Here is a 70,906-nt window from a genome sequence, read left to right on the forward strand (position 1 = left end):
TGAGGCCGCAACTGCCGCCGGACTTCACTTACTTCGGGGTCGAAGAAGAGCCGCTAAGTGCAGTCTTCGTCCGTCGTCCGCGCTTCGACGTCTTCCCGGCATACGTCTCCCGGCGGGTGGTCGCGGTGCGCTGTACCACGGCGCGCTGTACCACGGCGCGGCGCGAGTGGTTGCTCGTCGCGGCATACGCACCGCCGCACTGTTCCATCGAGCCGACCCTCGACGAAATTTCGGCGTGCCTGGACAGTCACAAGACGCCAGAGATCTTGATCATGGGCGACCTCAACGCGGAGCACGCCATGTGGGGCCCGCGCGCCAATGAGAACCGCGGCTCTCGCGTGATTGAGTTCGCGGCGGCGCGAGAGTTGATCGTACTGAACGACGCGACGTCCCCTCCCACCTACTGCAACGTATACACGGCGAGCTGGATTGACTTGACGCTGGCGACCCCCGCGCTCGCCCGTCGAGGGTACCGGTGGAGCGTGTCGGAGGACGTCACCTTTTCAGAGCACCGCGCCATCGATCTCGTGCTACACAGCGCCAGCGAGCGAGGGAGGCGCCTGACAAAGTGCGGCCGGCTCAACTTCGTTGCCGAACTGCGCGACCTCCGATGGTTCGCGCGGGCTGGCGGTGCAAACATCGGCTCGCCGCAGGCGCTCGACGCGACGATTGACAAAATGTACGAGGTCATCGACCGAACGCGTCGCAAGCATCTCAGGCCGGTCCTCCCGCACAGGCCGGGAAAGAGTTGGTGGACGCCGGACCTGCAGATTGAAAAGAAACGAACGCGGGCCTTGCGACGCCGTTTCCAAAGGTGTCGGGACGACGCGTTGCGGCCGATTCATCGCCAACGCTACTGCGAGGCGCTTGCCAGGTTCCGTCGGAGGATTGAGAACGCGAAGGCGTCGGAGGCGCGCGAGCGGTGCGACGAGTGCAGCCGCAAGTCGCTGTTTTCGGCTCCGTTCCGGGCGGCCTTCGGCAAGGAGAAGGGACGACCGCCTTTGCCGCCGCTGACGACACCGGACGGCGGACGGACGGAAAGCGTCCTACAGTCGGCCGCACTGCTCTTAAACGTCCTAATAGCCAAAGACGACGCTCGCACGGACCTTCCGGAACACGAAGAGCTACGGGAGCGGAGCGCGCGGCCCTGCGAATCACGTGCGCGAGACCGTCCGTTTACCGCCGGAGAGCTGGTGGCGACGCTCGCCAAGCTTGTAAACAGCTCGGTCCCGGGTCCGGACGGTCTGACGACGGACGTCGTGTTCGCTCTATGCACGCATCACCAACGCTTCGTCCTAAACATCTTTAATGCAGCACTCGCCCTGGGCTACTTCCCCAAGGTGTGGCGGAAAGGCAGGGGCATTTTCATTGCAAAACCCGGCAAACCCCTAGACTCGCCGCAGGCTTACCGGCCCATTTGCATGACATCAATCCTTGGAAAGGTGCTGGAGCGCTTGCTGTTCGGAAGACTGTACTACTTCCTTCTCACGGGGAATTACGTCCACCAAAACCAGTTCGGCTTCGTGCACGGTAAGAGTGCAGTCCTGGCACTCACATCTCTGTGCCACACTACATCAACGAGTACAGAGCGCGAGGCACGCTGATCTCCCTGGATTTCCAGGGAGCTTTCGACAGCGTTTGGCACCCCCTTGTTTTAAATTATTTCAAGGAGCGCCAGTGCCCCTGCAACCTAGTGGACCTCCTGCGGACTTTCCTAGGCGACCGCACGGTCGAGTTCCACTGCCACTCGGGCGTCGTTGCGACGGAGGCGACGCTAGGCAGCCCCCAGGGGTCGCCTCTGTCCCCCCTGCTATGGAATGTCGTCATCGACGGCCTGCTGCGTTTGGAAATGCCGGAGGGAGTCCGCATTCAGGCATACGCGGACGACACGGTGGTTTTGATTCCGGCGAAAAATCACCTCGACACCATGGCGAGAGCCACGGCCGCCCTGACCAAAATAAAGGCGTGGACCACCACCACCAAGGTCCGTCTCAATCACGACAAAACGGAATGCGTCCTCTTTTCATTTGGCAGGGGGGGCATGGAAAAAAGCAAGCCGACGATCAAGATTGATGACACCAAGAAGGGCCTCTCATTCAAAAATTCCGTTAAAATTCTCGGGGTAATGATCGACCGAAGGCTCTCGTTCTTCGACCACGCCGAACACCTACAACGAAAGGCCGAGACGCTCGCCATGAAATCCATCACCTTCGTCCGCATGCACGCGACCCTCGACGCTAGGACCCGTCGGCAGCTCTATCGCCAGGTCCTGCTGCCGGCCATCGCGTACGCGTCGCCCGTGTGGTGGAAGGCACAACCTGACTGTAGACTTCGAGCGCGCATAAACACGGTACAGCGCACGCTCTTGCTGGCACTAACCGAGGCGTACCGCACCACGCGCACGGAGGCGCTGCAGGTTCTGCTAGACCAACCGCCGCTGGAGTTCGAACTCGATCGCCTCAACGCCGAGTTCGACCTCTTCCAGCGGCGACGATCCGTCACTTTCGGAAGTTCAAGCTACGCGGCGGCTGACGTACTATTCCCGCGAGATGTTTGGAGCGAACATCCGTCGGAGGCGCGGGGCTTTGGCTTCGAGCGCTTGCAGGCGCACGAGGCGGAGCGTGCCGCCAGACGCCAGGGCACCCACATATACACAGACGGCTCGTTTACATCTCGGTCAGCTGGAGCCGCGGTGCTGGTGCTGACGCCGCGTGGGCGGATAGTTGCGGTGCGGCGATACCGCCTGAGCGCCGCGTCAAGCGCATATTGCGCAGAAACGCTCGCTTTTCAGGAGGCGCTTCACTATGCCCTCTCGCGCGATCTCGCCCCACCGTTGTATATCTACTCTGACAGCTTGTCACTGCTCACGGCACTTGCGCGCCCTACCACCACCAGAATTCAAGCCGTCAAACTGCAGTTAAAACGCCTCGAGAACTGCGCCCCTTTTCTGATCCATCACGTTCCCGCCCACAAGGGCGTGTACGGAAACGAATTGGCGGACATGGCGGCAAGTGCGGCGGCATCAAGGGGCATTTTACGACGCACGCAGTACACCTTTCGCGTCGTGCGTGCCTCGTTTCACAGGGAGACGATGGCGCGGTGGAACGCTCGTTGGTCCACCGACCACAAGGACACTGAACTGTACAAGTGGGTTCCGGCGACGTTCTGCATCCCGCGGTTTTTTCCGCCATCGCGCAAACTGACTACCTTATTAACAGCGCACGGAAGATTCCCGTACTACTTTGCCCGCTTTGGCTTGCAGAGCACGCCGACCTGTCCCTGCGGGAAAACGTGCGAAAGCGTCGCGCACTTTTTCAACGAGTGTCCACTAACACGCGACGCGACAGAGGAAATGATACAGCGTGCCGCCCAACAACTCACGCCGCGGATGTACCCTCTGCTGTTGCAAGACGCAAGAATGCGGGCACTGCTGGAACGGATCGTCGACACCATAAGCGACCACATACCTGACGTCGCACGCACGTGACGAGCGGCTAACCGTCGCATACCGCGACACTTCCTCGCCTTTGCGTCGCGCCCCCCGCGTGCCTCGGCCGCTTCTGCCGTTTTTTTTTTGGAGTCCTACGGCTGCTATCTGCCCTCACCGAGTCGCAGGCGGCGCCAAAGTGAGCCCAACCGGGTACCGAGCGTGCGCCCGCCCGTTCGACTTGCAGGGGCTTTGAGCGACGCCTACTCACATCTTCCTTCTCCCGCTGTTGGCTCGCTCAGCGACGTAGCGGGCGGCACAGAGGCGCGCCTCGCACAAGATGAATTTGTATTGGCTCACTCGCACCTCTCGGAGCGAGTGACACGCCCGGCACAGTGGCGGCTTAACCATTGGGTCCACCGCGCTGTAGGGGGCGTCGAATCACGCCACATACGTAGACAACGGCATATTGGCTCCCTCGCACCGCTTATGCAATGCGAAACGCCTCCAGCGTCGTTTCGCATTGCGATTTGACCACGCTGCACCACGGGAGGGTCGGAAGCGCGCCAGCCACGTTGGAACGCGCGTATTCGTTAGCTTGAGCCTTTCACTCTCGGCGCAACACCATATCGGGACGCCCATTGGACGCCCGGCGCGGTGGGAGATGCAAAGTTGCGCCAATCACGCGAACTGGCGCGGATTTGCTCGTATTGCCCGCGCGAGTGCTGGGAGACGCCCCAAGCGTTTCACCGCGCTGCTGATTTGTTTTGCAGCGCCGCAGGCGGGCGCGCCCGCCGAACCATCGGGGGTGCCCGTTCATCTGCCCAGCTGAATTAAAAGGTGACGCCCGCAGCGTCTCCCGCGCTATTATTTGACCCTGCGACGCCGCTGACAGGGCTAGGGCGTGCCAGACACATACACGCGCGCACGCTCGGACTGAAGCTGCCATGCCATTGGGCGCCCACTGCTGACCGCATGGCGATTGTTGGGATTGCTTGCGCGTGGCTCCGGGGGTATCGCCACATGCCCAGCTGGTTCTACCACGGCGCCGACGTTGCCGGGGAATGCCCGCTTTGCCCGTGGATGAGTGTAGTTCGCCACGATGATTGGGCTGTTGGATATGCTCAGGGCGCCGCGGCATGTTACTTGCTGCAACCGCCTCGTCATCCGCTACGTAGGGGAGCACCCCGTATGATGATAGGCTCATTCCGCCCTTTGGAGTCTGTCATACCTCAAAGAAAGACAGAAAGATATGCACGGCCTTCTCTTAATTGACTGCCGCGACCGCAAGCAATCCGCGGTGCGCCCGCGCGCGACCACGCACGCCGCGCAAACTTAGTTGTCAGTGGACACGGTCAGCCTGTCTCGAAGATCTCGGCCGGGGGACGCGTGCGGCGACAGACTACCCTGACGGTGGACAACCCGAAGACGACGACCGTCGACCAAGGCATGGACTGTGACGTGTGTGCGGTGCAAAACGCCGAACAATCCACACGCCGCAAAGACATCTGTGAGACACGCGAGAACGCTCGGCTAGCACGCTGCGTCTCGTGCAACTATGTTTCCTTTTATTTCAGTTCTCTATTTCTTCCTGTTTTGATGTATTTTCATTTTTTTCATTTTATTCCTTGTCAGTGTATTATGTACTCCCTGTATTTTCCGTTCACACTTCTCGCTTTTATTTCTGTTCTCTTTTTATTTTATTTTTTATTTTCTTTCCTCCCATCACGTGTCTGCCTCCCCTCGGCCTCATGGATGCGAGACTTTGTCAAGCCGGTCAGTAGAGCCATGCGGACTGTCACACCAGCAGATGTACGCGGCTCCTGGCCCGGTTGTGCATCCTGCGGCCGCCCATCAAGCCGCGATGACGTTCATTCCCTGAAACGCTTGATGTCAGGCTACAGTGTAGACTGCACCATTTATTTCTTTTTTTTTTCTTTCCCACTTAATATTTTCCTGCTTTCATTTCCTTTGTATTTTAATTTTTCTTTCACGATCCGTCAACTCACGTTCGATTATCCTGTGCTTTACGGGAGGGTCGCGCGGGCGCCCTTCAGTAGATTTTGCACGCGTGTATGACAGTAGATGCTGTGGGACATAAGTGACGCCCCGTGGCACCGAGCGCAAATGCTCACAGAACTCGCATTCAGTGCTGCTTGCCTCTTTTTGAGTGACGTTCTCTTTTCCTCCTCCTTTCTTTCCTGCCCTTTCTTTTCTTTTCTTTTCCTCTCAATTCATGTCTTTGCTCTCCCACACTGACTGTAATTTCCCCCCTTTTTTTTCTTTCTTTCTATTTTGTTCATTTTCATCCTATTTCGTTGGGGACTGGGGGGATGTTTCACTTTTTCCACGGCATGTCAATGCCACCTCGTCTCTGCCTCTTTCTTTAATCATCATTAAAAGCCCGACGCGAGGGCTTCTGAGCTCGCTGAGACGCCTCAGGACACAGACGCGTTACCTTTACCCACACTTTTATTTTTCCAATTGGCTTTACTTCACAAAAATATGCGCTTTGGGTACTACTTAAAAACCCCTTTTCATTTATTTTCAATTGGCTTTAAACCTGGTATGCATCTCTGCAGGTACAGGTTTTTCCCCACCATTTATTTTTGTTTTTGCTTTCGGGAATAAGCGGGGAAGCAGTCGGCCGGGGCGGTACACCCGCCACATGTTATTTCAGTAGCGCCAGCTCAAGCGCAGCCTAACAAACAAGGCGGAAACGTCAGTGCTGGATATTATCTTGTTTGAAGGAGCTGAGGTAAACGCGAGGACGGGTTCCAAAAAGGATTTTTGTATGGCGTTTTATTAGAGTGCGTCACTGTACGAAATTGTCAACAGCGCTGCCGCGTCCAGTTCACTGAATAAGGCTCACTAGAGGCCAACAGAAACAAAGTTTACTGGGCCGGTACACCCAGTAAACTTGTTTTTGCTCGTGCAAGTGGTCGGTGCAGCCGGCGCTTCGGTCTCCCGTTTTTCGGGAAAAAGGTAAGTTTCCACTGCTTACTCACAGCTATTATTAGCTTGAGGTGACTTATAAAGGTGTAGGGGTTTCATTCGAGCCGTGGACAGGGCGGAAAGGCGGCTATTTTATATAATTTTCGAACATTCTGGTGGCCGGCCGCAGGGCCACAAAATGGCCATGGCTCATACCCGCTTTTGCTAGCGGGCAATGGCGCGGCCGCAAGTAACAGGAGAAGGAATGCCCGCCGAGAGCGGGCCCTCAGGTTCGGGGGGTTCGCCTCGCTCGGAGGGTGAAGGCTTTTCCCCTCTTGGAGATAGAGTCTTAGAGGAAGTCGCTATAGGCCATGGCTCATACCCGCTTTTGCTAGCGGGCAATGGCGCGGCCGCAAGTAACAGGAGAAGGAATGCCCGCCGAGAGCGGGCCCTCAGGTTCGGGGGGTTCGCCTCGCTCGGAGGGTGAAGGCTTTTCCCCTCTTGGAGATAGAAGGCTTTTCCCCTCTTGGAGATAGAGTCTTAGAGGAAGTCGCTATAGACTTGGAACAGCTAGAAAGGAGATAGAAGGCTTTTCCCCTCTTGGAGATAGAGTCTTAGAGGAAGTCGCTATAGACTTGGAACAGCTAGAAAGCGGCAAGGAAAAGAAGGCTGGTGAAACAGTCACTCAATACCCGGCGCGACGCTGGAAGCGGGTATGAGCCCGAATCTTTCGGGACATGTCATTAGACGATTTTTGTGTCTAGAAGAAATGGCCGGGGGGTTCGCCTCGCTCGGAGGGTGAAGGCTTTTCCCCTCTTGGAGATAGAAGGCTTTTCCCCTCTTGGAGATAGAGTCTTAGAGGAAGTCGCTATAGACTTGGAACAGCTAGAAAGGAGATAGAAGGCTTTTCCCCTCTTGGAGATAGAGTCTTAGAGGAAGTCGCTATAGACTTGGAACAGCTAGAAAGCGGCAAGGAAAAGAAGGCTGGTGAAACAGTCACTCAATACCCGGCGCGACGCTGGAAGCGGGTATGAGCCCGAATCTTTCGGGACATGTCATTAGACGATTTTTGTGTCTAGAAGAAATGGCCGGGGGGTTCGCCTCGCTCGGAGGGTGAAGGCTTTTCCCCTCTTGGAGATAGAAGGCTTTTCCCCTCTTGGAGATAGAAGGCTTTTCCCCTCTTGGAGATAGAGTCTTAGAGGAAGTCGCTATAGACTTGGAACAGCTAGAAAGGAGATAGAAGGCTTTTCCCCTCTTGGAGATAGAGTCTTAGAGGAAGTCGCTATAGACTTGGAACAGCTAGAAAGCGGCAAGGAAAAGAAGGCTGGTGAAACAGTCACTCAATACCCGGCGCGACGCTGGAAGCGGGTATGAGCCCGAATCTTTCGGGACATGTCATTAGACGATTTTTGTGTCTAGAAGAAATGGCCACGCACCAGCGGCGCATTGAAGAGATCATCTTTCAAGAAAAATCAAAAGTATCTAATCCCATTCGGGCTCAGATAATCACAGAGCTTAATAGTATGGTCCAGATTTGTGCAGAGATGCATGCAGTGGTGGCGAAGAGTGATGGCGTCGTCAAGGAGCTGCGGCGACAGTTGGATCAGGCGAGGCAGGAGGGTGCTGATCGGCTGCGGGTGGCGACTTCGGCGGCACCGGTGGAGGCGCCGCGCTCCTTCGCTGCGTTCGTGCGGGCGGAGGTTCCCGGCGGTCGGGGGCCGTTGACGGGCGGCGGCAGTATCCACACGGTCGCCGTGCCGTCCTCCGCGCTGGACGCGGCCCGTGGTGAGGCGGTCTCGGAAGGCTCATATCAACATGGACACATCGCCTTCCTCACGCCTGTTGGTGAGTCTCGTACCAAAACCAGCTTACTAATGCGTATTCCTGAAAAACGGAAACCGCACATAAAACTAATTGGCTCGGACCCTGAGGTTGCGCCAACAAGGCTAATTCAGGAAATCAAAGACCGCAATCCGGATCTACCTATTGATACAGCCACGTACAATCTTAAAACCACTTTCACGGAACGTAGTGGTAACAAGTCGCACGTTCTTGAATGCTCCCCCACGGTTTTCCACATACTCATGCGTCGTGGCCGTGTTAATATTGGTTGGACGTCAGCGCGAGTGATAGAGGATCTACATGTGTCCCTGTGCACACACTGCGCGGCATATGGGCATTCACGGCGGTTTTGTCCTGATAAACTGGACGCATCGAAAGCTCTTTGTACGAAGTGTGCTGAACCACACCTGGCCCAGACGTGCACTGTGCGCATGGGGGACGCCGCAGTGCGCTGCGCGGTGTGCCGGAACGCGGGACGGGAGTCGGCGGGACATCCGGCTGGCGATCGTAATTGCCCCTCGCTGGCCGAGAGGGTGGCGCGCATTCGTGCGCGTACAGACTTTAGCTCGTAGCCGGATTGGCGGCACGGGAGGGCATGGCCCGCATCGCGGCGGGGTTCACAGCATATATACTAGTCTTACGTCCGCGTGTTAATATTGGTTGGACGTCAGCGCGAGTGATAGAGGATCTACATGTGTCCCTGTGCACACACTGCGCGGCATATGGGCATTCACGGCGGTTTTGTCCTGATAAACTGGACGCATCGAAAGCTCTTTGTACGAAGTGTGCTGAACCACACCTGGCCCAGACGTGCACTGTGCGCATGGGGGACGCCGCAGTGCGCTGCGCGGTGTGCCGGAACGCGGGACGGGAGTCGGCGGGACATCCGGCTGGCGATCGTAATTGCCCCTCGCTGGCCGAGAGGGTGGCGCGCATTCGTGCGCGTACAGACTTTAGCTCGTAGCCGGATTGGCGGCACGGGAGGGCATGGCCCGCATCGCGGCGGGGTTCACAGCATATATACTAGTCTTACGTCCGCGGCAGCGCTACATGGGCGCGGTTTGAAAAAAGTTCCATCAACAAACATTGAGCTAGAGCGGGGTGCACGCAGTGCACTCGTTCTTCTCGCTCAACCTCCTGAACGTTTTAGCATTCCCAGTGAACCCCGTTGCGCGTCCCTCCTGTGTAATGCAAGGTATTGCAATCCCCAAGCGCACTGCACTGCGGGGCGGTGCTTGGGGAAACGTCGAATGCCACGAGCGGTGTGCGGTGGATGCGTATTGCGGCCAACGAGGTGGAATCAGAACGGATAGCGGCCAACAAGAGAGCGGTGAACCGCGACCGAATACTAACAGGTGCATACTGTTGCCTGTTCAGAATAATGGTGTCTTGTTCCACCTTTCATGATGGCCCTCAATCCAAAACTCAAATTCATACAAGCGAATCTGGACCACACAAAACACGCCATGGCGGTTCTAATTAGGACAATGGAAACCAAGGACATTTCATTTGCAATAATCAGTGACCCATATGTCCGAGCCCATGAAATCATTGGTATCCCTCCTAGTATTCTTCAATTTAACGCAATACATAATCCTAAGGTGACTATATTATGTGCAGCAAATGGTTATGATTGCCTTCCAGTAACAATTTTCACGCATGTAGTAGCGGTAACTTTTTCATCTAATTCCGTCGCGTTTACCGTAATCGGGGTCTACGCACCACCGCACACCGACATCGATACCTACTTAGATAAAATCACTGAATGCCTTGTCCGGATAGGGCCGGGCATGGCAATTATAGCTGGTGATTTTAACGCCAAACATACTCTTTGGGGCCGCGAAGGGTGCGACAGTCGGGGCACAGCAGTGGTGCAGTTGATATGTCAACATGGGTTACAGCTATTAAACAACCCTGAATCCGCAGCTACATTTGAAAATCACTATAATGCCAGTTGGATTGACATCCTCGATGGCACCTTTACCTGGCATCCTCGATGGCACCTTTAGAATATCAATGGCATGTTAGTAATGAAGAAAGCCTCGCAGAACACAAACATATAGAATTCGGATTTAGTTTGCAACAGCCACCTCCGTCGAGGCGTTTGACACTTGCGGGCCGCTCCCGTGTCCTCCAAGCCCTTCGGGAAATGCCTTGGTTCTCACAGGTTCAGGGCGCTGACATCCGCTCCGGTGACGCCCTTGAGCTCATTCTAAAAAAATTCTACACCATTTATAACCATCTGATCCGCCGTAACTCTCGCTTTACCAAACACGGCCCACGTACCCCGAACTCCTGGTGGACCCCGGAACTGGGAGTGGAACGAAGCAAGGTACGTGCCATGCGACGTCGTTATCAGCTGGCACGTGACCCGGCCATACGGGCACATTTGCGGGCCCTGTTTACTCGGGCGCGGGGCACGTACCGGCAACATATCGCCCTGGCACAGGAGAACGCAGTTAAGCGATATTGTCAAGAGTGCTCGAAAAAGAATATCTTCGGCATACCTTTCCAGAAAGCTTTTAATAAAATTCGGCCGCCAATCCATCTGCCGGCGCTTACCCTACCGAGTGGCGACAAAACCATGGACACCCTACAGTCAGCAGCTCTGCTCCTCCAAGCTCAGTTCCCAGCGGACGACACGATACAAGATAATGCTTTCCATGCGGCTATCCGACTGGTCGCTAATAGCCCAGCGGTGTGCCGCACGGAGGACAGGGCCTTTACTCTCACGGAAATAGAACACGCGATCGCGCAGGGCAGGGACGGTTCCGCACCTGGTCTCGATGGCGTCACTCTTCCCATGATCAAAAATATTTTTCAATTTCATCCAACTTTCTTTCAGTTTATTTTTAATTCGGCTTTGAAATTGGGTCGTTTCCCTTACACTTGGAAAAGGGGCCGCATTATATTTCTTCCTAAACCCGGTCGGCCCCCCGACTTGACCTCATCTTACAGACCTATTGTCATGAACTCTCTCTTTGGCAAAATTCTAGAACGGCTCCTTAATTCTCGCATTTATTTTTTCCTATATTCCCGTAATCTTATCCATCCTAACCAATTCGGCTTTACACATGGGAGGAGTGCCGTCATGGCTTTATATGCTCTGCGATAGCGGCTCCTGAAAGGCTCCGAGGCGCACCTGAAATCAAGTGCCACAAGCAATGCCGGTATATTGTTCTGTTTAAATTGCAGGAGCCGCTCTCGCAGAGCATATAAAGCCATGACGGCACTCCTCCCATGTGTAAAGCCGAATTGGTTAGGATGGATAAGATTACGGGAATATAGGAAAAAATAAATGCGAGAATTAAGGAGCCGTTCTAGAATTTTGCCAAAGAGAGAGTTCATGACAATAGGGCTGTAAGATGAGGTCAAGTCGGGGGGCCGACCGGGTTTAGGAAGAAATATAATGCGGCCCCTTTTCCAAGTGTAAGGGAAATTGACCCAATTTCAAAGCCGAATTAAAAATAAACTGAAAGAAAGTTGGATGAAATTGAAAAATATTTTTGATCATGGGAAGAGTGATGCCATCGAGACCAGGTGCGGAACCGTCCCTGCCCTGCGCGATCGCGTGTTCTATTTCCGTGAGAGTAAAGGCCCCGTCCTCCGTGTGGCACACCGCTGGGCTATTATTGACTCCGTCTGGCACCCGCTGGTGTTATATTTTCTACAAAAACATGGTTGCCCTCGTAATCTGTATAATCTGTTAAGGAGTTTTCTCCGTGACAGATTATTAATATATCAATCACGTTCCGGCCAGGTGTCTGCGTCGCAAACGCTCGGGAGCCCTCAGGGTTCCCCGTTGAGCCCCCTTTTATGGAACATCGTGGTGCGTGGCCTGTTGGAACTTCCAGTTCCACAGGGAGTTGTAATACAGGCATATGCGGATGACATTGTAATTACTATTCCGGGGAAGAACCGGGCGGCCATCGAGAGATTGGTTGAGGTGGTTTTGACTTCGACTTCTGTAAGTGGTTGAGCGAGGGAGACCCGCGTTCACATTAACACGGCAAAATCGTTCTTCATAGCGTTTCCACACGGATGCAACTCTATGAAGACTACTGCTCTCCGCGTGGCTGTGGGTGATGACCGGCTACAACGGAAAGAAAATCTCAAAATTCTTGGCGTCGTATTCGACTCACGACTACGCTTCAAAGAACATGCCGATTATATTCGTGAGAAATTGGAACTAATGGCTCCCAAAATTACCACATACATAAACATGCATCATTCCATAACTCCCCTGGCGATTCGAGCCCTATATAAACAAGTTGTGCTCCCGGTCATCAACTACGCGGCCCCGGTCTGGTGGCCGGAATTCCCTGATAGCCTATTAAAGGCCAAAATAATATCGTTACACCGCGTTCCCCTAATTAGTCTCACAGGGGCATACCGTACGACGCGTACGTCGGCTTTACAAATCTTATTGCGAGCAGCACCTCTTCCTCTAGAGCTGGAGCGGCTTCGTGCCGAGTTCCACTTATTCCTGCTTCGACGGCCCACCTGCTATGGTCCTGAATATGACATTTCCCAAACCGTTGACTTTCCTTACACTCTAAGCCAAAAAGGACTAAAACGGGTATGGCTGTTAGTCTCTCGGGGGACTAAATGACCTGCCACAGATTTTGAACCAATTTTGGACTAACTGCGGGAGCAAATGCGGCGGCCTAACTGGGGGAGCAACTACTGCAGACTAAAAGTGAGGGCAACTTTTAGTCCCTCCCAGTTAGTCCCTAGAGGATCAACGGTTAGTCTGTTAAAGTTAGTCTACAGGAGTAACTGCAGGAGCAACTTTTAGTCCCTCCCAGTTAGTCCCTAGAGGTTCAACCATTAGTCTGTTTAGGTTAGTCCACAGGGACTAACTTTACGAGCAACTTTTAAGCCAGGGAGGACCAATGGTTGGGCTGGTTAAGTTAGCCCAGAGACTATATGTTCGCCCTTCTCTGGAGAAATGTTCTTCCTTTCAAGTTTTTCCACTAAACCAACAGTTGTTCCCCCAAGATTAAATGTTGCCCACCATAAAGGTAATGGTTATACCACCCTAATGTTCTTCTAGAGGCTAACGGTTCAAACAGGAATGATTAACATTCAATCCGAAACAATGTTACAGTGAAATCTTAATATAATAAACTTCAGGGGACTACAACAAATTGTTCGTTAATATGAAAGGTCATCATAGCAAAAGCCCCAGAATTAACAATTCCGTGCATCAAGCCATAAGTGTGTAAGTATTGACTGTGTGGGCCATCCACAAGAACTTTAGAGTTGGCCCTCTGCCTATTCTGTTGCTATTTTCCATTGATTCGGCCACCATGTACCACCAAAGCACCGCGGCGCACATGAAAGAGACGCTGTCGACAAAACCACAGACAAGCTCCCAGTCGCCTCCAAAGCACAATGTTCTTTTTTCTTCTTCTTTTCATTTTTGTCACTTTCATTGCCGCATGCGGTCACAAAACCTATTACGTCGTCACCTCCAGCAAGAACAAAAGAAAAATTTGTGGTCTCCTCGCTACGCTCACGGCGCGCACGCTCCGATTCCGCGCGCGCCGGACGACCACCGCGGGTTCGAGCACTCCGAGGCGCCATGCGTGCAGGGCACCGCGTCCGCGCCTGCTCCGGCCCGCTCCGTGTGCCGACGCGCAGCTGCGCGCGTACGCGCCCCGCCGGCCCCAGCTTAGGGGGAAGGCGAGACCGCGCGCGCAGCAAAGGAGACCCTAGGCAAAGCTCTCGAGAAGCCAAAAAGTACATTTATTAAACTGGGAGTCAATACAAGCATCAATTTTAACGTCCCGTCCGAATCTGAAGCTAGTTACACAAAACATGGCCGAATGGTCGCCGGTGGCCACTAACGGCGCACCGCGACAGAGAGAGAACAAAGAAACGAGGAACAAACAACAAAGAACCCCAGCAGTAAGAAGTTTCCTACCCTTCGGTCAGCGCCTGCCATCGCGCGCCCCACAGCAGAGAAAAGGGAAATAGAAAGAAACGACAGACGAACAGACGGGGGCACGATCGGCAGACGCTGCCTCAGGACATCGAGACGACGGAAGAGTGCGCGCGCGCCCGCCGAGGCCGGGACCCCGACAAGCCGAAGTAACCATCGGCCGGCGGCGGACAAAGGGGGCCGCCGCCGGCAGAGAGGAACACGTACGCACCTTCAGACGCCCCGATGTGGTCTCCCCGGGACCCGACTTGCGCGCGCTGTTAAGAATGGCCGTACGGGGTGGCAACGTGCCAGCTTTCAGCCCGCTGCACGTGTTCCAAGCCCACCAGTCGGGGCGCCCTTCCGAGAACTGCGGACGGCCGGCAGCCACGTGGCGCGCGATCAACTCCGGAAATTGGTACTTGGCCGAGCCACCCGGGACAAAGCAGTTCTACGAAGCCCTCTGACGTCGGCACTGAAAGCTGGGCGGTACCGAGAACTGCGGATGACCGGCGGCCACGTGGCGCGCGATCAACTCAGGAAATTGGTACTTGGCCGCGCCACCCGAGACGGAGTACAGTTCTACGAAGCCCTCGGTCGTCGACTCCGGAGCCTTTGTGTGTATGGGCTCGAATGTGTGTGCCTTTGTGTGTGTGAGCCATAGTGCGGGGCGGCGGCGAGTTTACAATGCTTGGACGAACCTTCCCGACCATTCCTGCTCCGGCACACCCCATCCTCCAAGTCGGCACACCTCATCCTCCAGGCCGGCACACCTCACCCTCCAAGTCGGCACACCCCATGCTCCAAAAAGGCGGGTCATCTTGAATGACGTCGAACTATGACGTCGAGCAAGGGCTTATAAGCAGCGTTTGCCGGCTGCTAGGAGTGGTCGAGTCGTGCTCGTTGTAGGGAGCTGAGTGCTCTGTCATACTAGAAATGTACTAGTGAGCTGTGTGCTCGTAAACTGTTTGCTGTGTTAGTTTTGCGGGCTCCATATGGGAGTCGCGCTAGTCTGCCAATGTATCTTGCTTAAACTGTTCATATGTAAATAAATCCTGTTCACCGAGTTCCTGTCTACGAACTTCATCTCCTTCAAATGGTGGCAGCGGCGAGGTAGTCCGACGACTCCTACGTCTGGTCGACAGCGGTAGGACCGTCCGACGAATCTTACAGCGCTTACCCGGAGTGCACGCAAGCAGGGCCCGAATCCCGCCAAAATGTTAGCCAATGGCGAAAGCCTGTTGACGTTGGCGTGGGCGGGATGACAGCAGAGCGACAGTGTTTTATGACCCGCTGCCACCCCGTCCAGGCAGGGAGGAGAGGGACACGGAGCCCCCCCGGCAATACAACGCAATGGCCTCTACACAGCCATCGCCAGAGCCTGAAAAACGCCGAGAGAGCCAGAAACCCCACATCCCTCCCTCCTTAAATGCTCCCTACCAATGCAAGGCTGGTAGCTCCGATGCCAGCCAAAGAAGAAAAGCGCACCAAAACAGCCAGCCGAAGATGAGAGACATGTTAACCAACGGCGTCATGTGCGCCTGCGAAGAATGCGCTTGCGATTACCAAATCGGGAACTCGCCGCCGAGTACCGACTGCATTCACACCGTGGATTACGACCAATGTGACCAAATCGCTATCGTTATTATCGTCGTGATCGTCGCAGTGCGGTAAAAACTGAGCAATGCAGAGTACGAAACGGCTTGCGCAGATGACGCTTGGTGGTGTTTCACAGGCATATATACAGGGTGTCCCACGTAACTGGAGCCAAATTTTAAAAAATATGCAAATGCCACGTTGCTGGACAGAACCGAGGTGGTGATGTTTGATGCTCGATTATTTTTTTCATTCTGCCTAATTACATAATTAGTCATAATTAATCAACTTTTCAAATAATATAATTAGATATGAAAGCGTCAACGAGAAAATTGTACAGCAACATGAAAACTCCCGATACAGCTCTCTGTTGCTCAATACGTGCGACATAAGAGTGCTTTTCCGAGCGTGAAAGAAGCCCGCGAATACACAAAAAATTGCCGCGCGACTGGCCGCTCGAGGCGCTTTGCGTGTATTCGCATACTATTTTAATTTGACGCTCGCAAAAACACTTTTATGTAGCCCGTATTGAGCAACACAAAGCTGTATCGGGAGTATCCGTGTTGCTCTACCATGTTCTCATTGACACTTTTACTTAATTACAATAATTAAGCAGCTGATTAATTAATTAAGACGGATTATACAATTACACGGAGTGCAAAAATAATCAGAGTATCTCCAAGCGACTGCAAAGAACATTAACTGGTTCGGTCCAGCAACGTGGCGTTTGCATATTTTTAAGGTTTGGCTAAGTTACATGGGACACCCTGCTGTATACGGGGGTTCAGCCCTGAGTGATATAGAGAAAATAAGGGACTAAAGTCGGAGGACTAAATTGTGCCGTTGATCCCCACCGTCGACCGTTACCTTGCAAGGACGAACATTTAGTCCCACAAATTTGCGCACGACACTTCGCCTCTTCACACGGCACGCACGGTGGATTCACCGTTGATCCAAAGGTCCAACGGCTGCCGTTAGTCCCCTTTTCCCCGTTTTCGGCTTAAAGTGTACGATCCTTAGCTCGATCACCCAGCAGACAGACCTCTGTTCCTTTGAACGACTCAGCAATGCGGAGGTGGCCAGGCATTCAACCGAACAGGCTTTACATATATTCACAGACGGCTCGTATTCTGAAACTTCTGCAGAGGCGGCGTACGTGGCACTGGACTATCGAGACAGAATCTTGAAAATCGGTCAATTTAAAGTGGAACAAGCTGGCGGTGCGTACTGTGCGGAGGCCATAGCGTTTCTCGAGGCCCTCAATTATGTGACCGTGTCACGACCTCACAGGCCTGTTAAGATCTATTCTGATTGCCTCTCTCTATTGTCAGCGATCGCGGCACTGCGGTCGGTTGATTCACGTGTAGTAAACATTAAGAAAGTGCTCAGCAATTTGTCAACATATACAGAGATCAAATTATACTACGTACGGGGTCACTCAGGCGTCCTAGGCAATGAATTGGCGGATGAGGCGGCAGCGAGTGCTGCGCGATACCGCGTATCGCGCAGTGCTCCTTTATCTATCCGTTCTATTAGGACCAAATTTTATAAACAGATGGAACGAGAATGGCAAAGCGAATGGGCCACGGAGAATGCCAGTACGGCAACTTACTTGTGGACACCTGCAATCAAATCTATCCCTGCCTTTTTTCCTCCTCACAAATCCTTAGTTCAGATTATTACTGGACACGGCCGCTTCCCATATTACCTCAAACGTTTCAATCTCGCTCCCCATAACCTGTGCGTCTGTGGGCTGGTCTGCCAATCTTTTGAACATTACCTGACTGAATGCCACATTACGGCGGCACTCGCGAGGCAGCTTGCGGGCGCGCCGGGGGGCCGTCTTGACGCGACCTCATACCAGCATATTTTGGGGTCTAAGCGAAACCGGGCAATTCTTATCCGAATGGCCCACCTTATTGGCGATTCGTTGCCGGATTACCCGCGGGGCGGCCCGCGGGTGGATGCATCGTAGGTCGCCCTGTCTGCCCCACGTTCCTATGAATGTTTCAAATACCAATTTAATTTTCCTCACAAATACCATCGAATGCGTCTCAGTTCCAAGTGCAGCTGGGTTGGAGCGCTTTGTTCTACAGGCAGTAGGCTCCTGTTTTGGATGCCCAACTTTGCATTTCGTGTGGGTATGCCGATCAACACCTCGGGTGACAACGCACGGCCAGACGTGCATGCCCGGTGTCGTGGCAGACACTAAATCCAGCGACTGGGACGGTCGTCAACTTTGCTCCAGCAAAAGGGATGGGTCAGCTCATACTGCTGCCAACCTCTTCCAGTCATTGATGCACGTACCCGGACGGCTGGGGGTCGTGGCGGACCCTTACTCCAGCGCCTTGGAGGGGCACGCGGGCGCCTATAATCGGCTCCGACGTCAAAGGCCATTTACGCGTACGCCCTACTCGTCTTGCACTCGGCATCAGTAGTCTCATCCAGGTTCACACACATGTGACAGATGACGACCCGAATGCACTTCCCTACCTTAATGCTGGCTATGTCGCAAGTCAGCGGACAGTGCTTCAGCTCCTGCCTGATCTCCATCGTACAAGTATTTCGGCAATGCCCATCCAGACTGCGTAGGAACAGGCATCTTACAATTGCTTTGTCGAACCCTGCTGGCCTTTGCTGCTATCATCTCGACCGGGTGTCGAGCACCATTCATTCGTGTGGGCGGGCAGCGCGCCTGCCGTCACGTCCGTGTTGCGCGCTTACCCGACGGGCATTTGAAGGAAACCGGTGAAAAGAGCAAACAGGCGAACGAATGAATACATAACGAGCACATTATTAACCTTGCGTAGGCTGGCTTCAGTCATTACCTTCAACAGCCGGCAGTTGCCAGCCTGACTAATCTATGCGCATCCAGGGGGCCGGGGCTTCGGAAGTGTCGCGGTGCTGCGGGGCTCTGCAGTGGCTTCGCGGTGCTGTGTCAGTCGGGTACCTGTTCAAATGTATTGCATAAGGTCTGATCCGTATTAGACCATTAATCGGCCCACAGTTAGCACAAGGCTCAGGAAATGCTTCGGATCACTTATAGGTGTGTCACCTAGACATTACCTTACCTCTTTCCATTACTCTTTAGTTCTTTCTTTCTTCATTCTATCGTAACACAACTGTCAGACGCCACGGAGTCATGCCTTCCCGCTTATCAAGATGTGGATGGGAGGGGCAGCTGCTGTTCCAAGACAGACACCATAGGTGCAGTTTACCGCAGGGGCTAGTTCGACGTCTACCATGACTAGGCTAATCAGCACTTACCATTCTCTCCATCAAAAAAAAAAAAAAAACATCAACGGCAACCAATTTGTACATTCACTTGCATCCTGCTTCCCAGCTGGTACGTGCGTGGATGGGAGGGGCAGTTATCCAAAATAAAAGAACAGTCATAACTCAGTGGCCCATTCAGCACGCATCCTTGTTATTCTCCTATTGGGAACAACCATTTATATCTAATTTAAATTTCACTACTATGAGTTGTCTCATTAATAATCCTTTGATCGCCAACGCACATTCTACTGGTCCATCCATATTGGACCACTAGAGTTACCACTGATTCAATTTTTCAAGTTTTACAGTGTTCTTCAGCACAGGCATCCAGTCTTTCCTGCTTTCGGAAGTCCCAGGCCGACCCAGGCCTTACACACATCGGGCACCTGGTCTCTGTCCTCTTGTCATCGAGTCACCTTCTACACATTACCTGAATAAACGCTTTATGCGGGGTTTTCTGTCCTAGCCGAAGGAGCATTGGGACACCAGCAGTTACCGCGCCCACCATTTCTTTTTCCAATTGGCTTTTACCTTCAATTCGTCCGTTGGGTTACCCACCCCTCAATTTCTTATATTTAATTGGCTTTAAACCCGTTATTGCTTTCAGTAGGTACGGGTCTCCCCACTTTTCTTTAATTTGTTTTTCCCTTCGGGGAAAAGACGAAATCCGGGGCGGTACACCCGCCACATGATAATTCGATAGCGCCAGGGCAAGCTCAGCCCAACAAACAAGGCGGAAACTTCAGTCCTGGATATTTTTCTTGTATTGAAGGGGCACAAATAAACGCGAGGACGGGTTCCAAAAAGGATTTTTGTATGGCGTTTTATTAGAGTGTGTGGGCGGACGAAGGTGTGAAGAGCGCTGCAGCGTCCCGTTCAGCGTAGATGGCTCACGAGAGGCCAACAGAAATAAAGTTTACTGGGGCGAAAGTTTACTGGGGGAAGTAGGCGAAATAGCGCCGTGTCCGCGTGGTTCTCGCGCCATAACCGTGCCCACCGCTCTCGTTGGACCGCCTTGAACGCATTTCGGACCGACCTAAAAGGTAGGGGCGCTCTGCGATCCAGCCCGTACCTAGCGGCCCGCGACGCCAGGAAGTCGGCGAGTTCGTTTCCAAAAACACCGCAATGCCCGGGCACGTGATATAGACGCACCTCGGACAAGCAGGCAACCTCCCCGAGCGCGGTCTGAATACGAACAATGCGGGGGTCGGCCGATCCAGGCGTCGCGAGCGCTTGCAGCAGAGAAAGGCAGTCGGTATGTAGAGATACCGCGCCCGTCTGCCGGTGGCCGCACAAGTAAGTCAAGGTCTCTGCAAAGGCGATGACCTCGGCGCAATAGGCACTCGTGGCGGCGCACACACGAAATCGGCCCACCGCTCCGATCCGTTCCCGCGGGCCGAGGACGACGAAGGCGGCACCCGATGAGTGCGGCGTGTAGGAGCCGTCGGTATAAACATGAAGGCCCGCGGCACGCGACCTGCTGCGCGCCTCCGGCGCCGACAGTTGCGCAAACGAAAACGCGCGCATCGCTGCCGGGTGTACTCCCCAAGGGTCGGCGGGGTAGAGGACGTCACGCGGGGAGAAGAACGCGAGGTCCCCGAACTCGACCGCCTCGCGCAGGGCGAAGAGCTTAAACTCCGCCGCGGTCCTGTCCAGCTCAAGCGACAGTGGCGGCACCCTCATTAAAACCTGAAGGGAGGCCGTGCGCGTCGTCCGGTACGCGCCCGACAACGCCAGCAGGATCGTGCGCTGCATGGTTGTGACGCGGGCGCTGAGTCTGCAGTCAGGCTTGGCCGACCACCACACTGCCGACGCGTACCTGAGGGCCGGCAGCATCACCTGATGGTAAAGGTGTGTTAATGCCGCCGGCTGAAGGGGACCCTGCATCTGCACGAACGTCAGCGCCCGGCAGGCTAGAAGTTCGGCCTTCTCCTTGAGGCTGTCGGCGTGTTGAAAAAAGTGGAGGCGCCTGTCAAAAGTCACGCCTAAGACCTTGAGGGCCTCCACGAATTTCAGGCCCCTGCCCGAGGTGCCCAGGCGGATGGTAGGGTGGACGCGCTCCATACCGCCATGCCCATGAGAAAACAGGACACAGTAAGACTTGTCCATGTTTAGGGAGACCTTGGCGCTCTCAGCCCATGCCACCACTCGCCGAAGAGCCTCCGAGCCCGCCGCGCCGAGCCCGTCACGCGTCTTAGCCGAAATGACGAGAATGGTGTCGTCGGCGTACGCCTGTGCGGTCACCCCGGCGGGCATGGGAAGCTCAAGAAGCCCATGCACGATGACATTCCACAAAAGTGGAGACAGTGGTGAACCCTGAGGGCTGCCCAGCGACGGCCTGGCCTCGACCGCGCCCGCGTGGGAAGTGAATTCCACACGGCGGTCCTCAAGGAAAGAGCGAAGGAGGTGGTATAAGTTGCTCGGTAACCCCCGGTCCCTAAAGAATTTAAGGACGAGGGGGTGCCACACGCTGTCAAAAGCGCCGCGAAAATCCAGCGACATTAGGATGGCCGGTGTGTCTTGGCCGCCTTGAGTGCGAGCAGGCGGGTCTTCAATGCATATAAGGCCATGACAGCGCTCCTGCCGTGGGTAAACCCGTATTGTTGTTCGTGCAGGTGTCCGCCGCTCTTCAAAAAATAATATAACCGGACGTTCAAGAGGCGCTCAAGCACCTTGCCCAGTGCCGACGTGACGCAGATGGACCTGTACGAGGCGGGTAATTCGGGCGCGCGCTGCGGTTTCGGAATGAAGATGATTCGCCCCGTACGCCAGCAACGGGGGAAGTATCCCAGCGCGAGCGCCGCGTTGAAGAGCCCGAGCAGAAAAGCGCCATGAGACCGCGCGAGCCCCTTGATTATATAGGGCGTGATCCTATCCGGCCCGGGTGCAGATGCGTCCATCGTTTTCCGAAGGACACACTGCAATTCGGCTGCCGTAAAAGGCGCGTCGCGTACACGCGTATAATAGGGCGACGCCGCTAGCACCCTGATCTCTGCGAGGCAGGGCCCGTCGGAGGAGGGATCATCGACCGCCACGTGCGTCCTCAGTAGGAGGGCCGCCGACTCTAATGTTGAATTCCAATGGCGGAGTCGGAGCAAGTTTTTCTGCTCGTTTCGGAGCAAGTTTGTTCCAATGACGGAGTGAGAGCAGGAGTAAGGTGTTCCAATGAGAGAGTCGGAGTGGATTCAGAGCGGGAGTCACTCCGTGGAGCAGAAAAAGATGCTCCGCCAAAATCGGCGGAGTGGACCGGAAGTCTGCATGACGTATTTCCTTTACCACGTTTGTCTGCTGGGAGGCGCCACCGGTCACGACTCGCGAGTTGTGTTGGTAATGGCGGACGACATGAACGGCTCGGCTGGTTCGGCAAAGCGTGCGGCATTGCTTTTGCTACTCGATAGCGACAGCTCCGAGTCGGAAAGCTCAAGTTCCGACACGAGCGATTGCTCGGATAGTGACAGCGACGGTGAAACTGCCGCTTACGAGCGGGAATTCAACAGGATGTTCCGCATTCCCGTAAAGAGGCCTAAAGTAGTCGGCTTCATCGAGGACGTCGTGCGGCAGTACTCGGACGATGAGGTAAGGAAAGAAAAAGGAAAGCAGCATACTCAAGGTTTAACACGTTGTGGTGCTTTCGTTTCTGTTTTTTTTTTTTTTTTGTGCAGTTCCGAAGGCACTTCAGGTTATCTCGACCTGTGGCGGAAAAGTTGATCGCCGACTTTGCCGCGTCGTCAATGTGCCCTTCGGGCACACACGGAGGGGTTCCAGCGAAATCTGCTGAAACGCATATCTTGTCTTTTATCTGGTTAGTTCTCGCCGTTTTTTCTATGCACCTGCCAAATTAACAACGATTAATGAAACGCGAAGGAGTCAGATGCCTGCATAAAAACGCATTTCACTACGAGCTCGTTGCTTGCAGTGCACTGTAGTCTGAAGCTGCTTTTTCGGATGCGTGTAATCCCACTGCGCAGGTACGCAGCCAACAAAACCTGCATGAGAAACGTGGCCAGCCGGTTCGACTTGTCGGAAAGCTCTGTTTACCGAATCCTTCATAGAGTGGCCGACTTCCTCCTGACCCTGGGACAGTCGTTGATAAAATTTCCTGCTGACCTGGAGAACCTCACTAGAAGTTTTGAGAAGGTTTGTTTTGATTTTCTTTACCTATAAGAAGCACTGAATATCGGCCAGCCAAGTTTTATTGATATTGCAACATCACTGTGCACGTTTTGTTTGCTATTTCAAGCTCTATAATGCAGGACCTTCATGAAAACGTGGTAGCTTGTGATGACAACACTCAGAATTTATACCAGTGGTGGTCGAAACATTCAACCTAAAAGTATCTCTTGGGATCACAGCCAATTCCTTGCTTAGGAATGATGCTGCATGCTTTGTCATCACCCACAATAGTAGATGTCTGTTCAGATTTCCGGGAGTACGATGCGATATAGACCATGTCTGCTTTGGCAAGCAAATTCTCATTACGTGCTTCAAATCGTTGAAGGGAAGATACACGGGGTTTGTTTTATTCTCTCTCCCATTTTGCTATAGTAATAAGAGAAGTGGATAGTAAAAAAACATGTAATATGTTGTGTGCACGGCAGTGTATGCTGCCCTCAGTACTTCTCAAAGTTGCATTTGGTTTGTATTTTGTTTCTTTAACTTAAAATAAATGGTGCTGTGCCATGAAGGGTATGCTGTTAACGTGAGTTAATGGGTATGAGCACCAGTATTTTCTCTTACAACTCCTTGCAAATGCTCATTTTATGTTCAGACATGCATGATATCGCTCAACACAAGTGTATGACTTGATTGCAGGTGTCTGGAATGCCTGATGTTGTTGGCTGCATCGATGGGTCGTACATCAAGATAGAGTGCCCGGAGAAGAAGGTTGCTTCGACATATTGCAACAGGCACCATTACCTTTCACTCACACTACAGGCCGTCTGCGATGACAAAAGGCGCTTCCTGGACGCATTCATTGGAAGTTCAAGCAAAATGCATGATTCGCATGTGTTCAGCTTGTCGCCACTTTCAAAGAAAATCTCTGCAGTATGTCAGGGGTCTTACCATCTTTTAGGGGATGCAGCGTATTCACTGCGGGAACACCTGTTGACCCCCTACAGGGATTACGGTGCTTTAACAAAGCAGCAAAAGCACTTTAATTATAAGTTTTCAGCGACAAGAGTTCTAATTGAAAATGCATTTAGCACTCTCAAAAAGCGCTTCAGACAGCTGATGTACCTTGAGCTCCGCACTATTCCCTGGCTCAATAAGTTTATCATAAGCTGCTGCGTTCTGCACAACTTGTGCATTGAGTATGGTGATGTAGAGCCAGATGATAATGATAATAATGAGCAAGCACCCAATGACGTTCAGTGGCAGAATTGCAGTGATAATCATATTGACAAATCTGGTGAAGAGCGAGCACTGCGCAGGCTTGGAGAAATTAAGCGCACGAAAGTCTTGGCAAAGCTCCTGTAGAAAAACTGGTCACTAAACCATCCTGCTCCAAACTGTACTTTTCCTTTAGCTCCAAAACACCAAAAGCCACTTTAATGACAGCACTAGGCTTCATGCGTAATCATGCAATGATGGTATCACATTCTTTGTAGCCCTGTAATTCATCATCATCATCAGCCTTGTTACGCCCACTGCATGGCAAAGGCCTCTCCCATACTTCTCCAACTACCCCGGTCATGTACTAATTGTGGCCATGTACCTGCAAACTTCTTAATCTCATCCGCCCACCTAACTTTCTGCCGCCCCCTGCTACGTTTCCCTTGGAATCCAGCCCGTAATCCTTAATGCCCATCAGTTATCTTCCCTCCTCATTACATGTCCTGCCCATTTCTTTTTCTTGATTTCAACTAAGATGTTATTAACTCGCATTTGTTCCCTCACCCAATCTGCTCTTTTCTTATCCCTTAACGTTATTCCCATCATTCTTCTTTCCATAGCTTGTTGCGTCGTCCTCAATTTAAATAGAACCCTTTTCGTAAGCCTCCAGGTTTCTGCCCCGTACATGGGGGATAATGGCAACCTGCTGTTCATGATCTGAGAATGCCTGCCAAACGCACCCCAGCCATTCTTATTCTTTCAGTGTCATGATCCGGATCTGCGGTCACTACCTGCCCTAAGATGTATTCCCTTACCACTTCCAGTGCCTCGCTACCTATTGTAAATTGCTGTTCTCTTCCGAGACTGTTACACATTACTTTAGTTTTCTGCAGATTAATCTTTAGACCCACTCTTCTGCTTTGCCCCTTCAAGTCAGTGAGCATGCATTACAATTGGTCCCCTGAGTTACTAAACAAGGCAACATCATCAGCGAATCGAAAGTTGTTAAGGTATTCTCCATTAACTCTTATCCCCAATTCTTCCCAATCCAGGTCTCTGAATACCTCCTGTAAACACGCTGTCAATAGCATTGGAGATATCGTATTGCCTTTATTGGGATTTTGTTGCTTTCTTTATGGAGGACTACAGTGGCTGTGGAGCTGCCATAGATATCTTTCAGTACTTTTACACACAGATTCCATAATGCCTTCATGACTGCCGAGGTTTCGACAGAATCAAACGCTTTCTCGTAATTAATGAAAGCTACATATAAGGGTTGGTTATATTCCGCACATTTCTCTATCACCTGACTGATAATGTGAATACGGTCTATTGTTGAATAGCCTTTACGAAATCCTGCCTGGTCTGTAACTACCTGGATGTAAACATGAGAACCACTAGCTCCAATGTGCATCGAAATAAAGTCCATGCAGTAGTTGGGGGCTGCGGTGTGTGTACTAACGTGCGGCCCTCATTAAATACAAAAACACATGTTTGGCACTGTACACTTTTATTTAAACAAGCCGATATTCTCGGACACTGGATTTTTTTTATTCTTCAAGGCCAAGAGCACGGCTTAAAAGCCTCATTTTTTCTGAATGTTGTTTTGCTTTTTCTTGACGAATACGTTCCTTGTATTCTTGCCTTTCTTTGTGGCGCCTCTCTCTCTCTTGTTCCCGTGCAGCTCGTCTTTTTTCTTTTTCTTCTTGAATTTTGCTCATTTCATCGAAGAATACCTTCATCTCCAGCATTCTCGAACCTGAGGGCTTAGGCCTTTTGGGCATAGGCTCCTTTGTCAGTGCTTGGGTCAGCGCTAGGCTTTCAGACTCCTGGCTTTCTGATGCTTGGCTGGTCGACGCTGGGCTGGCGGATGCCTGGCTGGCCGACGCCTGGCTGGCTGGCCTCTTAACAGCAACAACGCCAGAGCTGTCCCTCAGCTCTTCGGGCTCGAGGCTGTCGTCTAGCCAGCGTATTCTGGCTACTTCATCCTCAAAGGGCACTTCACACGGGGAATTGCCGGATTTGTTGTTGTGTGCTGTAGCACTTCTTTTTCTACGCATAACGGTTTTGTAGCGGCTGCAGCACTGCTCACCGGTTTTTGGAACTCCAAGTGCCTCTGTAATGTTGGCTGCAATTCGACTGAACATTAGCTTTTTATTTTTGAATTTTTTCAACGGCCCAATCTCGGCAAAGTATTGCTCATAATAATCAAATAGCAACTTGGTTTCCCCGGCTGTCCATTCACAGCCTGTACCTGCAAACAAAAAGTGCATGAGGTAGTTGTAGAGGTGTTACATCTGCATTAAGCGATTGCATTTGCTGGTTTGATTTGTGTAGTGCTCGTGTTTGCAGCGATCTTTTGAAGCTCATTTTATGATTTCTCCATCCTGTATCGGCCTTTGGGCTAACAGTACCAATAAATAAACCATATGTCATTATGAATGAACTCACTGCGTTGGTCATTTTTTCTGCTCTGTTCCGGCACTGTTGATGGAAAAACCAAATGCAACATTATTCATTGCCCTGGATTCATAAAGGTGGCATATATGAAGCGACATAACCATTACGAAGTTGTACTCTGTGACATGTTGCAGTACATTAAACCACCACGTGCATTTCATGCAACTACGTAAGCAATTAAGCCATGTCACACTTCCTAACACAGCTTAACAAAATAACTCGCTGTTTGCTGCGCTACCTCATCTCAACACGAAATTTCTAATAATAGCGTAATATAAACATGCACGGTACCACGCAAGTTCAATATTTGCTCAACACATGGTGCACATTCTTGATTACATTACACACGCTTAGCATGATGCAACGTCCCTGATCAGGTGGCTGTTAATCAAAATTACCGTACGGTGCTTCTGGCCTGAAATCGGCAGTGACGCTTCATGAAAAGCAATTTGTAGATTTCTGTGGCACTGAGACTGATTCGAAAATTGGATGCACTTACCGTCCTGACCTACATAACAGCACAACTCCATTCGGCAGCAGAATGCACTCGCACTGATACCTCCGCTAAAATTTCGCGGGAGACAAATTCTCAGGCACGTGACACTGCTTCATTGCTTCTTCGCGACATATAAAGCTAGACAACTACTTCTGCACCACGACGGACCCACAGGAAAATGCACAACACAATGACGGATGCGATGCGTTTGAGTGAAACGAACACATCAGCAGTAAAGCAACTACGCAACTGAAATATAGCGTCAACAGACAGTTGCTCCACGCAACACGTGCGTTGCATTGAACTTACAGCACAGTGTTCAAAGTTGCGAAGACACCTACCATGTTTGTCCGCATCCTGTGTGCTCATCAGAGGAAGCAAAAGCCGCTGCACGCTTGCCGAAATATCCATTTCGCACTTTTCAAAAAACAACAGGTGAACGGCGCTGAAGAGAGAAGTGACTGGCGTGGCGGTGCTGGGAGCAAACAGCGGAAGGAAACGACAACACGCAAGGCATCCTGGGTAACTCGGCAATAGAAGTTCCGCTTCCGCCTTGCTCCGGCGGCGCAGGTTGTGTTCCACTCGCGGATTTGGAGGCGTTGCTCTACGCCAGAGTCGAGTGCTCGCTCGCGGAGTGCGTCGGCTGCTCCGACTCCGCCATTGGAATTCAACATAAGTGTGTGGTCGTGCGGGCACCGTCGGGCAGCTCGAGCGGCGGCAAACACTGTCGCGGGCGCGCCCTGCCGAATGCTTCCCGAAACGCGGCGGAAAAGATGGAGCGCCGCGTACAACTAGTGTACCACGCGCGGAGGTGCGAGGTCTTGGCCGCGCGAACGTGGCAGCGAAAGACCGCGAGGGCCCTGCTGTATTCCGCGCGGAATTCGCTGATATCTGCGCCGCAACGTGTTCACAGCGCGTCTTTCCCGCGCCAGCGCCGGGGTCCACCAAGGCCTCCCCGGGCCCTTGACAGGGCGGAGGTTTGCCCGGTAATACCGGTCAAAGAGCCGTTGGAACCCCGCAAGTATCTCGTCGAGAGCGCCCGGTGATTGTAGGGTAGCCCCCGAAACCCGCGCGAACCACGGCTCGCCTGCGAGGGCGGTCAACAATTCCTCCCGCGCATAGCGGGTCAGACGGCGAGAACGACCGTCGCGAACAGCGCCGATGCGAACCGCAACGTTCTTATGTTCGGAGAACGTGATGTCCTCGCAAACGGTCCAATCGAACCCAGCCGCGACGAGGGCCGGCGCCGCCAGTGTGACATCGAGCCAGCTGGCCGCGTAGCGCGTCTCGTACGTTGGTGGCGACTGGGGATCGTTAAGAACAACGAGGCGGTTCGCCCCGGCAAACTCTATAAGGCGGGCGCCGCGTTCGTCCCCCGCACAGGGACCCCACGCCGGGTGCTTCGCGTTGAAATCACCCGCGACGACGATGTTAGGCGTGCGGGCCTTCGCGATAGCCTCCTCAATGCCGCGAAAGGTGTCGTCCATCGATCGATGGGGCGGCGCGTACGCAGAAACGAACACAAACTGAAAATCGCGTGTCTCACAGTACACGGCGACCACCAGTTTAGAGAGTAACAAGGGGGAGACGTCGTATGGCGGCCCTCGCGTAACCACCACTGCCGCCGGATCCCGGTCGATGGCGTACACGTTGAAGTCCGGCGGCATACGTGGCAGCTTGCCTCCGGGCCTGTAAGGGTCGGATACGGCCGCCAGCGGGACGCCCGTCTCCGACATGCGGTCGCCCAAGTTAGTTAATTCGGGTTTAATGGCGCAAAAGCGACGAAGGCCATGCTGCGCCAGTCACAGGACAGTATAAGGTAAGATCCAATGTTAAGGTAGTTATAGCTGTGTTACCTTAAAGTCGATGTAGATAATCGGTTTCACCTAAAAACTGGAACAGGTTAGTGAATGGCACTAGTGGGTCATCGCCCAATATTAAGGCAGGGTGCAGAGGTATATGTAAGTGATACAAATTTTTGAAATGTTTCCGTCTCTGTGTTTCAGTGTGTGGGCATGATATAATGATGTGGGTTACTGTGAGTGTTTCCTGACATTTCTCGCATGTTGGTGGACTTTCGTTTCGAAGTAAAAAATTGTGTGTTAGATGCGTGTGTCCAATTCCAAGTTGACATAACATTACCTCATAGAACCGTTCTTGGTGAGTACATGATTTCCACTCGTGAAGCAGGGGTTTAGTTATATGTAACTTGCTATTTACGCACGAGTTCCATTCTTGTTGCCATTTTGATGCTAGGGCCTTACGAACCACTCTGATGCTGTCTTTGTATGGAAGTCTTATGTGTGTGATGCTCTTGTGCGCTGCCATGGATGCGCTTCTATCTGCAGCTTCATTCCCTGCTATCCCAACATGGCTTGGGACCCAGCAGAATCGTATGGTTCCTTCGTATTTCTTGTTAAACACTATGTTTAAGATATCACCAAGCAGGGGTTCAGACGCGGAGTTTAAGTTAAGGGCTCTTAGGGCACTTAACGAGTCGGTATAAATAATAGCATTCTTCTGCTTGTCGGAAGTGATTTTCTTAACTGCCATCAAAATCGCATAAACTTCGGCGGTAAAGACTGAAGAAAAATTATTTATGCGAATGCTATTTTCCCAATTTTTTGTTACGATCCCGACACCTACGTATTCTTGTGTTTTAGAGCCGTCAGTGTAAAATTCTGTGTAATTTTTATATTTTTCTTGGATAGCTCGGAACTCTTGTATTATGTGCTCTTGTGGAATGTCTTTTTTCTTTATATGTGTTAACGTCCAGTCACACAGCTGTGTAAAATTGCACCATGGGGGCAATCTTGGTGGCCTTTCGGCAACCTGCAGGGCTTCAGGAGGGATATCATAAGTCTGACAGTATTGTTCGTGTCTTAAGATGAGTGGCCGAATCATGTTTGGTTTATTTGTGTAGTGTATTCGTGATTGGCACTGTGTTACGATGTTGTAGCATAGATGTTGTGGCGATGACCGAATTCTTAGTACATAGCAAAGTGTAAGTTGTGCTCTGCGGTGCTGTAATGAAGGCTCATTAGCGTCAACGTATAAACTTTGTACAGGCGATGTCCTGTAGGCACCGCTCGCCAGTCGTAGGCCAAGATTGTGAACTGGATCAAGTCGCTTAATGTAGGACTGCCTAGCTGCACCATAAACTACACTACCGTAGTCGAGGATGCTACGTACAAGGGATCGGTATATACATAGCAGACATGTACGGTCAGATCCCCAGTGCTTATGTGATAAAACCTTGAGGATATTTAGTGCTTTATTTGCTTTAATTTTGGTTGCGTTAATGTGGGCCAGGAAGTTCAGTTTAGTGTCAAACGTTACGCCTAGAAATTTATGGTGTTCTTTGACCGGTAGCGTTATACCATGCAATGTGAGACCTGGAGTACAGTGTAACCCTCGCTTCTGGGAAAAGAGAACTGTAACAGTTTTGTGTATTGAGAACCGGAAACCATTTTTGTTAGCCCATTGTGTAAGATTATTTATCGTTATTTGTTGTCGTTCACAGGTGGGTAGGCTTGAGGCGCGGCAAGCCATTTGCAAATCGTCGACATATATTGAGTGCATAACAGATGATGGGATGATCTTATTCACAGAGTTCATTTTGACTATGAAGAGCGTTGTGCTCAGAATGCAACCTTGTGGAACGCCATTTTCTTGTGTGAATGTGCGCGAGAGTATTGTGCCGAGACGTACTTGAAATGTTCGGTTTGACATGAAATCGCATAGACAATTCAGCATTCTTCCGCGAATTCCCATGTCAGCCAGGTCTCTCAAAATTCCGTATCGCCATGTGGTATCATATGCCTTTTCAATATCAAAGAAAACCGCGAGGCAGTATTTCTTGTGAAGAAACGCGTCACGTATTTCATGCTCTAGTCGCACGAGATGGTCAGTGGTGGAACAGCCCTTTTTGTATCCGCACTGGTTTCTGTCTATTAGGTTTCTTGTTTCTAGGATGAATGTGAGTCTTATGTTTATAATGCTCTCATAAGATTTGGCTAGACAACTTGTTAGTGCAATGGGTCTGTAGCTGCTAGGGCATGTAGCGGGTTTACCAGGTTTTAGAAAAGGTACTACTACCGCTTTTTTCCAATCTGTGGGCATTACCCCAGACTCCCATATATTATTGAAAAATTTAAGAAGTGCCCCTACCGACGCTTGGGATAGGTGTGCCAGCATTGTGTAGTGCACACGGTCAAGACCTGTTGCCGTTTTTTTACCAGCAGAGAGAACTCTGTTCAATTCATGTATTGTGAGGGGTTTATTGTACATTTCAGCTGAAGCCCCAGTGGTAGGCAGCCTCTCTTTCTCAGCCGATTCTTTATATTTTAAAAATGTATTTGAATAGTTTGCTGAGCTGGATATGTTATGAAAGTGTTCACCTAATAAGTTGGCCTGGTCCTGTATTGTTTGTGTGCCTGGACATGTAAGTAGTGGTATAGTGTATGATGAGTACTCTCCTCTAAATTTCCTCACCTGGTCCCACATTCGTTTTGATGTCACTGTACTATTGATTGAAGATATGTATTTTCGCCATGATAATTTTTCTGCATTTCTTCGAATATATCGTGCTTTGGCTTTGGCCTGTTTGAAATTTAGAAGATTGTTATAAGTGGGGTACCTTCGTAGGATTCCCCAGGCCTTATTTTGTTCTTTTTTGGCTTTAGTACATTCGTTTGTCCACCAAGGATTTAGCTTTTTGCGCACAATACCGGAAGACTGCGGTATCGCCTTTTCTGCCGCTGTGATTATAACTTCAGTGATTTTTTTATTAAGATCATCAATACTGAGCTCTGGCGAAAAGACATTTTCCAGTTTCGCGTTCTGCATAAAAACCTGCCAGTCAGCGAGCTGTAATTTCCATCGGCGTGGTCTAGTTAGTAGGGTTTGTGGTGATGATAGGTGTTTGATGAGTGCGGGTAAGTGGTCGCTACCATATGACGTGTCGAGAGCTTCCCATTTAAAATCAGTAAAAAGAGAGGGTGAACAAAAAGCTAAATCTAAACAACTAAATGTGCGAGAAGTCGGTGAGAAGTAAGTTGGCGCACCTGAGTTTAAAAGACAAATATTATTTGACAGGATAAAATCTTCAACGAGTTGCTCCCTTTGGTCAGTTTTGACACTGCCCCAAAGAGTACAATGAGCGTTAAAATCTCCTACCAAGACAAATGGCTCCGGTAACTGTTCCGTTAGATTTTCTAAGTCTTTGATAGTAAAATGTGTGTGGGGTGGGATATATAGTGAGCAAATGGTGATTGTTTTGTAGGATAGAATGGTGACAGCTACGGCCTCTAAAGATGTACTTAATGGGACATTTCGGGTAGGAGTGCCGCCCTGCACGACTATAGCCACTCCACCTGACAACCGGTTGGAACATTCGCGGTCCTTTCGGACAACGGTGAAACCTCTAAGGAATTGACTGTGTTTAGGGCCTAAGTTTGTTTCCTGTAGGCAAAATGCGATTGGCGAAAAGTTATTTATTATGTCCTTAATGTCACCTAAATTGCGAATCAGTCCTCTACAATTCCAATGCACTATAAAAGCCATAGTGGCAGAATTGAGAATGGTAATTTACATATATGTACTAAGTAACTGTAGGTGACATTTGTTAGTCGGAATGTGCTATTAACAGAACGGTAACCGTTCAGGCTACCGGTCCCTTTGTTCGCGTAGTTATTGTGAGCTTCTTTCTTAGTGCGCTCCAGAGAGCGCTGATGTTTTGGCGTCGATGACGCCGGAGTTTTGGTGTCGACATCCATAACCTTTTCCGAGGCGCTGGATGATCGAGAACCAGGCGCTGAGACGCGCGTCTCAGGCCTGGGAGTTCGATTTAGCCTGGGGCCCTGTGAAACCGGGGTCTGCAGGCCAGTCTGTGATGATGACGATGATGGAGCAGGACTGGCTGCTGCCACCAAGGGGACGGATGGAGTTACTACTGGGCCACTGACTGCGGTCCCTGTAGACTCCTGAGACCACTGCGGTGCTGTCCCCTGTCGCACCGCACTGGCGTAGGTTGTTTGAGGTAAGTGTGCTAGTTTCTTTCTTGCTTCATAAAAGGAAATCTTCTCTTTCACTGTAAGTGCAATTATCTCTTTCTCTTTCTTCCAGCAGGGGCAAGATCGTGAATATGCTGGATGATCTCCTTTGCAGTTTGTACAGTGTGGAGCAGCATTACAGTTTTCCGACTGATGGTCATTGGCACTACACTTTGCACATGTCGATTTACCTCTGCATGATTGCGATGCATGTCCGAATCTCTGGCACTTGAAACACCGCCTCGGGTTTGGGATATACGGTCTTACGTTGATCTTTAGATAGCCTGCATCAAGTGTAGTAGGTACAATACTGGTACCAAAGGTAAGTATAACGTGTTTGGTCGGGATTTGTTCATCATTTCTTCGGAGTTATTCTTTGAACTTTGATTACATTTTGTTCTTGGAAACCTTCTAGGAGTTCTTCATCGCTTAGGTTTAAGAAATCTTCTGATATTACACCTCTGCTTGTGTTGAGAGAACGGCGTGCTGAGATTGTGACTTTGATGTTACCGACACTGGTTAGATCTGCGAGCTTTGCAACTTGGTCTTTGGTTTTGAGTTCAAGGAGGAGGTCCCCACTTGACATCTTTGAAGCTTTGTATTGCTTTCCGATTTTTTCAACTAGGCATTTTGCTATTAGGAATGGCGATAGTTTTCTCATTGGCAGAGATCCTTCACTGTGGATCACATGCTAGCGTGGGAACGTTTCTGCGTTGGTTTTCAAAGTGAAATCAAAAATTGCTTCTGTAAAGGATGTTGACAAACGGCATGGACGCGGTGAGGTGGTTTCGCCCCAGGATTGTGGGAGGTCGCCATTTTCGGGCTTCGCCGAGAGTGAAACCAGCCGGGCGCTTCGGTAATGAGTCGGGGGGCGCTCTTTGGCGGCAGGTATAGCCCGCGCCGACACCTCGGGACGTCTTAACCTGTCGCGCGTGCGGTCGTGAAACGTAGGAAAGGGTGCGACGTTGGGGGCCCTTTGGCCCGGAAGCGCGGACGGGGACGCCCTGCCTCGGACGGACCACGGGCAAAGCGTCGTTAGGGCGTCAATGGCCATGCCCGGGGTACAAAGGGGCAGCTTAAAGCCAGAGGGATCGGTGACCCGACGCGCGGTCTCTTGAAAGGCAGGCCGGCACCCGAGACAAATCCATCTGTGCACTTAGCTTTACGTGCCCGCCGGAGGAGACGGACCATGCACAAGACGGCATGGTGAATCGGTGGGTGCACTTCGGCAGAGGTGCCCTTTGCGGCACGCAGTGCGCGATCGTTTTAATTAAGGTGCGAGGATGGGGCGACAAAGATGGTCGTTTCTCGTAAGTGTTCGTCAAAGTGTCGGGAGGCTTTTCCATATGTCGCGAAGACGAAACGGTTGGGATGCTATTTGTTTATTTCTTGTTTGGTGGTTCCTTTCTCTCCCTCTGTCTCTCTGAATGTTCCGAGGAACGCAGAGAGAGGGTGAGAGAAGGAGAGTGTCCAATGAGTGACAGCCCAGTTGACCCAATCAGGTCATTGGGGTGTCGTGATTTGCCGTGAGGGGATTCGGGAGGAGCAACTGAAGGGTTAAAACCTGGCTCCCGACCTCTCACGGGGGTTCCGGGCGCAGGAAAGGTGCTCTGCACTTTCGGCTCTGCCGAGTTAAGGCGCCGGTCCCAGTGTGACCCAAGGGTCTTGACGTACGAACGGTGCTACGCACTATCGGCTATGTCGAGTGATACGTCAGACCCCCTGTAAATAGCTGTCAATGTAAATATTCTGTACATAAAGTCTATTCTCCAAGTGCAACGTCTATGGCGTCCCATCTCTGATGGAAGGGGAGAAGACAACGACAGCTGAAGAAAAGTTTTCTACCAAGTAAGCTGGTTACGCCAGCTTGGAGCACTCGGAGCTCACGAGTGTAAGAAGGAAGGAGAGGTAGAAAAATTACCGCGCGAGTGTTCACTACGTGCCTAGTCCTCGCGTATCTTAACTGCCTCGGAAGCACCGCTGCTCGTTTCCCAACATGAGTTAGGCACTCTCGAGAGAGCGTCTGCGTTTCTATGCTCACTGCCCCTTCGGTGCCGGACGACCACGTTGTAACGTTGCAGCGCCAATGCCCAGCGGGTTAGCTTGGCTCCGGGTGGAGTGCCTTGTGTTAGAAACGATAGCGGGTTGTGGTCGGACACTACGGTCACCTGGGCGCCGAAAAGCCAGAGGTCGAACTTCTTAAGCCCCCAGATGACCGCAAAGGCCTCCCGCTCAATGGTGGACCAGCGGGTTTGCGTTGGAGAGAACTTGTGACTCGCGAACGCGATCGGCCTTTCTGTGCCGTTTTCCCCTCGTTGCGACAAGCAGGCCCCAGCAGCGACTGCGGACGCGTCTGTGAAGAGCCAAAATGGTCTCTCGGGGTCTGGCGTTGACAGGGCCGCCGCATCGCACAATGCAGTCTTAAGCCGCCGGAACGCCCCGTCAGCCTCCGGGGTCCAGGGGATTCGATTTGGAATCCGTTTTCCCGTTAGCTCGGTGAGCGGTCTCGCCACCTCCGCATAGTTTGACACGTAGCTTCGGTAGTAGCCACAAAGCCCTAACACACTCCGGAGCTCCGTTTTTGTTGTCGGTGCCTTTAACCCTTTGATTGCAGCAAGTTTCTCTGGGTCAGGTGCGTGACGCCCGGAGCCCACAACATGCCCCAAGTAGCGTATCGTCGGACGCGCCACCTGGCACTTTTCTAGCTTGACTTTCAGGTGTACCCGTTCCAGGGTCTGAAACACTTGCCCGAGATGTTTTACGTGCTCTTCAAGTGTTTCACTAAAGACGGCTATGTCATCCAAGTACGCGCAACAGTAGTCGCTGTGCGGCCTCAACAGCTCGTTCATTGCCCGCTGGAAAGTCTGCGCGGCGTTTTTGAGCCCGAAAGGCATTACCTTCCACGCGAACTGTCCGCGGTGGCACGCAAACGCGGTCAGTAGTCTCGCAGAGGGCTTTAGCGGTACTTGCCAATAACCCCTTCGTAGGTCGAGAAGGGTGATATAGCTCGCCTTCCCTACGTTCATAATTAGCTCATGTTGCAAGGCCATGGGGTACGCATCCGCCACGGTTACTGCGTTCAACCTCCGGAAATCTACGCAAAGTCGCACGCTTCCGTCTTTTTTTGGGACGCACACCAACGGGTGTGCATGAGGGCTTTCGCACGGAAAGAGAGTGACGTGTCGAACTATAGAACAGAACCGTGCCATGAAGTGTGTGTACTTCAAGTGAAATAAGCGTTTTTCTGTCGTGTTATTGCATGCGTTCAGGAAGTTATTGTTGTTCTGTTGTGTGTGTGTTTTTGTTTTGTGTGTGCGGTCATTAATGTGACACCGTGACTCGCGATGCTGTTCATGAGCCGTATTCGGTGTTTGTAATTGCTTTGTTCTTTTTCATTCGTTAGTGCCTGTACATTTTGTGTGCCTGTACGGCCTTTCGTTCAGGTAGAGTTATTGTATGACCATTGTGTGCTTGCATTCAGTGTTAGCGCAGAGGGGCTCGGTTGTTAAGGAGCGATGCTAGTCCAGGCCGCCTCGGGCAGGGACATAGAAATCCTAGTGCCGAAAGCGTGACATTTGCTTTACTTTCTTTGCACCATCCTTTTTTGTTTTGTTAGTATTCAGGTACCCGCATTTGAGCGCGTACATGAATCTTAGGGAGGGCGTGTAAAGGATGTTGACAAACGGCATGGACGCGGTGAGGTGGTTTCGCCCCAGGATTGTGGGAGGTCGCCATTTTCGGGCTTCGCCGAGAGTGAAACCAGCCGGGCGCTTCGGTAATGAGTCGGGGGGCGCTCTTTGGCGGCAGGTATAGCCCGCGCCGACACCTCGGGACATCTTAACCTGTCGCGCGTGCGGTCGTGAAACGTAGGAAAGGGTGCGACGTTGGGGGCCCTTTGGCCCGGAAGCGCGGACGGGGACGCCCTGCCTCGGACGGACCACGGGCAAAGCGTCGTTAGGGCGTCAATGGCCATGCCCGGGGTACAAAGGGGCAGCTTAAAGCCAGAGGGATCGGTGACCCGACGCGCGGTCTCTTGAAAGGCAGGCCGGCACCCGAGACAAATCCATCTGTGCACTTAGCTTTACGTGCCCGCCGGAGGAGACGGACCATGCACAAGACGGCATGGTGAATCGGTGGGTGCACTTCGGCAGAGGTGCCCTTTGCGGCACGCAGTGCGCGATCGTTTTAATTAAGGTGCGAGGATGGGGCGACAAAGATGGTCGTTTCTCGTAAGTGTTCGTCAAAGTGTCGGGAGGCTTTTCCATATGTCGCGAAGACGAAACGGTTGGGATGCTATTTGTTTATTTCTTGTTTGGTGGTTCCTTTCTCTCCCTCTGTCTCTCTGAATGTTCCGAGGAACGCAGAGAGAGGGTGAGAGAAGGAGAGTGTCCAATGAGTGACAGCCCAGTTGACCCAATCAGGTCATTGGGGTGTCGTGATTTGCCGTGAGGGGATTCGGGAGGAGCAACTGAAGGGTTAAAACCTGGCTCCCGACCTCTCACGGGGGTTCCGGGCGCAGGACAGGTGCTCTGCACTTTCGGCTCTGCCGAGTTAAGGCGCCGGTCCCAGTGTAACCCAAGGGTCTTGACGTACGAACGGTGCTACGCACTATCGACTATGTCGAGTTGACACGTCAGACCCACTGTAAATAGCTGTCAATGTAAATGTCTGTACATAAAGTCTATTCTCTTAGTGCAACGTCTATGGCGTCCCATCTCTGATGGAAGGGGAGAAGACAACGACAGCTGAAGAAAAGTTTTCTACCAAGTAAGCTGGTTACGCCAGCTTGGAGCACTCGGGGCTCACACGTTTGTAAGAAGGGAGGAAGGTAGAAAATTTACTGCTTCGGTGCGCCCTCTTTTGATAGGACGATCTGCAAGGAGGGGGAATGCATTTGCCATGTATTCTTGGAATATTCAGCGGCGATGGTAGCCACCCACCACCGAGCCCAACAAGGGGACGCTACGAGGTTAGGAACATACCTGTATGCGTCAGCTATACAACGCCGCTATAACCTAATATATGTACCCAAGGTTGGGTAGATACACACGGTTAACCCTTGCTGCCTGGAAAATGAGAAGTAAACTGAAGTGAGTAGAAGACAGGAAAGATTCAAAGTGAGAGAGAAAGACGAAGATTGGAGAGGGGGACAGGAAGAGGCAACTGCCGATTTCCCCCGGGTGGGTCAGTCCGGGGGTGCCGTCTATGTGAAGCAGAGGCCAAGGAGGTGTGTTGCCTCCGCCGGGGGGGCATTTTTCCCCTTGCGGGTGTTGGCCATGGCCGGGGCTCAGAGGGTATGAGCCCAGGCCATTTTGAACCCGACAGCCGGCAGCAAGGAGATCACGAATAATTGCGAAAAAAGCCCCTTTTTGCCCCGGTTTTGAGTCGAATGCGTTCCCTACGTGTTTAAAAACAAGCCCAGCTAAAATTTGGAAAAGCCGAATGCAAAATACCTTGGTTTTGGAGAAAAAAGCAAGAGCCCGATCCGACCGGCCAGCCGAGCACTTGCACGAGCGCTCGTGCAAGTCACATCCACCCGATGCATCGGATGCCGATGGCCCAGGGAGAGGACCCGAGGCACCGACCATGATCACTTGTGACGCGAGGCTTTCATGCCTTTTGCCGCCTTTGTGGTGCGGTTATGCCTGGACGAGACGACACCACGAGAACACTCTGCGAGTGCAGTGTGTGTAGTTTGATTTTCTTTCTTGCTTTAATTTTTTCGTTTTCTTTACTTTTTTTCATCTTTCAGTGCTTGGTTTCCTTCCTTTTCCTCTCTTTTGTACCTTTACCTCTTTCACTTGGTTATGCTCAACCGCGTGTTTATTTTGCTGAGCCTCATGGATGCGGGACTATGAACACTCGTAAGGCAGAGGCTGTGACCACTGCCATCAGCAGGTGTAAACGGCCTTCAGATTGTTCGAGCATCCGGAGGCTATCGACTGTAGCGTCATGTTCGCATTAGGTTAATCCACAAAGCTGGCATTGGTATACGTGGCGCCTTCCGGGTGGGTCGTATGAAAGGCCCAACTTATAGCAGATCTGCTTGACCGAGACACACAGTGGAAGCCGCCGGCCCAGTCCGAGGACCCGAGGCGCCGACAACGTACCAATGTGACGCGTGGCTTCCAGACCTTGTGTCGGTGTATGCGGTGCCTACCGGGTGGATCGCATAAACGGCCCACCGTACAGCAGATCCTAGCGACCGAGCAGCACGGTGGATGCCGATGGCCCAGGGAGAGGACCCGAGGCACCGACCATGGTCACCTGTGACGCGAGGCTTTCATGCCTTTGCCGCCTTCGTGGAACGCTTTCCATCCTTTGTTTTTCTTCTTTTCATCTTGCCTGACTGTTTTCGTGCATAGACTGATATTTTACCTCTTTTCTTTTCCTTTTATTTTTGATTTTCATTTTGCGGGAATGGCGACTTTTCACTTCTCGCTTACGGCATGTCCATGCCACCCCTCGTCTCTGACTCTTTACTCATCTTCATTAAAAAGCCCGACGCGAGGGCTTCTGAGCTCGCTGAGACGCCTCAGGACACAAACGCGTTACCTTTCCGCACACTTTTATTTTTTCAATTGGCTTTCTTCTCAAAATATGCGCTTTGGGTATTAATTGACAACCCCTTTTCATTTATTTTCAATTGGCTTTAAACCTGGTATGCATCTTTGCAGGTACAGGTTTTCCCCACCATTTATTTTTGCTTTGATTTCGGGAATGACGGGGAAGTAGTCGGCCGGGGCGGTACATACCACATGATAATTGAATAGCGCCAGTGCAAGCTCAGGCCAAAAAACACGGCAAAAGCTTCAGTGCCGGATATTTCTCATGTTTGAAGTGGCAGAGGTAAACGCGAGAACGGGTTCCAAAAAGGATTTTTGTATGGCGTTTTATTAGAGTGCGTGACCGCACGACAGTGTCAAGAGCGCTGTCGCGTCCAGTTCACTCTATATGGCTCACTAGAGGCCAACAAAAATAAAGTTTACACGCCGAAATTTCGTCGAGGGTTGTTGGCTCGATGGAGCAGTGCGGCGGTGCGTACGCCGCGACGAGCAACCACTCGCGCTGTGCTGTGGTACAGCGCACCGCGACCACCCGCCGGGAGACGTACGCCGGGAAGTCGTCGAAGCGCGGACGACGGACGAAGACTGCACTCAGCGGCTCCTCTTGAATCCCAAAGTAGGTGAAGTCCGGCGGCAGTTGCGGCCTCATTTTCCTGGTACAAGGCGGGTCGTTAATAGCGGCGATTGAGATGCCGTGTTCTTGCATTCGACGCGTCGCGGCCGCCAGCGCACGCTTCGGATGGTCTAGGTTTAGTTGCATCAAAACCGTCGTTTGCGGTGGTGACGAGTCGACACTCGAGCAGGTGCGTCCGCAACGCTCGCCAGTCTGCCGCCGCGCGCACCCCCCCCCCCCCCCCCCCCCCACCCTCGGCGCTCTCGTTACTGGGGTTCGCCGTAATGTGTGCGCGCTCGGAGGCGGGCCACCCTTTCCACGAGGACCGGGCAGTCAGGAAAACCGGTGGGGTGGTTCCTGTCACTGCGGCCCGCCCTGCCGCACTCCGAACAGCATACGGCGACGTCGCCCATCTTCACCTTGCAGGTGACGGCCAGATGGTTGCCACCGCACTTCATGCATGTCGCTTTGGCCGGGTCCTTCTGGTGCGGGCACGTCATGCGCCCGGGGCCGTATGACGCGCATTAGGTGCACGTCGGGACGTGCAGATCCTCTCTCACGCGAACCGACGTCCAGCCGACCGACAGGCGCGGTCGCGACATGATCTTTCGGAAGCCCTCCGGGTCCACCTCTCCCACGTACGCGCGCGTGACCGCCCGTTCGCGAAACGCCACGCGGACCTTACTTACACTGCTCAAGATTGAGCTCAAGCCCCTTATTTCGTTCATTAAGTAACTTGAAAAACTCGTCGGGGCCGACGTCGGGATCGACTCCCGAAAACTTCACGTGGGGTTTGCGCCTTTCTGCGACACGCATGATAATTGCAGCGCGCGTGACCGCATTACCGCCTATGGCCTTTTCTAAGTTCTTAATCGACTGCCCATTATCAGTGAAGACGGTCAGCCCGTACCTTGTGTGGCGCAAGGTGACGTCCCTGATGTCCTTGTCAGTCGGGTCCACGTTCGCTTTTAGAAGGCGGAGCACGTCCCGAGCCGGCGTCTGTGTCGACGCCACCGGCGTCAGAAAGGCGACGTGCTTGTGCTGCGTGCCGGGCGCCGTCTCCTCGGCGCCCGCCGCCGCAACAACACCGGGTCCGGCGCGGACCGCGCCGACAGAGGGCGCAAGGCCCGCAGCGCGGCTAAAAGCGCGGCCGCGCAATTCATGCGGCCCGCGGGCGCGCCCACCGGGCCGCCGGCGCCCGAGGGCGCGGCGACCGCGCGCGCAGGCGCTGCAGTACCACTACCGGCGGGCCCCGGGCCAGTCGGCACGACCGCAGGATCGCCTAGGCCGGCCTCGATGACGGCCAGTCGTCGTTGTAGCTCGGCAGCCTCGCGACGCGCCTCGATGAGCTGGCCCCGCAACGCGAGGGCCGCGCCGCGCTCCGTGGCCGCCTCCGTTCGCATTTCGGCGCATAGGCCGGCCATCTCGAAGAGCCGCGTCATGAAGAAGGTGCGCGCCTCCACGGAGATGCGGTTGGCCGGCAGGTTGCTGTACGCGAGAGCCTCACTCACGATTTCCTGTAGCCGCCCCTGCGTCTTGGTCCCGAGGTCGCCGGGAAGCGCCGCCGCCACGGCCGTGCCCTCCGAAACGGAGGAGAGGGCTTCCTCCTCCTCGCCGCCGCCTGCCGCTGGCCGGCTCTCTTCCTCTGTAATCGGAAGCTGGTCGACCAGATCGCAGAAGCGCGCAATAACCGCGTCGCCGTCCTCCGAAAAATCGGAACCCCGCGAGCGGGGCGACTCCCCGGCGGCCGGTGGCCGCGGTGGGGAGCGGGACGGCGACGCGTTCTTCGCCTTGCGCGCACTCGGCATGGCCGGGGCTCAGAGGGTATCAGCCCACGCCATCTTGGGCCCAATGCCCGGCGGCAAGAAAATCGCGTTAAATTACAAAAGAAACCCCTTTTAGCCCCGGTTTGTTGCGTCGAATCTGATCCCTACAAGTTTAAAAGCAACCCCAGTTAAAATTTGGAAGAGTCGAATCAAAAATACCTGGTTTTTAAGGAGAAATGCAGGAGCCCGATGCAACCGGCCAGCCGAGCACTGCACGCGCGCTCGTGCAAGTGCTCGGTTGGCCGGCTGCATCGGGCTCCAGCAATTTTTCTCAAAAACAAGGTATTTCGCATTTGGCTCTTCCAAATTTTAGCTGGGGTTACTTTTAAACGTGTAGGGACCTCATTCGTTGTGAAAACCGGGCGGGGAAGGGTTTTATATTCGGTTTTTTGGGTGCTGTCTTGTTCGGCCAGCCATCGGGCACAAGATGGCCATGGCTCATACCCTTTGAGACTGAGCCCGGCCATGCCCAATACAGACAGAGACCATAAGGTCTCGCCGTCTCCGCCTGAAACGGCCAGCGCGGGTGTGTCGCCGAAATCGGATTTTTCCGATGCCGGCGACGACATCCTCGCGGCGATCGCCTTGCAGGAAGAGACCACGGACGAGACCTTGCCGGCTGCGGCGGGCGACGAGGACGACCAGATGTCCTCGGTCTCCCAGGCGACCGCGGTGGCGTCTCCCGCGCTCGCGGGGGACCCCGGCGGGCGGGGGCAGGCTCGCCTGCGCGAGATCGAGCAGGAAATCCACCTGTACTGTTCGAACGCGGCGAAATAGGTGCCCGTCGCTGCACGCAGCTTCATCGCGACCCGGCTCTATGAAATAGTCCACCTGTTCTCGGACCTGCGGTCGGACGCGTCGATGGAGCGGGGCGCGGCCGTCGCCCTACGTGGCGAGCTGGTCGAGGCGCGCCGGGAGGCCGCGGCATTGCGCCGGCGGGTCATAGTCGCTGAGGGGCGCCTCGAGGGCTCTATCGTCCTGGTACCCAGTCCCGGGAGTGCGGGACGCGATCCCGGCGCGTCCTCGGCGGCTGCCGGCTTGGGCCCTGGAGTTCCGGCCGCGGCGGCGGGCGCCGTCAGCTACGCCGCGGCGCTGAGGGCGTCGCCCGCGGCGGGGGTGGGCGGTGTCGCGCCGGCCATGGCGGCGGGCGGCGGGAGCGCGCGGACGGCGCCCACGTTTGAGCACGTGGCCTTCCTAACGCCCACGGCACCGACGACGACACCGGCGAGAGACGCCCTGCGACTGCTGAAAACGAACATCGACCCGGCCGCCAAGAACATCAAGGAGGTCACGCTGCGGCACACACGGTACGGCCTGACAGTTTTCTCGCACGCGCGCGAATCGATCGATAACCTGAAGGCGGCTATTGCAGAGAACACAGTCACGCGCTCCTCGCTATTAGTCCGCGTAGGCGAAAAGAGGAACCCGCACGTGAAATTTAGCGGGGTCGACCCGGACGTCGCGCCCGACGAATTTATACGCGTCCTAAATGAGAGGAACCCGGGCCTCGACCTGGACGTCGACGCGTGCAAGGTGCGCGTGACGTACAGGGAGAGGTCGGGTGCGTACGTGCGCGTACGTCGCGGAGGTTGACCCGCCCGCGTTCGCGCGCATTATGAAGCGGCCCCGATTGTCGGTAGGATGGACGGCGGTGCGAGCGGTGGAGGACTTACACGTTCCCACGTGCACGTTCTGCGCCTCCTAGGGTCATGGTAGGACGACGTGCCCGCACAAGGCGGACGCGTCGAAAGCGGTCTGCATGGAATGTTGCGGCAATCACCTGGCCGTAACGTGTCGCGTGCAGATGGGGCAGCCGGAGGTCTGCTGCAACGAGTGCAGGAAGGCCGGCCGCGAGGCGTCGCATCCCGCGGGATAGCCCGAGTGCCCCATCCGCATGGAGCGGGTGGCTCGCCTCAGGGCCCGCACCAACTACGGCCGCCCGCGATAGAGCGGCGCGGGCGGCCGCGGGAGGGGGGGTGCCGGGGCCCTGGGGGAGCGGGTGGGGCCGGCGGCGCGATCCAGATATGTCGATTGACGCTAGACCACGTCCGCCGAGCGAAGGCTTTGTTGACCGATCACATGGCGCGAGAGGGTTGCGTGTTGGCGGCTATATGGATCCGTACACGCAGCGGGGTCAGCTCCCGAAGCTTCCGCCGCACTACCAGGCGTACGCGGCGGCCGACGGCCCGCTGTGTGCGATCGTCACGCGCCGGCCACCTTTCGACGTGTTCCCGACACACGTGTCGAGACTGGTGGTCGTGGTGGAATGCTCGTCGCGCGAGTTCGCGATTACGGTCGTGGCCGCGTACGCGCCGCCCCACAGGACGATGGACGACGTCTTTGAACACCTAGCTCACGCCATTGACAGAAGTCGCACGCCAGACATTCTGGTCATGGGTGACTTATTCAACGCGCACAGCGTCCTGTGGGGCCCTCGCGAGGGAGACGACAGGGGCACTCGGCTGATTGAGTTCGCGGCGGCTGCGGGACTGGTGGTCCTTAACGACGCGTCCTCGCCCCCGACGTACGTCATCATATACGTCGACAGTTGGATTGACGTAACCCTCGCGTCGCCGACGCTCGTGCGGCGCGGCTACACGTGGCGCGTTTCCGAACAGGAGACGCTATCGGAGCACCGCCGCTGGGACATCGCCGGCCACACTGGCGTATGCGCGACTGGCTGGCGCCTCACCAACTACGGTAGGCGTAAGTGGTTGGAGGCTGTCCGCAACTTGCGATGGTTCGCGAGCGCGGGAGGCGCGGACATCGCCTCGCCCGCCGCCCTGGACGCGGTTCTCGCGAAGTTTTACACCGTTATCGATCGCGAGCGCGACAAGCAACTCCGGCCGGCGCGCGAGAGGAGGGGCGCGGGTGGCAAATCTTGGTGGACGCCCGAGCTGGACGGCCGACGCAGGGCGGTTAACGCGATGCGGCGCCGTTTTCAGCGGTGTTGCTGCGACGAGCTCCGGCCCCTCTTTCGCAGCGAGTATAGCCGGGCGCTGGCGGAATACCGCCGAGACGTGGCGCGCGTTAAGGAGGACGCAGACAGGGAGGTCTGCAACCAGTGCAGCCGGCGGTCGCTTTTTCAAGCCCCCTTCCGTTCGGCTTTCGGGGCCGCCCGGTCGCATGTCATGCTGCCTCCGCTGACGAGGCAGGGTGGCGGCCGGACGGCGAGCGTCCTCGAGTCGGCGTCGCTGCTGCTTCGCCATCTTTTCGCGCGCGACAGGCCCGAGAAGGACGCGCCCGCGCACGCCGAGATCCGTGCGGCCGTTGGTCGGCCGTACGCCACGGCGGGGAGGGAGAGGCCGTTTTCGCTGGGCGAAATTAAGGCGGTACTGAGTAGAATGCCGCGCAGCTCCGCTCCTGGTCCGGACGGTCTCACGACCGAGGTAGTCAGTGAATTATTCGCTGCGCACCCGAGATTCGCGTGCATGTTGATGAACGCGGAACTGCGGTTGGGGTACTTCCCCAGGACTAGGAGGAGGGGCAGATTGGTCTTTATCCAAAAGCCCGGCAAGCCGGTGGATTCGCCGAGCTCGTACCGGCCGATCTGCATGACCTCCATCCTGGGGAAAGTGCTCGAGACGCTGTTGCAGGGCCGGCTATACTACTTCGCCTCATCGCGCGGTCATACGCATCCCCACCAGTTCGGCTTTACCCACGGGAGGTGCGCGGTGATGGCGCTGCACGCGCTGTGCGATTTCATCAAGCGCCACAAAGCCGAATGCACGCCCGTGGTGCTAATATCGCTAGACTTCCGGGGCGCGTTCGACAGTGTATGGCACCCTCTTGTCATCAAGTATTTTAGGGACCGCGGCTGCCCGGCCAACTTGGTCGGCCTGCTCGGTTCCTTTCTGGAGGGCCGCACTGTCGAGCACGCGTCGCACGCCGGTTCGGTCTTGGCAGAGACATCGATCGGCAGTCCGCAGGGGTCGCCCATCGCCCCGCTCCTGCAGCGGAAAGCAGAGACGCTTGCCATCAAGTCTCTGTCGTTCATGCGGATGCACACGACCGTGGACTCCACCATGCGGCGCCGCCTGTACCGACAGGTACTCCTGCCGGCGGTGGCATACGCGTCCCCCATATGGTGGTCGCCGTCACCTGACTGTCGGGTCAAGGCCCGCATGATCACGGTGCAGCGCACCATGCTGCTGGCGATCACGGGCGCGTATCGCACGACACGGACGTCTGCGCTGCAGGTGCTCGCGAACCAGCCGCCCATCGGGCTGGAGCTCGATAGGCTCAACGCGGGGTTTGACCTGTTCCGCATGCGACGAACGGTCACGTTCGGCGCGCACACCTTCGAGCCGGACGAGACGCAATATCCCAAAGCTGGTATTGATCCTGACCGTCGGTCCTGACCGAGCGCTCGTGCAAGTGCTTGGCTGGCCGGCTGCATCGGGCTCCTGTTTATCGGCGAAAGGTCAGTACTTTCTGATCCCTGGCTTCCAATTTCTATCAGGGGTTATTTTTGAACATTTGGGGATTGCATTCGACGCGCGGGTTTGGGCTAAAAGGGGCTATTTTTCGACCTTTCGCCGCGGCCGGCTGCCGGCCTACGGGCCAATGGCTCATACCCGCTAGTGGGGCATGGCGGAGAGCGTCAACCCCGCTACTGACCATCCGCCTGCGAGCGGCTCTGCCTCGCCAGGCGGCTCGCCGCGCTCGGACGCGTCAGTGTTCTCTACTGACGGAGATCGGCTCCTAGCGGATGTTAACCTCGGCCCTTCCGAGCCTGCTGTACCCGCGCCTCCTGGGCGGGCGGATGCAGATCGCCGGCCGGGAGACAGGGGGCATGCAGGCTCATGTTCCGAGCGCGGGGCCGTCGATGCCGCGCTTTCGGCCTCCTTTCAGCGTGCTATTGATTACCACAAACAAATCACGGATATCGTGTTCGAGAACAACTGTAAGATCACTAACAACTACCGGTCACAAATCTTGTGCCTTTTGAGACGACTGATACAGGAGTGTGCTGATTTGCGTGCGATTGCGGCCCGGCAATGCGGACGGGCTGACGAGTTGTGGCACCAACTGGTGCGGACTGGAGCGGCTGGTCCGGTGCAGTGCACGGCCGCTGTTCCTTCCGCGACCCCGGCTCGTTCCTACGCCGCGGTGGCCCGAGTTGGCGGTTTGGCACCACATGTGGGCGTGCTTGGCGTGCCCGCTCCGGTCGCCTTCGGCCCGGCGCCTTCGGCCGTCGACGTCGCCGTGGAGGACGACTTGCCCAGGCGAGAACACGCCCACGTCATGTTCCTGTCGCCACTCACCCCTACCACCACTCCCGCGAAAGATCTCTCCCACGTCCTAAAAACTAACATCGACCCGGCTAAGGAAAACATCAGTGACATTACTATTCGAAAGACGTCCCGCGGCCTCACTGTCCTCACCAACAACTTACCATCTGTCCTCCGACTTAAAGAGGCGATAGAACAAAATGTCATCACTAAAACGACTATGTCGGTGCGACTCGTTGACCGGCGTAAACCTCAGGTAAAGCTCACAGGCGTTGATCCCGATGCCCCGCATGCAACATCGTAGCGCATATCAACGCGCGCAATCCCGATGTCAACCTCGACCCTTCGACGTCTGAAGTGCGCGTATCATTTCGGGAACGGTCAGGCAACTTCACCCATGTGCTTGCGGTGACCCCCGCGGCGTTCCGGGCGCTCACGAGCCGCGGCCGCGTCACGGTAGGATGGACATCTGCCACCGTGGTGGAGGACCTGCACGTCCCCACGTGCACGTTCTGTGCCTCGTACGGCCATCCCCGGCGTGCGTGTCCTCAGCGCGATCAACCGGAGCGGGCGGTTTGCACCCGCTGCGCCGGCCAACATCTCGGCGAGCAGTGCACCGTGCGCACGGGGGATGCGACGGTGTGCTGCAGCGAGTGCCGTCGGGCGGGGCGGCCGAGCTCGCACACGACGGGCGATAGGGGGTGCCCTCTTTTGATGGCTCGCATAGCCCGCCTGCGGTTGCGAACCGATTATGGCTAGCTTCCATCTGATGGCCCGTCTGTTGCAGCGCGGCGCCTCCGCCTTGTCCGCGGAAGTCGGCGGCTTTTGCGTGCGCGGGAGACTGCGTACGTCGCCGGCAGGGGCGGGGCCGCCGTGCCTTCGTCACTCCTTTGATTTTGCCTCATCGTTTTACCGTCTTCCTTTCGTCTCTCCACTCGAACCTGTACCCTGCGTTTTCCTACCCGTTTTCGCGTCCCCATTTCGTCTATGTTCCTGTCTCCGTTGTTCTGCGCCCTTCTTTCTCTCACCCCACCTTTTTTTCGATAGCATTCTCTGCCGGCCGGTTGCAGGGTTAGGGCAGCATTGTCCGCTTCTTAGGTTTTGGGCTGCTCCCTCTTGGCTGTGGGTCATGCCCTTGTTCGGTGGGTCACGCCTATTGACGGCCTTGGCTTCGTGCACACGGTTTTGGTGCCTTCGCTGGCGCTCTTCCTGGCTCTTGCCGAGTGCGCGTATTCATTTTGATGACACCCCTGTGCTCACCCGCCATGGATAGCGCCACTCCTCTCAAATTCCTCCAGGCTAATCTTGCCGGTACGCGCGATGCCACCAAGCTGCTTGTGGAGCGCATGATCGCTGGGGACTTCAGTTTTGCGCTAGTGTCCAACCCGCACATGCGCGACAACCGCATGCAGAATCTGCCCCGGTCCATCGTTTCCTATCACGCTCCCGAACGCCCGCGTGTCGTCTTGCTGGCGCGGGCACCTGACTTTGACATCTTTCCTGTCCACTGCTCCCAGTTAGTCGTTGCGATCCGCTGCGAACGTGCTGGGAAGGCTTTCATTGTCGTCGCGGTCTATGCGCCACCTCATCGCCCGTTGGACCCCATTCTGGATGAATTGAGCCTGATCGTTTCCCAACATCTCACCCACAGCTTTATTCTGGGCGGCGATTTTAACGCGAAACATGCGCTGTGGGGTCCCGAGGCGAGCGATGTGCGCGGCGCTCAACTTGTGCAGTTCGCGTGCGGGAACGATTTGCTCATTTTAAACAATTGTGCCTCTCTCCCCACCTTTGAGACACCCTATGCTCGGTCATGGATCGATGTCTCATTAGCATCATTCTCCTTGACAGAGCAGGGATATAGCTGGTCGGTATGCGAGGAAGAGACGCTGTCCGACCACCGCTATATTGCATTCACTCTTTTCGCGGCCACGACGACACCGGTCCGTCGTCTTACCAACTTCGCACGCGGCCAGATCTTAGAATGTCTCCGGGACCACACCTGGTTCCGCGGCGTCTCCCGTTGTCAATATTCAACGTCCACTATGCTCGACATCGTGTTAGAGGGGTTCTACACCACTTACAACACCCTCTGTAGACGCTACATTCGAAAGGTCCGTCCACGCAGCGACGGGGCAAGGCCTTGGTGGTCGCCTCTCTTGCAGGAGGAGCGTGCCAGGGTGCGTGCGATGCGACGGCGTTTTCAGCGCGCGCGCGACCCTGCCGTGCGTGCGCACTTTCGAGCTCAATATGCTGCCGCCTACGCTATCTCTAAGCGTAATCTGCGGCAATCGAAGGCTGCGGCTGATCGGGCGGCATGCCACGATCTTACGGCACGGTCCCTCTTTGGTATCCCTTTTCGGACCGCTTTTGACAAAATTCCCCCTATCATCTCTCTTCCTCCGCTACAGGGTTCGGACGGTACTCTCACCACGTCCGTCTTAGACTCGGCGACCCTCCTTTTACGGACGCATGTCGCTTTGGATGACCCCACCGTTGACAGCGACTATCATAGTCGCATCCGGACTGTGGTACAGAGTCCGTATCCTGCGGTGCGGAATGACTATCCCTTTACTGAGGCCGAGATCGAACGAGCAGTTTACCGGGGCAATCCGCAGTCGGCGCCGGGACTAGACGGGCTTACTTCCATGTTCATCCGCCACCTGTACCGGCTACATCCGCGTTTCTTCTTTGATGTCTTCAATGCCTCTCTCCGTTTGGGCCACTTCCCCTCCGTGTGGAAGGTCGGCCGGATTATTTTTATTCCTAAACCCGGTCGCCCCCCTTCTCTTCCTTCCGCATATCGGCCAATCGTAATGAACTCTATATTCGGCAAGATCTTGGAACGGTTGCTAAATTCTCGCCTCTATTATTTTCTCCACGCCCACAACCTCCTTCACGCTCAACAATTTGGTTTTACACATGCGCGGAGCGCCCCTCTGGCTCTGCATGTCCTCCAACGTCGCCTCAGTGCGCTGAAGGCTGATAAAATCCCGGCGGTTTTGATCTCCTTAGACTTTACCGGTGCGTTTGACAGCGTGTGGCACGATTCGGTGTTGTTTTTTCTGCGCCAACACCACTGCCCCGCCAATCTTTACTTCCTCCTCAAATCCTTCCCGACGGACCGCCAAGCAGTCTTCCGGGCGAACGCGGGCGACGCGTCGGCGCGTCCGTCTATTGGAAGTCCTCAGGGCTCCCCTATCAGCCCCTTACTGTGGAATTTAGTCATCTTCTCGTTATTAGACCTTCCATTTCCACGGGGGGTACACATCCAGGCTTATGCAGACGATACCATTATACTCGTTTCCGGTTAGTCGCGCTTGCAGTTGCAGGCTCTTGCAGAATCTGTACTCACCTTGGTTTGCGATTGGGCACGGCAAAACAAGGTCAAAATTAGTCACGAAAAGTCCTATTTCGTCTTTTTCAACAATGGGCACATTGGCACCTCTAAGCGGCGTCCCTCCATTAGGTTGGACGGCACTTATCTAAAAACCAAAGACCATATTAAAATTCTCGGCCTGGTCTTTGATGACAAACTTAATTTCCACGCCCATGTTGATTTTCTAAAGACCAAAGCCGAGGTATTGGTTGCGCGATCTCTTAAATTTTTACGCATGCATTTTTCGCTGCGTCCCGTGCTTATACGGCGTCTATATAGACAGGTCCTGCTTCCTGCGATTGTTTACGCGTCTCCGGTGTGGTGGCCGGCTTTTCCATCCTCCTTCTTAACCACACGAGTATTGTCGGTTCAACGCTCCCTTCTCGTGGCCCTGACCGGTGCATACCATACAACGCGCACCACGGCACTGCACATCCTGGCCAACTGTCCACCTTTGAATGTGGAGTTGGACAGGTTGGGGGCGGAGTTCTCCATCCTGACTCTCCGCCAAATCACCCATTATGGCCAGGTCACGTTCCAACCGGCCTCCATAGCGCGTCCATTCGACGCCTGGTCGCATCACCCGCGCATGGCCTGTCGCTTTTCCTTCACCCGTCTGACACCCTCCCAGGCTGCCCTACATTCTACCTTGCCGGTATACCATGTATACACGGACGGCGCCTTCACGTCAGTCGCGGCAGGCGCGGCGTACGTGGTATTCGGCCCGCGCGGTCGCCTTCTTGCGGTGCGCAAATACAAGATCCACAATGCCACTAGCGCATACAGTGCTGAGGTCATTGCTTTTGAAGAGGCCCTCCTGTTTATAATGAACATGCGTGGGGCTCGCATAACCCACCTATACACTGACTGCCTGTCGTCTCTTTTGAGGGCGACTTCCAGCCTTCATCATACAGATGAACGCGTCTGGAACTTTCAGCAAGTGCTGCGCCAGCTCCACCTCGTGGGTCGCACCGTGCGCCTATTTCACGTCCCTGGTCACCGGGGCGTAGTGGGTAACGAACTGGCAGACGAGGCCGCGTCATCGGCGCTACGCCGTGGTATACTTCGTTCCTGCCCGACCTCAGTCCGGTCGGTCAAAAATACTCTCTTTGCGGCTTCATTACAGCAGTGGCACTTGTACTGGCAGCGCGAGGGACAAGGTACCAGCCTTTATCGATGGGTCGGGAGTGTCTATGCCATCCCCTCTTGGTTCCCCCCGCCTCGTCTGTTTACGCATTTTTTCACCGGCCACGGTCATTTTCCCTACTACCTCCATCGTTTCCACCTTATTGCCTCTGATCGGTGCGCATGTGGTACCTCTCCTGTCGATGACCTTCATTACTTGAACTCCTGCCCGCGCACTGCATTTGTTGCTTCGCGGTTGCGCCGACTTCATCATATCGATGCCCTTTCTCCCGACCTGTACCCCGCACTCATAAAAACTAATCCGGCTTGTAACCCTCTCCGTTCCTTCTCCTCCTGTTCCTGTGCCTCCTCTACTTCCCGACGCCTACTAATTGCCTTCTGCTGATGCCTCTCGGTTCACCTTTTCATATTACTTTCGCATGACTGTTCGTGGCCATCCACACTGCATATGCCAACTATGGCGGGGCTTCCCCGTGTAGGATGGTCCTAACTGCATGCTACATTCACATTTCTTTCCTTTTCATCTTTCCCATTTTCTCTTCCCCATTTGTATAGTCTCATACCCATTGTGCAGCTGTCCAGCCAGCCGACCATGGGCGTCTCCATTGCGATGACCTTTCTCCGGACTCTTCCAGTCGCCTCGGCGTGACAAGACCACACGGCACGAGCGCGCCCACGAAGACGCCCACATGCTTCGGTTCTTTTCTACAATAAACAAACTGCGCGTCACTGCGTGGGCATTGTTGGGTTGCCGGCGGACGGGGTGGGTTTGGGAGCATGCGCTGCTTGCAGACCCATGGAGGCAGTTTTTACTTTACTGCTCCCCCCCTTCTCTTCCAGTGTATTTGTTTCTTCCACATCTCGGCCTCATTGTCGGCTTGCCTCCGCATTTTTTCTTTTATCAATTGGCTTTTTCTCTAAAACTGATTTGGGCTGCATTGGCGGCCCCTTTTCATGTATTTCATACTTGGTTTTATACCCGTTATACCTTAACGGTGGTGCGGGTTTGCCCCTCCTTTCTTTTTTCTTTCCTTTTCGACCAAGGGGCCACATAAAGCATCACGCCTGGGGCGCTCACCCATCGGAAGCGCGAGGGTTTCCCTTCGCGCGGCTTGATGTCACGGCGGCTCGGGCGTGGTCGTCCGTGCCAGGCACGCACGTGTATACAGATGGCTCCCACACGTCGAGGTCCGCGGGCGCGGCGGTGGTGGTCTTGAAGGCGCGGGGCTCGATCGTCGCCGTGCGCAAATATCGCCTTACGGTCGCCTCGAGCGCCTATTGCGCCGAGGTGGTAGCGCTAACCGAGGCCTTGCACTACCTTGATACACACGCGTGGGAGCCTCCAGCGCATATTTACGTGGACAACTTGTCGCTGCTTGCCGCGCTGTGCCACGTGGTCACCAGGGACGCGCGCATCGCGAGCATTAAGGGCGCGCTGTACCGTCTACAAAGACCGTATACGGCTAAGTAGAGACCAAAAGAAATAAAGTTTACTGGGGCGGCACACCAGCCACATGATAATTCGATAGCGCCAGGGCAAGCTCAGCCCAACAAACAAGGCAGAAACTTCGGTCACGGATATTTTTCTTGTTTGAAGGGGCTGAGGTAAACGCGAGGAAGGGTTCCAAAAAGGGTTTTTGTATGGCGTTTTATTAGAGTGCGTGACCGGACTAGGGCGTCAAAAGCGCTGCTACGTGCAGTTCACCGTATACGGCTAAGTAGAGACCAAAAGAAATAAACTTTACTGGGGCGGCACTGTATGGCGTTTTATTAGAGTGCGTGACCGGACTAAGGCGTCAAAAGCGCTGCCACGTCCAGTTCACCGTATATGGCTCAATAAAGGCCAACAGAAAACGTGTACTGGGGCGGTACACCCGCGACATGATAATTCGATAGCGCCAGGGCAAGCTCAGCCCAACACACAAGGCGAAAACATCAGTCCTCGATATTTTTCTTGTTTGAAGGGGCAGACTTGCACGAGCGCTCGTGCAAGTGGTAGGCTGGGCCTGCTTTTCGTGCTCCTGCAATTCCCTTCAAAAATCAGGTATTTTCCATTTGGCTTCTCTAAATTATAGTTGGGGTTGTTTTTAAACACATAGGGAACCTATTCGACGCGGAAACCGGGGCAAAAAGGGGTTTATTTTGCAGATTTTGAGCGTTTCTTTCTTGGCCGGCCGGCGGGCCCAAGATGGCCTGGGCTCATACCCCCTGAGCCGGCCATGCCTACCACGCGTTTAAGGCGAAGAATGCGTCGCCGTCCCGTTCCCCCCCGCGGTCTTCGGCTACCGGGGAGTCGCCCCGCTCGCGGGGTTCCGACTTCTAGGAGGAGGGGGACGCGGTGGTCGCGCGTTTTTGCGATCTCGTTGACCAGTTGCCAGCTGCGGACGAAAACCAGCCCCCGGCTGCCGGTGGAGACGAGGAGGAGGCGCTCTCCTCGGTGTCGGAGGGCACGGCCGTGGCGGCGGCGCCTCCTCGGGGCCTCGGCGACCGGACGCACGGGCGACTGCAGGCGATCCAGAACGAGGTCCTCGCGTACTGCAACCTGCCGGCCAACCGGTCTCCGTGGAGGCGCGAAAATTTTTTATGACCAAGGTGTTCGAGTTGGTCGCCCTGTGCTCGGACCTGAGGTCGGAAGCGGCCGGGGAGTGCAGCGCGGCCCGCGCTTTGCAGGGCCAACTCGCCGAGGCGCGGAGGGAGGCGGCCGAGATGCAGAGACACCTGGCGGTCGCCGGGGCCGGGCTGGCCGGGCCCTTGGCCGTGGCGACCGGTCCCGGGTTCACCGGTCGCGGTCCTGCCGCGCCTGCGGACGGGATCGCCGTGGCCGCTGGCGGCGCGGGTGGCTCGGCGAGCGTGCACGCCGGCCGTATGGATTACGCGGCCGCGCTGAAGGCGGGCATTGCGCCCGCTGCCGGCGTGGCCCGCGGCGGACCCGGTGGTGCTGCGGCAGCGGGCGCCGAGGCGGGGAGGGCCGCCACGCAGCACAAGCACGTCGCCTTTTTGACGCCGGTGGCGACGACCCAGACGCCAGCTCGAGACGTGCTCAGGCTCCTGAAGACTAACGTGGACCCTACCGAAAAGGACATCCGAGACGTCACCCTCCGTCACACATAGTACGGGTTGACCGTGTTCACCGACAACAGGCAGTCGATGGAGAATTTAGAAAAGGCGATAGGCGGCAATGCGGTGACGCGCGCGGCTATAATCATGCGAGTCGCCGAACGGCGCAAACCTCACGTTAAATTCTCGGGAGTTGATCCCGACATTGGCCCCGACGTGTTCTTGGCAATTTTAAACGAACGAAACAAGGGGCTTGAGCTAGATCTCGAGCAATGTAAGATCCGCGTGACGTTCCGCGAGAGGGCGGGCACGCGCGCTTATGTGGCAGAGGTTGACCCGGAGCGTTTTCGCGGGATCATATCGCGACCGCGCCTGTCTGTCGGCTGGACGTCGGTGCGCGCGAGGGAGGACTTGCACGTGCCGACGTGCACCTATTGCGCGACCTACGGACACGGGCGCACGACGTGCCCGCACAAGGCGGACCCGGCCAAGGCACAATGTATGAAGTGCGGCGGTAATCATCTGGCCGTGACCTGTAAGGTGAAGATGGGTGACGTCGCGGTGTGTTGCTCGGAGTGCGGCAGGGCGGGCCGCAGTGACAAGAGCCACCCCACCGGATTCCCTGATTATCCGGTCCTTATGGAGAGGGTGACCCGCCTCCGAGCGCGCACCCAGTACGGCGAACCCCAGTAAAAAGAGCGCCGAGGGGTGGGGGGGTGCGAGCGGAGCGACGCAGCGAAGGACCGGCGAGCGTCGCGGACACGCCCGCTCGGGCGTCGACGTAGTACCACCAGAAGTGACGGTATTAATGCAGCTTAACTTGGACCACGCGAAGCGCGCGCTGGTGGCCGCGACGCGTCGGATGCAAGAACTAAACATCTCTATCGCGGCAATTAACGACCCGCCTTGTACGAAGAAAGCGAGACCACAACTACCGCCCGATTTCGAGTATTTTGGAGCAGAAGAGGAGCCGCTTGCGCCGTATTCGTCCGCCGCCTGCACTTCGACGTCTTCCCGGTGTACGTGTCCCGGCGGGTGGTCGCGGTGCGGTGCACTACAAAAGAACGCGAGTGGTTGCTCGTCGAGGCGTACGCGCCGCCGCACTGCTCCATAGAGGCCACCCTCGACGAAATTTAGGCGTGCTTAGACAAACAAAAACGCAAGAAGTCCTGGTCATGGGCGACCTTAACGCTAAACACGCCATGTGGGGCCCGCGAGCCAACGACAACCGCGGCTCTCGAGTGATCGAGTTTACCTACTCCAACATCTACACGGCCAGTTGTATCGACGTGGCGCTGGCGACCCCCGCGCTCGTCCGTTGAGGGTACAGGTGGAGCGTGTCGTCGGACGTGACGTTCTCCGAACACCGAGCAATCGATATGGTGCTGCACAGCGACAGCGTGCGAGGGAGACGTTTAACTAAGTGCGGCCGACAAAACTTTGTTGCCGAATTGCGCGACCTCCGGTGGTTCGAGCGGGCTAGCGGCGCGAACATCAGCTCACCGCAGGCGCTCGACATGATACTCAGTAATATGTATCAGGTCATTGATAAAACACGCCGCAAACATCTCAGGCCGGTCCTCCCGCATAATCCAGGAAAGAGCTGGTGGACACCGGACCTACAGTTCGTGAAGAGCCGAACGCGGGCCCTGCGGCGCCGCTTCCAGAGATGCCGGGACGACGCGCTGCGGCCGATCCATCGCCAGAGATAAAGCGAGGCGCTCGCGAAGTTCCGTCGCAGAATCGAAAACGCGAAGATGACGGACGCGCGCGAGCGGTGCGACGACTGCAGCCGCAAGTCGCTGTTTTCCGCGCCGTTCCGGGCGGCTTTCGGCAAAGGCAAAGGACGACTGCATTTACCGCCGTTGAAAACACCAGACGGCGGTCGGACGGAAAGCGTCCTGCAGTCGGCCGAACTGCTTCTAACCTCCCTGATCGCTAAAGACGACGCAGCCACAGACCTACCAACACATAAAGCGATACGCGAGCAGAGCGCGCGGTCCTATGTATCGCACGAGCGGGACCACCAATTCACCACCGGGGAGCTCGAAGCGACCCTCGCCAAACTTTTGAACGGCTCGGCCCCGGGCCCCGACGGCTTGACGACGGACGTAGTGGTCGCGCTCTGTACGTCTCACCGGCGCTTCATCCTAAACATCTATAACACGGCGCTTACCCTGGGCTACTTCCCCAAGACGTGGCCGAAGGGCAGGGGCATATTCATAGCGAAGCCCGGCAAGCCAACCGACAAGCCTACCGCCCCATCTGCATGTCCTCGATTCTTGGGAAGGTACTGGAGCGCCTGATGTACGGGCGATTGTACTACTTTCTCCTCGCGGGAAATTACGTGCACCCGAACGAATTCGGTTTTACGCACGGTCGTAGTGCAGTCATGGCGCTTCAATCTCTGTGCCAGTACATCGGCGACTACAGAGCCAGGGGCACGCCTGTCACGATGATCTCCCTGGATTTCCAGGGGGCGTTTGACAGCGTGTGGCACCCCCTCGTCGTGAATTATTTTCGAGAGCGCCAGTGCCCCAGCAATCTGGTGGACCTGTTGCGGACATTTCTCGGCGACCGCACGGTGGAATTCCACTGTCATTCGGGAGTCGTCGCGACGGACACCACTTTAGGTAGTCGCCAGGGGTCGCCACTATCCCCCTTGCTTTGGCATGTGGTCGTAGATGGCCTCCTTCGGCTGGAAATGCCGGAGGGCGTCCGCATCCAAGCATACGCGGACGACACCGTGGTGTTAATCCCGGGTAAAATTCGCCTCGACACCATGGCGAGAGCCACGGCCGCTCTGACCGCAATAAAGGCATGGACGATTTCCAGCAAGGTCCGCCTTAACCACAATAAAACGGAATGCGTCCTTGTCTCATTCGGCAAGGGGGGCATGCAAAACAGTAAACCGACTATAAAGATCGACGAATGCAAGCGGGGCCTGGCATTCAAGAATTCCATTAAATTACTCGGCGTCATGATCGACAGACGACTATCGTTTTTTGACCATGCGGAATATCTACAGCGAAAGGCAGAGACGCTCGCTATGAAGTCTGTCACTTTCATCCGCATGCACGCGACTCTCAATTCTAAGATACGCAGACAACTCTATCGCCAGGTACTGTTGCCGGCCGTTGCATACGCTTCGCCCGTGTGGTGGAGCGAGCAACCCGACTGTCGACTCCGAGCGCGAATAAACACAGTACAGCGAACGCTCCTACTGGCGCTCACTGGGGCATATCGCACCACACGCACGGAGGCGCTGCAAGTTCTCCTCGATCAGCCACCACTAGAACTTGAACTCGATCGCCTAAACGCCGAGTTTGAACTCTTCCAACGGCGACGATCGGTTACTCTCGGGCGCTCGAGCTACATGGCGGACGAAGTGTTGCGCCCGCGGGATAGTTGGCGCGACCACCCGTCGGAAGCGCGGGGCTTCGGCTTCGAGCGCTTACAAGCGCACGAGGCGGCGCGCGCGACAAGACGCCCGGGTACTCACATATTTACGGACGGGTCGTTTACGTCTCGGTCGGCCGGAGCCGCAGTGGTGGTGCTGACACCGCGAGAGCGAATAGTCGCAGTGATGCGGTACCGTTTGAGCACCGCATCCAGCGCATATTGCGCAGAGGTGCTCGCCTTCCAAGAGGCGCTCAATTATATCTCTCTGCACGATCGCACGCCACCGTTCTACATACACTCCGACAGCCTGTCTCTACTAACGACACTTGGGCGCCCTACCACCAGTGACACCAGGATTTATACCATCAAAAAGAAGCTACAACGATTGGAGAAGCGCGCCCCTTTCCTTCTTCCTCACGTCCCCGCTCATAAGGGCGTGTATGGGAACAAACTGGCGGATATGGCGGCGAATGCGGAGGCATCAAGAGGCGTCACAAGACGCACCCAGATAACGTTTCGCGTCGTCCGCGCCTCGTTCCACAAGGAGAGACGGCGCGTTGGAACGCTCGTTGGTCGACAGACTACAAGAATACTGAACTGTACAAGTGGGTGCCGACGACGTTCCGCATCCCGCGTTTTTTTCCACCGTCGCGCCAACTGGTTACACTATTAACGGCCCACGGAAGATTTCCGTATTACTTCGCACGATTTGGGTTGCAGAGCGAACCAAAATGTCCCTGCGGGAGGACGTGCGAGAGTGCCGCACACTTCCTGAACGAGTGTGAATTAACACGTGAAGTGACGGACGAAATGAACCCGCGTGCGACGCAAAAACTCACGTCGCAAGTGTATCCTTCACTACTACAAAGCGCGCGAATGCGGGCACTGCTGGAAAGGATGGTAGACCTCATCAGCGCCAACATGCCGGACGTCGCACGAAGATGACCAGTGACCATACTCCAAGCCGACTACACGTTATTACGTCGCACTTCTCGCGCGCCTGGGCCGCTTAAGCCGTGCGGGGCGCTTCCTGGACATCCACCGCACGGTTACTTGACTTTACCGAGTCGTGGGCGGCGTCGGGGCGACCCGCACAGGTTGTCAAGCTTGTGTTGGTTTGGTTGACTTGTACGCGATTTAGGAGACGCCTTCTAACACCTTCTCACGCTGCTGACTGGCTCCGCGACGCCGCAGACGGCAAAACGACGCGCCAAACACGATAGACAGCATGTGTTTGCTCAGTAGTACCATTCGGGACTTGAGACGCGCCCCCGGCGCATTGTGGGCTTGCTAATTGGATCCGCCGCGCTGTAGGTGGCGTCGGAACACACCACTAACTTTGACAAGTGCGTGTTGGCTCGTCCGAATCGCTTGCGCGGTGGGAAACGCCCCCGGCATCGCATCGCGATGTGGGTTGACCACGCCGTACCATAGGCAGAGTGGGGGCGGGCCAGACGCACTGGAAGGCATGATGTTCGTTGGTTTAAACCATTCCGTTCTTGTGAAACGCCCAAGCGTCTTGTCGTGCCGCTCATTGGACGCCCTGCGCAATGGCAGGCGTAAGGAGGCGTTAAACACGATTACAGGCGCGGGTTCGCTCGTATGCCCTGCCCGTACGTTGGGGGACGCACCGAGCGTCTTAACGCGCTGCTCATTGGTTTTCGCAGCGCTGCGAGCGGCGTCGGCGAACGCCAAACTTGCACGAGCGCTCGTGCAAGTGCTCGGCTGGCCGGCTGCATCGAGCTCCTCGATTGTACAAGAAAAACCAGGTATTTCTGATTTGCCATGTCTAAATTGTAGCTGGGGTTGTATTTAAGCGCATAGGGACCGCATTCGACACAAAAACCGGGGCTAAAAGGGGTTCAATTGGTATTTTTCCGCGATTTCTTTGCTGCCGGCAGTTGGGCCCAAGATGGCCTGGGCTCATACCCGCTGAGCCCCGGCCATGCCCAATACGCGCAATACGCGCAAGGGAAAGAACGCGTCACCGTCCCGCTCCCATCCGCGGCCTCCGGCCACCGGGGAGTCGCCCCGCTCGCGGGGATACGACTTTTCGGAGGACGGCGACGCGGTCGTCGCTCGCTTCTGCGATCTCGTAGACCAGTTGCCGGCTGCGGAAGAAGATCAACCCCCGGCTGCCGGTGGAGACAAGGATGAGGTGTTGTCCTCGGTCTCGGAGAAATCTGCCGTGACGGCTGTGGCGGCGGCGCCTCCTGAGGACGTCGGGTCCCGGGCGCAGAAGCGGTTGTGGGAGCTCGAGGCCGCGGTCCTCGCGTATATCAACCTGCCGGCCAACCGAGTCTCCGTGGAGACGCGCACCTTTTTTATGGCCAAGATCCTTGAGGCGGTCGCCGTTTGCTCGGGCCTGAGGGCGGAAGCGGCCAAGCAGGGCGGAATGGCTTACGCATTGCAGGGCCAACTCGCCGAGGCGCGGCGGGAGGCGGCCGAGTTGCGGGGGCGCCTGGCGGTCGCCGAGGCCCGGCTGGATGGACCGGCGGTCTCGATGGCTGGCCCGGGGCTTGCCGGTCGCGGTCCTGCCGCGCCTGCGGGTGGCGCGGACATACCTGCACCACGTCCCTGGACACAGGGGCGTCGTGGGCAACGAGTTGGCAGACACCGCTGCAACGTCTGCGGCTCGCACGGGACTCCTCCGCGTTGCGGCGGCGTCCATTAACACGGTGCGCGCGCGCTTTCGTCGCATCGCGTGGTTACAATGGAGTTCCTACTGGCACCGAGAGGGTACTGACACTCACCTATACCCCTGGGTTCCGGATATAGCCAATATACCCAATTGGTTTCCGCCAAATAAACTTCTTAGCCATTTATTTACTGGTCATGGCCATTTCGTCTCCTACCTTTATAGATTCAACCTCCATACTTCCAACGTGTGTACGTGTGGCGCTGTGTGCGCGGACGTATCGCACTACTTTACCACCTGCCCGAACACTGTGCACGTCGTTCGGGCCTTGTGTGACGACGCCCACGTGCAGTCGTTGACTCCAGCCAATTACGCTGGTCTATTACAGTCTCGACGCTCACGAGCCTGTTGGGGACTCGGTGCTGGCGCCCGTTGTTGCGAATGGGTCGCAAGCCCCAAGGGTAGCGTTGGCCTGGCGGCCTGGGGCACTGGAAGCATCCGAAGGTCCCGGCAAAGCATGAGAAGACTGGTAACAGAACAACTTGTTTATTCTAACATAGCAAAAGAGCGGCCGGTCAGGTCGACCGAAGTGGAGAGACGGGAGAGCACGTAACTCAACAGTACAAATCGGAGCCTCTCTCCTGGCGTCCGGGGGCAGCTGCTCTTATACTCTCGGCGTCGCGGGCCAGAAGGAAGGTCACGGGATGAGCCCACGCGACGGCGGAGCATGAGCCCACGCGACGGCGCGCACGGTCGAGCCGAGAGACATGGTGAGCCGAGTGTAGTGACGCATCGCCAACCCGCCGACGGACAGACCTCCTGGCACCTCACTTGGGGAGCTCCGCTCCCCGGCTGCCGCGCTTTGACAAGCGTGGGCACACACACACACACGCACGCACGAAGACACGTGGCACTGAAACACGCCTGGACACGCTTGGCGGGGAGGCGTTGCGGCGGCGTCGAACGGGCCAAAATGTCCGCCGCTTTGAACGAAGCCCCGGCGTCCGTTGCATCCGCGCCGGCATTACCGCGCGTTGTAGGCGAAACGTAACAAGCCTTACTTCTGCGTCTCGCGCGCCTAGCAGTCCTTCCGGTTTCCCCTTCCTCTCCTCCCCCTCCTCGCACTCCCGACGGTTCATAACTCGACTACTTCATTTCTTCACTCTCTTTATTCTTTTCAACCATGTTGCTTCACTGCTTTAGCCTACTATTGGCGGGGCATCCCCGTGTCAGCTGGCTCTAGCTACGTGCGTCATCATTCATTTTGTTTTTTTTTTTTCTTTTCTACCCTTCGTGGCTCCGCCTTTTCCTTTCCCTGCCTACATGATCATCTCTGGCTCCTTGTGTGCACTTTCTCCCTTCTCACTCTTTATCGTTAGCCACATATGTGCAGGCTATGGCATCAGCTCCACCTGCCTGGCCTTCATTCCTGGACTGGGCTGTTCATGCTCTGTTGCCCTCACCTACATACCTCAGCTTACTCGAGCCCCAGGCGACGGCCTTTGCACTTCTAGGCGCCTGATGTTCCTGTCCTGCTATCTGCGCGACCTACTGCTCCTGCCCCATCGTGTGGCCATCTTGCTGACTCCTGCTACTCACCTGTTTGACTCCGGCCTACCCCACATGGGAATGTAAACAATGTAAATGTCACATGGGAATGTAAACACAATAAATCATTCCACCAACACAATAACCCGAGTGCGGAGCAATAGGAGAGTCGGCTTACCAGCTGCGAGCTCACGGCCCAAAGGGCCTTAGTGCAGCACGCTAGTAAGGTAGCTAGGCTCAGTGGAGCCCTGGAATAGGGGCCCACCCTTGCCGGAAGAGGCTCCAAGTCGCCGGCGCCCAAGACGACCGAGACCTCGAGACGCTAAATCCTTGAAGGAACCAAATAAAGTTTTTTTCTCTCTCTCTCTCTCTCTCTCCAGCCTACCCCGGGTAGCAACCGCTACAACCTGCAGCATCACCGACGTGCCAAGTCGACAACTTGGCCAACTGGGGGCCAGGCATGCGGAAGCTTATTTGATTTACTCAATAAATCTAGCCCGTGCTGCGGATGGCAGCCGGAGCGGTGGGTGGGTGGTTGGGGAGGGGGTTTGTTGGATATCTCATCAGGAGCACAATTTCCAACCTGCGCTTAACTACTTCTCTTCTTCTTCGTACTCAATATTTTCTAAACTTCTACAGGCTTGCCTCCGTTTTTTTCTTTTAATAATTGGCTTTACTATAAATTTTCTTTGGGATGCCACAGGCTTCCCCTATTCATTTATTTTGATTGGTTTACGCCTGCCATACCTAGCTGGTGGTGCGGCCTTCCCCACTTTATTTTTCTTTATTTTTCCTTATGGGGACACACAAAGCCAAACAAATCATCTAGTGCGTGCCCGTTCGTCTGCGCCGCTAGGACATAAGGTGACGCCCATAGCATCTTCCTGCGCCATTGATTGGCCCCGCGACGCCGCTGACAGCGCTGGGGCCTGCCCGACACGTGGAGGAGCGCGCGCTCGCGCTACTCTTAGCATGTCATTGGGCGCCTGACGCGCTGACGAGAACATGGCGGTCGTCGGGATTGGTCGCGCATTGGGAAAGGTTTCTGGGGTTTTTCCTTGCGACTGATTGGTTCCGCCGCGTCACCGACGTTGCCAGGGTGCGCCCGAATGCTCCCAGGGATGCGCGTAGCACGGCCAAGCTGTTCGGGCTGCAGGAAGCGCCTCCGGCGTCGCGGAATGTTGGCTCATTGCTGCCGCCTCGCCATCGGATGCGCCGGGATGCGTTCTGCGTGTTGATGGGCGTGTGCCACTCGTCGGGGTCCGTCGGACCTTCAGAAAAGACGTGCTCGCCTGTTCATTTTGTTGACTGCCGCGCGAGTGAGTAAGTCGCCGCGCGCCCACACATGATCGGAGGCGTCGCGAGAGCATAGTTGTCGGTGGATGCGGTCAGCCTGTTTCGGAGACGTTGGTCGCGGGATGTGCACGGCGTCGGGATCACCTGACCATGAACGAGGCTGATGACGACGATCGTCGACAAAAGAGTTGACTTCGGCGTGTGAGGTGTGTGCATCACCGAACTATACACACGGACGAAAGACATATGCGAGAACGCTCCACGCGAACTGCGTCTCGTGCACTTTTACTTTTCAGTTTTTCAGTGTTTCCAGTGTTTTCTTTTTACGATTTACCTTGTAATTCTCTTTTTCTTTATCATTTTCATAACTTCTTTGTGTTATCTAATTAAGATATAACGTGCATAAATCCGCTCGGCCTCATGGATGAAAGACTGTGCCCAGCCACCTAGTAGAGGTCAGCGGACTGACTCAACAGCACATGCACGCGCACCCCGGCCCGGTCGTGCATCCAGAGGCTGCCCATCACGTCGAGACGACGTACGCCGCAGCGACGCGGTTGTTGTTACAAAGACAGTGTTGTACGCGACATTCATTTTCATATTTTGTTTTTTGCATTTATTTCCTTTTACTTTATTCTCTTTGTACATCAGATCGTGTTGAAATGACCGGTGCCTTACGGGAGGGTCAAACACACACGAAGACCCTTAGTAGATGTATGCGCACGCGAAAGACAGTACAAGCTGTGGGACTTGCGCGACGACCCGCGGCACCAAACGTGATCATTTAAGGCACTTGGATTTGGTGATACCCGCCGCTTTTGAGTCGCGTTTTCTTTTTAATTTTTCTTTCTTACTTTGTTCCTTTTTTCTTTCGCGGTGTTTATGACCGGTGCTGTACGGGAGGGTTGTGTAAACGACAAAGCCCTCAGCAGTACGCGACCACGCAAGACAGTGGATGCCGCGGGACCTTTTTTGTGATGACCCGTGGCACCGGACGAGCACGTTTACGACGTGTGGTTTTTGTGTTCCCGCTTGCTGTTGTGTCACGTTTTCTTTTTCTTTTTCTCTCTTTCTTGCCTTTTCCTTTTATTTCTCATGCTAGTGCTTTCCCATATTGACTGTGATTTACCCTCTCCTTTATTTTTCATTTTCTTATTTCATTTTGCCGGGGAAAGGGGCGACTTTCACTCTTCGTTTACGGCATGTCAATGCCACCCCGTCTCCGACTCATTCTTCATACTCATTAAAAAGCCCGACGCGAGGGCTTCTGAGCTCGCTGAGACGCCTTGGGACACGAACGCGTTACCTATGCCCACAATTTTATTTTTGAAATTGGCTTTTTTACACAAAAGCATGCGCTTTGGGCATTAATTAAAAACCCCTATTCATTTATTTTCAATTGGCTTTAAACCTGGTATGCACTTCTGCAGGTAGAGGTTTTTCCCCACCATTTATTTTTCCTTTTGCTTTCGGGAATAAGCGGGGAAGTAGTCGGCCGGGACGGTACACCCGCCACATAACTCGATAGCGCCAGGGCAAGCTCAGCGCAATAACAAGGCGGAAAATTCAGTCCTAGATATTTTTCTTGTTTGAAGGGGCAGAGGTACTTTGGCACAGGAGCAGGCATCTGCACGCCGCATTCAAACTTGTTCCGCCTGCCACATATACTCATTTGCTTCTTTCTACTTCCCCATACCTGTCCATATCTCGGATGGAGGCTTCAGTGGGCCTTATACTTTGTTCTCTGGGTTTTGGTGACGATAGCTGCCCGGTGCTTAGTCCTGACCGGGCAGTCATTGTCACCACTTCTAATCAGTGTTCTCCAGTCTATTTTCAGGTTTCAAGATACCGGCTTCTTGGATTCCACCAGCCAATCAAGGGAGATGGCCGGTTTTCACCATCATTGTCATCTTACCTCCTTCCCTACAAGGGCACTCAGCATTCCGATCATCATCATTCACTTTTCACATGAGGAATCAATAAACGCTCTACGCGAGGACCTTGTGCCCTCGCTGACCACGCCTTCGGATATTACCTGTTACCGTGCCCAACCTTTTTCCAATTGGCTTTTCTATATAAAATTTGCGCTTTGGGCTATTGACCCAATTTCATTTATCTTTGATTGGTTTAAGCCTGTTATTGCATCAGTAGGAACGGGCTTTTCCCTCCATTCATTTACTTTCTTTTATATTATATGAGGGAGCAGACTTCGAAAAGGGGCAGTACACCAGCCAGATGATAATTCGATAGCGCCAGGGCAAGCTCAGCCCAACAAACAAGGCGGAAACTTCGGTCATGGATATTTTTCTTGTTTGAAGGGGCGAGGTAAACGCCAGGACGGGTTCCAAGAAGGATTTTGTATTGCGTTTTATTAAGAGTGCGCGACCGGACTAGGGCGTCAAAAGCGCTGCGACGTGCAGTTCACCGTATACGGCTAAGTAGAGACCAAAAGAAATAAAGTTTACTGGTGTACCGCCCCAGTAAACACGTTCCCAAAGATGCCCCGGTGAGCGGGCACGTGGAACAACGATAATGCGCCCCGTCTTTGTATACGGTACAGCGCGCTCTTAATGTTCGCGACGCGCGCGTCCCTAGTGACCACGTTGCACAGCGCGGCGAGCAGCGACAAGTTGTCGACGTAAATATGCGCCGGAGGCTCCCACGCATGTGTATCCAGGTAATTCAAAGCCTCAGTTAGCGCTACCACCTCGGCGCAATAGGCGCTCGAGGCGACCGTGAGGCGGTATTTGCGCACGGCGACTATCGAGCCCCGCGGCTTCAACACCACCACCGCCGCGCCCGCGGACCTCGACGTGTGGGAGCCGTCGGTATATACGTGCGTGCCTGGCACGGACGACCACGCGCGAGCCGCCGTGACGTCAAGCCGCGCGAATGGAAACCCACGCGCCTCCGATGGGTGGGCGCCCCAGGCATCGTGCGGGTACTGCGTCTCGTCCGGCGCGAAGGTGTGTGCGCCGAACGTGACTGTTCGTCGCATGCGGAACAGGGCAAACTCCGCATTGAGCCTGTCGAGCTCTAGCCCGATGGGCGGCTGGTTCGCGAGCACCTGCAGCGCAGACGTCCGTGTCGTGTGATACGCGCCCGTGATCGCCAGCAGCGTGGTGCGCTGCACCGTGTTCATGCGGGCCTTGAGCCGACAGTCAGGTGACGGCGACCACCATATGGGGGACGCGTATGCCACTGCCGGCAGGAGTACCTGTCGGTACAGGCGGCGCCGCATGGTGGAGTCCACGGTCGCGTGCATCCGCATGAACGACAGAGACTTGATGGCAAGCGTCTCTGCCTTCCGCTGCAGGTGCTCGGCGTGCTCGAAGAACGACAGGCGCCTGTCAACCACCACTCCCAGGAGCCTGATAGACGAGCGAAACGGAAGCCCCCTCGCACTGCCCTTCAACCGGATGGTCGGGTGACTCTTCTCCATGCCTCCCTTCCCGAAGGAGAAGAGGACGCAGAAGGTTTTATCGTTGTTAAGCGCGAGTTTACATTCCGCCGTCCACTCCTCGATGCGACGCATCGCCTCCGTCGCGGCCTCCATCACGCGCGCCCTGTTCTTACCCGGCACGAGTACAATCGTGTCGTCGGCGTACGCCTGCACTCGCACCCCGGCCGGCATCGGCAACCGAAGCAGCCCGTCCACAACCACGTTCCACAGGAGCGGGGAGATGGGCGACCCTTGCGGACTGCCGATCGACGTCTCCGCCGAGACCGAACCGGCGTGCGACGCGTACTCGACGGTGCGGCCCTCGAGAAATGAACCGAGCAGGCCGACTAGGTTGGCCGGGCAGCCGCGGTCCCTAAAACACTTAATGACGAGGGGGTGCCACACACTGTCGAACGCGCCCCGGAAGTCCAGTGATATGAGCACCACGGGCGTGCATTCGGCTTTGTGGCGCTTGAAGTAATCGCACAGCGCGTGCAGCGCCATCACCGCGCACCTGCCGTGGGTGAAGCCGTACTGGTGGGGATGCGTGTGACCGCGTGAGGAGGCGAAATAATACAGCCGGCCCTGTAACAGCCTCTCGAGCACCTTCCCCAGGATGGAGGTCATGCAGATCGGCCGGTACGAGCTCGGCGAATCCACCGGCTTGCCGGGCTTTTGGATAAAGACCAATCTGCCCCTCCTCCAAGTCCTGGGGAAGTATCCCAACCGCAGTGCCGCGTTCATCACCATGCACACGAATTTCGGGTGCGCGGCGAATAATTCGCTGACTACCTCGGTCGTGAGACCGTCCGGACCAGGAGCGGAGCTGCGCGGCATTCTACTGAGCACCGCCTGAATTTCGCCCAGCGAAAACGGCCTCTCCCTCTCCGCCGTGGCGTACGGCCGGCCAACCGCCGCGCGGATCTCGGCGTGCGCGGGCGCGTCCGTCTCGGGCCTGTCGCGCGCGAAAAGATGGTGAAGCAACAGCGACGCCGACTCGAGGACGCTCGCCGTCCGGCCGCCATCCTGCCTCGTCAGCGGAGGCAGCATGACATGCGACCGGGCGGCCCCGAAAGCCAACCGGAAGGGGGCCTGAAAGAGCGACCGCCGGCTGCACCGGTTGCAGACCTCCTTGTCTGCCTCCTCCTTAACGCGCGCCACCTCTCTGCGGTATTCCGCCAGCGCCCGGCCGTACTCGCTGCGAAAGAGGGCCCGCAGCTGGTCGCAGCGACACCGCTGAAAACGGCGCCGCATCGCGTTGACCGCCCTGCGTCGGCCGTCCAGCTCGGGCGTCCACCAAGATTTACCTCCCGCTCCCCTCCGCTCGCGGGCCGGCCGAAGTTGCTTGACGCGCTCGCGATCTATGACGGTGTAAAACTTCGCCAGGACCGCGTCCAGGGCGGCCGGCGAGGCGATGTCCGCGCCTCCCGCGCTCGCGAACCATCGCGAGTTGCGGACTGCCTCCAACCACTTACGCCTACCGTAGTTGGTGAGGCGCCTGCCAGTCGCGCATGCGCCAGTGTGGACGGCGATTTCCAAGCGTCGGTGCTCCGAGAGCGTCTCCTGTTCGGAAACGCGCCACGTGTAGCCGCGCCGCACGAGCGTCGGCGACGCGAGGGTTACGTCAATCCAACTGTCGACGTATTTGGTGACGTACGTCGGGGGCGAGGACGCGTCCTTAAGGACCACAAGTGCCGCAGCCGCCGCAAACTCTATCAGCCGAGTGCCCCTGTCGTCTCCCTCGCGAGGGCTCCACAGGACGCTGTGCGCGTTGAAGTCACCCATGACCAGAATGTCGGGCGTGCGACTTCTGTCAATGGCGTGAGCTAGGTGTTCAAAAACGTCGTCCATCGTCCTGTGGGGCGGCGCGTACGCGGCCACGACCGTAATCGCGAACTCGCGCGACGAGCATTCCACCGCGACCACCAGTCTCGACACGTGTGTCGGGAACACGTCGAATGGTGGCCGTCGCGTGACGATCGCACACAGCGGGCCTTCGGCCGCCGCGTACGCCTGGTAGTGCGGCGGAAGCTTCGGGAGCTGACCCCGTTGCGTGTACGGATCCATAACAGCCGCCAACACGCAACCCTCGCGCGCCATGTGCTCGGTCAGCAAAGCCGTCGCTCGGCGGACGTGGTCTAGCGTCAGTTGACAAATCTGAATCGCGCCGCCGGCCCCACCCGCTCCCCCAGGGCCACGGCTCCCCCCCTCACGCGGCCGCCCGCGACGCTCTATCGCGGGGGGACGTAGTTGGTGCGGGCCCTGAGGCGCGCCACCCGCTCCATGCGGATGGGGCACTCGGGAAATCCCGCGGGATGGGACGCCTCGCGGCCGGCCTTCCTGCACTCGTTGCAGCAGACCTCCGGCTGCCCCATCTGCACGCGACACGTCACGGCCAGGTGATTGCCGCAACATTTCATACAGACCGCCTTCGACGCGTCTGCCTTGTGCGGGCACGTCGTCCTACCGTGACCGTAGGAGGCGCAGAACGTGCACGTAGGAACCTGCAAGTCCTCCACCGCTCGCACCGCCGTCCATCCTACCGACAATCGGGGCCGCTTCATTATGCGCGCGAACGCGGGCGGGTCGACCTCCGCGACGTATGCGCACGTACCCGACCTCTCCCTGTACGTCACGCGCACCTTGCACGCGTCGACGTCCAGGTCGAGGCCCGGGTTCCTCTCACTGAGCACTCGTATAAATTCGTCGGGCGCGACGTCCGGGTCGACCCCGCTAAATTTCACATGGGGGTTCCGCTTCTCGCCTACGCGAACTAACAGCGAGGAGCGCGTGACTGAATTCTCCGCGATCGCCGCCTTCAGATTGTCTATCGATGCGCGCGCGTGCGAAAAAACTGTGAGGCCGTACCGTGTGTGCCGCAGCGTGACCTCCCTGATGTTCTTGGCGGCCGGGTCGATGTTCGTTTTCAGCAGTCGCAGGGCGTCTCTCGCCGGTGTCGTCGTCGGCGCCGTGGGCGTTAGGAAGGCCACGTGCTCGAACGTGGGCGCCGTCCGCGCGCCCCCGCCGCCCGCCGCCACGGCCGGTCCGACGCCGCCGCGGGCGACGCCCTCAGCGCCGCGGCGTAGCTCACGGCGCCCGCCGCCGCGACCGGAACTCCAGGGCCCGAGCCGGCAGCCGCCGAGGACGCGCCGGGATCGCGTCCCGCGCTCCCGGGACCGGGTGCCAGGACTATAGAGCCCTCGAGGCGCCCCTCGGCGACGATGGCCCGTCGCTGCAGCGCCGCGGCCTCCCGGCGCGCCTCGACCAACTCGCCACGCAGGGCGACGGCCGCGCCCCGCTCCATCGACGCGTCCGACCGCAGGTCCGAGAACAGGTGGACGATCTCGTAGAGCCGGGTCGCGATGAAGCTGCGCGCTGCGACGGGCACCTTGTTCGCCACGTTCGAGCAGTACTG

At 55.4% G+C, this 70,906-nt stretch overlaps 2 protein-coding genes and 1 long non-coding RNA gene across 3 annotated transcripts; 1 reads left to right on the top strand and 2 right to left on the bottom strand.

The window, feature by feature from the left end:
* Positions 1 to 22,088: 22,088 nt before the first annotated feature.
* Positions 22,089 to 24,479, top strand: LOC140213431 (putative nuclease HARBI1). The gene is made up of 4 exons (XM_072284655.1): positions 22,089 to 22,577; positions 22,664 to 22,803; positions 22,970 to 23,138; positions 23,814 to 24,479. The coding sequence occupies exons 1-4, from the start codon at positions 22,167 to 22,169 to the stop codon at positions 24,477 to 24,479; spliced, it is 1,386 nt and encodes a 461-aa protein (XP_072140756.1). The 5' UTR covers positions 22,089 to 22,166.
* Positions 24,480 to 25,697: 1,218 nt separating this feature from the next.
* On the bottom strand, positions 25,698 to 27,938 carry LOC126519007 (uncharacterized). Its single transcript, XR_011890615.1, has 3 exons — positions 27,633 to 27,938; positions 26,787 to 26,819; positions 25,698 to 26,589 (listed from the first exon to the last, which is right to left on the bottom strand). It is a non-coding gene; the product is annotated as an uncharacterized lncRNA (long non-coding RNA).
* A 144-nt stretch (positions 27,939 to 28,082) lies between these two features.
* LOC126519188 (uncharacterized) lies at positions 28,083 to 29,027 on the bottom strand. Its single transcript, XM_050168806.1, has one exon. The coding sequence runs from the start codon at positions 29,025 to 29,027 to the stop codon at positions 28,083 to 28,085; it is 945 nt and encodes a 314-aa protein (XP_050024763.1).
* Positions 29,028 to 70,906: the final 41,879 nt, after the last annotated feature.

Source organism: Dermacentor andersoni, chromosome 10 (assembly GCF_023375885.2).
Source record: "Dermacentor andersoni chromosome 10, qqDerAnde1_hic_scaffold, whole genome shotgun sequence".
NCBI lineage: Eukaryota > Metazoa > Arthropoda > Arachnida > Ixodida > Ixodidae > Dermacentor > Dermacentor andersoni.

Bases quoted from the DNA above. Each gene is read 5' to 3' on its own strand.
- LOC126519188 (XM_050168806.1), bottom strand. From the start codon at position 29,027: ATGTCGGAGACGGGCGTCCCGCTGGCGGCCGTATCCGACCCTTACAGG.
- LOC140213431 (XM_072284655.1), top strand. From the start codon at position 22,167: ATGAGAGAGTCGGAGTGGATTCAGAGCGGGAGTCACTCCGTGGAGCAG. The intron at 22,578-22,663 runs GTAAGGAAAGAA...TTTTTTGTGCAG, and splicing joins GGCAGTACTCGGACGATGAG to TTCCGAAGGCACTTCAGGTT. The intron at 22,804-22,969 runs GTTAGTTCTCGC...CCCACTGCGCAG, and splicing joins CATATCTTGTCTTTTATCTG to GTACGCAGCCAACAAAACCT.